The sequence below is a fragment of the Magnolia sinica genome, chromosome 13 (genome assembly GCF_029962835.1).
Source record: "Magnolia sinica isolate HGM2019 chromosome 13, MsV1, whole genome shotgun sequence".
In the NCBI taxonomy this organism is placed as follows: Eukaryota; Viridiplantae; Streptophyta; class Magnoliopsida; order Magnoliales; family Magnoliaceae; genus Magnolia; species Magnolia sinica.
This window is the reverse complement of record NC_080585.1, coordinates 13966204-14032398: the sequence shown is the minus strand read 5'-3', so window position 1 is coordinate 14032398 and position 66195 is coordinate 13966204. Positions and strand designations below refer to the sequence as shown.

At 39.6% G+C, this 66195-nt stretch overlaps 3 protein-coding genes and 1 non-coding gene across 5 annotated transcripts; 3 read left to right on the top strand and 1 right to left on the bottom strand.

Moving 5' to 3' along the window:
* The first annotated feature begins 6321 nt into the window (after positions 1-6321).
* Positions 6322-18652, top strand: LOC131222908 (mitogen-activated protein kinase kinase 6). Its single transcript, XM_058218150.1, has 8 exons — positions 6322-6527; positions 6718-6802; positions 10094-10228; positions 15718-15942; positions 16065-16244; positions 16392-16615; positions 18057-18102; positions 18198-18652. Exons 1-8 carry the CDS (start codon positions 6454-6456, stop codon positions 18288-18290), a joined length of 1062 nt encoding a protein of 353 aa, XP_058074133.1. The 5' UTR covers positions 6322-6453; the 3' UTR covers positions 18291-18652.
* A 2012-nt stretch (positions 18653-20664) lies between these two features.
* Positions 20665-20810, top strand: LOC131224588 (small nucleolar RNA snoR135). The gene has a single exon (XR_009161061.1). It is a non-coding gene; the product is annotated as a small nucleolar RNA snoR135 (small nucleolar RNA).
* A 7100-nt stretch (positions 20811-27910) lies between these two features.
* LOC131222907 (protein OXIDATIVE STRESS 3-like) lies at positions 27911-28971 on the top strand. 2 transcript variants are annotated; one of them, XM_058218148.1, is made up of 2 exons: positions 27911-28339; positions 28593-28971. In XM_058218148.1, the coding sequence occupies exons 1-2, from the start codon at positions 28074-28076 to the stop codon at positions 28891-28893; spliced, it is 567 nt and encodes a 188-aa protein (XP_058074131.1). In that variant the 5' UTR covers positions 27911-28073; the 3' UTR covers positions 28894-28971. The 2 variants fall into 2 exon arrangements, with proteins under 2 accessions (XP_058074131.1, XP_058074132.1); XM_058218149.1 differs by having other exon boundaries at positions 27915-28339; positions 28608-28971.
* Positions 28972-29783: 812 nt separating this feature from the next.
* LOC131222905 (endoribonuclease YBEY, chloroplastic) lies at positions 29784-58021 on the bottom strand. The gene is made up of 12 exons (XM_058218147.1): positions 57394-58021; positions 56319-56570; positions 56093-56188; positions 43385-43562; positions 43152-43235; positions 42968-43068; positions 42573-42665; positions 32954-33025; positions 31825-31944; positions 31676-31726; positions 30923-31111; positions 29784-30282 (listed from the first exon to the last, which is right to left on the bottom strand). The coding sequence occupies exons 1-12, from the start codon at positions 57835-57837 to the stop codon at positions 30115-30117; spliced, it is 1848 nt and encodes a 615-aa protein (XP_058074130.1). The 5' UTR covers positions 57838-58021; the 3' UTR covers positions 29784-30114.
* Positions 58022-66195: the final 8174 nt, after the last annotated feature.

Sequence of the window (66195 nt, the reverse complement as noted above, 5' to 3'; positions counted from 1 at the left end):
GCATCAAATAAATTTTTTCTACTATAATAGGCTTCATCGACATATTCACTGCATTACTATTGGTATAAATCTTTTACAATGAAATATGTTTATCTTTCATCTTGTCATGAACCAAATGATATTGTACGTTAATATGCTTAATTTAAATATAAAATACCAAATTTTTAGCCAATCACAATACATTTTGCTTGTTTGAACGTCTTTCACACATTTGATTGTCACAATGAATTACTACACCCTTTTGCTTAGATTTTAATTATTCTATTAACCTTTTCAATCAAATACTTTCTTACATGCTTATATCTAATGTGCACTCTGCTTCAATATTAGACAACGCCACCACTGGCGACAATTTCAATGTCTAACTAACTACATTACTAACCAAAAAGAAAACATAACTTGTAATAGATTTTCTTTTATCTCAATATCCAACATAATTTGCATTCATAAATTAAATTAAGTTTTGGACATTACAATAAATAGTTGCTTTGAGAATAGCCTCAAAGTAATGAATCATTCACTTCACCACAAATTCAATGATCTCTCTATTGATTCATCATATATTTCCGGTCTACTCCCACATCTTATTCAATATCTAACTTAGTGTACACCCTGCAAACATAAGGCTTTTTGTTATCAGTAAATATGGCCCTTGAGATGCATATGCCTTATTTGTTTATCTGCTATCATTAATTTGAACACATCTTATAACCAACAAAGAATATAGTATTGTTGGTGTTTGTTTTTCCATTTACACCCGTAAAATGATGGTAAAGTAGCAATTATTACTTACCAAGTGAATTCACCCTAGGATATTAAAGGGAAAATAAAATTCTATGTGGCCCACCATGATGTATGTGTCTGATCCATGCCGTCCATCCGTTTTATTAGCTCATTTTAAAAAATGAGCCAAAAAATAAGAAGGATCCAAAGCACAAGTGGACCACACCACTTGAAAACAGGGGAGTTGAGCACCTACTATTGAAAACATTTTTAGGGACCCGGAAATTTTGGATGAAGTTGATATTTTTGCTTTGCCTTTATCCATGTCTGTTTGACCTTATCAACAGGCTGGATGACCTATACATGCCATTGTTGGCCCATGAACGTTCCAAAGGACAATAGTGGACGTCATTATCCATACTATTTTTTTATGGTCTAGTCCGCTTTGGGTTTATAATATTTCTCATTTTTTAACTCATACATTAAAAATAACTAGTAAAATGGATGAATGGCATGGATTAGACACATATTGCTGCAGTGGCACCCACACGTAGTTCCCTCATGCAATCCGGTTCCATTTCAAAAAGGCAATTTAGAGTAAATACACTTCTCTTCCAAACGGCAGTAAATAATTAACATTCTTTATTTGCCACTATTTATAATGGTAAATGAAAAAACAAACACTCCCTAAATGGCAGCCACAAAATAATGAAGCTAGCTTCACCGATATCACAAAAATTAAGAGATAAAAATCTTCAAATTCCAACATTGATTAACAAAGATGCTCCACATGAAATATAGATATTGATAGGCGGCGTGGATTTATCATGGATATTACGATGGGCTCCACAATTTAAAGGCTAGAGGGCTCCTTAGAATTAAGGTCCCATGAAATTCATGATACCTTGATGTAGATATGCGGATTGCTGCAACTGAGGGTTGTGAATTCGGAAACCTTGCGCATTTGGTGCATGGTATTAGATGGGATTAGGTGGGATGAAATTTCATTGGTCCCGTGCCAATTCTACTCAATGGTTGGAGAGAATAGAAAAGCTTGGAATTAGGTTAGATGCAATTGCATTGGGTCAATGCCAGTTCCACTCAATGTTAGCAAGTTGTGTAGGTCCCACCATGATGTGTGGGTTATATCCACACCATCCACCCATTTTTTGAGATTATTTTAGAGCATCGCCAAAAAATTAGGTAGATCTAAAGCTCAAGTAGACCCCAACAAGGAAAGCAGCGGGATTGAATATCTACTGTTAAAAACTTCTTTTGGGCTACTTAAGTTTTGGACTTGCATCATTTTTAGGCCCATGCCATAAAATGAGGTTACAAAACAGATGAACAGTTTGGATATAACACATGTATTATTCTCAATAGTTTTAAATGATAGTGGGTATATCCATTCAATGTACTACCGTATTACAAACATAGGGGAATTAAGCTTATCCCATGGTAAGAGCGGACATTCCTCGCCGAATGTAATAATTATGTATTTTTTAATTCCATCCCACCTAATCCTTTCCAATACTACACGCCTAACACCCACGAGGTGGTTGAATGAAAAAGAATTATATGCTGGTTTGAGAAGACCTTAGCAATGTTTAAAGACTCCCCTTGCAATTTTGTCTTTTTTCAGTGCAGTCATGGCATTTGACAAGTGCACAATGTTTTTTTATTGGGTCACATCAGGAGCAACTTTACAATATCCAATTGAAAAAAATAGACGTGACTCTCGTATTAAAGAAGTAAAAGATTTTTACGCATGAAATTATAGTTTTCCCTTTTAAGTACATGTGATTATATTCGTGGATATAATGCTTTTTCAATGAAGAACCTTATGAGCTGCAGGTAAGAGTGTAACTCATGCAGGTTGGTAAGTTGAGGGCCAACCTGAGCACAATCCTATCTTAAGAGAACCCAAACTTGCAACTCGACTGACACGAATTTCAAATAAGGTGGCCAGCATGAAGTCTTTTATACTCAATCCAATGTAATATAACCTAACCCAAATACATGTGATTATTTTCAACCTGAATTTGTTTAACCTGAAACCAACCCGGATTCAAACTAGGTTGGCAATTTTTAAATGGACCTTGACAGCCCGATTCGAAATTAGTTGGGTAAGTAAGGTTCCGGTTCCAATTTTCATCCCTAGATTTGGGAATCCCTGAACCGTGGTTGAAAATCCGCATTGGGTGCTGTTTGGGTGGATCCTAAGATAGTGGATCGCTCGTCGTGGGGTCCACTTTAATGTATGTACCCTACATCCGCATCAACCATCCACTTTGAAAGGTTATTATAGGACATCCCAAAAATGAAGCAGACTCAAATCTTAGGTGAACTATAACACAGGGAACAAGTGTGGTTTAATCCCCACTGTTAAAAAATTGCATGAGGCCATTGGAATGTTTTCTTTTTCTATCCAACCTGTTGATAACGTTAAATAAACCTAGATGAAGGGACCACATTGATTCAAAACTTTCGTGGCTGAGAAGTTTTTAATGGTTGATTACCACTGTTTTCCGTATCATGGTCCATCTGAGATTTGGATCTGCTTTATCTTTGAGATCATGCCTTAAAATGAGTTTTCAAAAAATATAAGGCACGTACGTTACGGTGGCCTCAGCGTCCATCCACGTCCTCCTTGAAGGGAAGTTGGACGTGCGCACGTCAAGCACGCTACTATGCACAGGGCGATCCTCAAACTCGATGAGTGCAGGGGTGGGCATGGAACCAAACAATAAAAATAGTGGTATATTGGCTTTTTTATGACAGTGTCTACGTGACACTTTGGCATTGGTGTGGTGCACGTGGATTGTTTGCTATCCATCCCAAAAACATTGGGATGCTGATGGCTTGTGAAAGCCCATCACAGTCGGATCATCTTAAGACCTGGGCTAAAATATAAGGTATATTTAAAACTTAAGTGGGCACACTGTTGTTTCCTATTCAAATTGGAAAAACACTTATGTGATTGATGGTTTAGATTGGGTTTTCGAATGTGGGTAAAATCCATACGCATGTTAGAGTCTATTTGACTCAAAATTTGACTGGACCACCAGTGTCTCTCCATTTGTTGAGTTGCATGGATAGGAGATTAAGATCAAAGATATTGGATCCTCTCGGTCACTAATATTTACGCTTTCGTTGTGGCAATTTGTGAAAAGAGAATGGCTTAATCCTTTCAAATGCGTTCTTTTTGCCTTCTGATAATAAATGTGAGTTTATAGATTTAAGGACATGTTGTTTCATTAACACTTTAAATTTAATATACTTATCAAAAGAAAGGATACACATATAAATTAAGAAAGATAAAATGTTACCGATTTCATTAATATTTAAAAATGATGTTCGTTACAATTGGCATGCTATAAGACAGCTAAATGAATAAATAAATGAGAAAAAGATAAATACATAATACGCCTATTCGAGTAGACGATTTGGGTGAGTATAATCAACTAAATCGAAACTTAGATGATCACAAACCTACAATTTAAAATTGCATAAATTTACTTCTACTTTTAAGGTTATGTAGCGGAAATCATTTGGCAATAGCTACGTAAGACTAAACTAAACTAGACTACGCTATAAAAGATAAATGAAATATAATTTAAAAGATAAATTGATATATTTGGCATAGGGTCTTTAGTTTTTTTTCAATTTCTCATTTTATAGATTATCTAGGCAATGAAATTGTTGTTGGGGTTTACTTGTTGATTATGAATCTTTCACTCTTAAATCTTAGTTTCAGGATATTGGAATCCCTTTTATTGCTTTAGAATTGATGACTTGGATTGGAAAACCGGACTCTAGTCGGATTTGAATTTCCTAGCTTCTCGAATATTCTTCTCATAGTTGATCTGTCATAGATATTTTCATTGTCCACTAAAGATCAGGCCTAAATATACCAAGACAACCATGTCAATGACTAAACTTGAATCAATCTTGGCCACTCAATGTGTAACATCTTAGTTTTCGAAACTCAAGTATGATGCTCGTTTATAAATAACTTGAGCGTTAGTCTTTAAAATTTAAAGTCTAATTTAAACAGTCTTATCATCAATCAGATTTACCATCAATTATTAGTGGAATAAATCATACATTAAGTAAAAAAATTCCATTTATAATCAAATCCAAATGCAGCGCCATACAAGACTTATATAACTCAAACACTAAAAGTAGATTAATAAAAAATAGAAATCTATCAATTAGTGATGAAGCTCAATATGGCCATATGAACCTCGTCTAACTTCTCAATTACCTAATCTTCTCCAGCAACCAGGTAAATAGCATCAGCTTGCCCTATGCCCACATTAATTGATATATTTTGATAGCGTCAATGCTATCACAGTGAGTAATACTCTCTAAGATTACATACTCATCATTCATGATTCAGTATAATTTGCAAGACATAAAAGGATATTAAACAATGCAACTCAAAATTATAATTATGTACTCAAAAGTATAGCTAGTTAATTAATATAGTTTCACAAATAGAAATTTATAGCAGCAATCATAATACAGGTGAATGTGTCTATATAGTCAAATATTCAACATATGACCTTCTGTACATGAACTCCGCAATATGATTAGAAAATCAATAAGTGAACTTCTGCTGCACCCGAAAATCATATAGAACTTCGCATGGTGACTAAAAAAAATTAAAAAATGAACTTCAAATTTACCCATAAATCACATAAACTCTAAATGATAACTAAAAAATCAACACGTGGACTTGGACAACTTTACCTATAAATCACAATACAAGCGAACTTTGTGAGATGAATAGAAAATCAAGATTCAAAACTCTACTTCACCCGAAAATTATATCGTATGTGAATTACGTAAGGTGACTAAAGAATTAATAAATAAAATTAAACTTCACTCGAAAATTACAATACAACCGAAATCCGCAAGATGAAGAGAGAATCAACACATGAATTACAATGTCATTCTCAAGTTATAAGAACTCCGCAAGGTCACTAGAAAATAAATGAATGAATTTCAGCTTCACCTTTAAACCAAATAGTGGAACTAAGAAAGTTTTAATAATTGACGTTCACTGACAATTGTTCCGTGGCATGGTCCACCTAAAATTTGTATCTTCTTCATTTTTGGGCAGAGCAAAAAATAAGCTGAAAAATCAAATAGAAAGTATGGAAATACAATGCATAAATCTAGGTGGGCCCTACAGTCATGGTTGGACATGGATTGCATCCTACCTTGCCCTCTCTAGCCACGAACGAGCAGTTAAGTGGACGGGCCCACCTGTTTATCCACGCTTCCATCCTTTCGTAGTATTATTTTAAGCTTGAATTGCATTAAATGCAGGAGTCATATGCGGTGTAGTCAACTTGGGCGTTAGATCTTTCTCATTTTTATGGTTATTTCTTAAAATTATTGGAGAGAAGGGATGGACGGCATGGATAATCAGATACGTCATGGTGGGCCCGCCTACAGAACTGCCCGTTTGTGGCTAGCGACTGGCCGCGTCCGTAGACAAGTCTCCTTCGCCATTTCACGCAAGCAACGAGGGTAATTCAGGACATTCGCATGTTATTTTGGCGGACTCCCTCGTTTGATTTTACCTTTCCGACGAGTCGTCTCCTCCGCGACAAAAATCAAAATCCTTTTCTTCTTTATTTATTTTTTCTCCATCTCTCTCTCTCTCTCTCTCTCTCTAAACCCTAGAAACCAGAAAAAACCCTTGATCTCACCACCATCATGAAGAGCAAGAAGCCATTAAAGCAGCTGAAGCTCTCCGTTCCCGCTCAAGAAACCCCCATCACCAATTTCCTGTATTCAACCCTCACATTTTCTTCTCCAAATCTCTTTATAGATCTCTCTCTATCTCTCTCTTGCCATTTCATAATTGCAGCCTTTTCGATTGAATCGATCATTTTATTTTCTTTGTTTGAGTAAATTCTCGCGTCTTTTTCTTGATTTTTAGTAATTAGCTCTCTCTCTCTCTCTCTCTTGAATTTTCAGGACTGCAAGCGGTACATTCCAGGACGGCGATCTGCTCCTAAATCAGAAAGGTTTGCGCCTGATCTCTGAAGAAAAGGAAGCTCGTGTAAGTTCATTTCATTTCCCCTTTTTCCCTTTTCTTTTCTTCTCTTCTTGTGTCGGAAGTCGCTGATCTTATTAGTTTCTCCTTTTCCTTCTGCAAAGATTGTTTTCAATTATTGCAAGAGTAGTTCTATTGAACTTAAACAAAAACGTCCGCAAAGAAAAAAAAATCATAATAGGGAAATTGAGGGAGTAAAGACGGGAACAAAAAATGAATCTTGCTATTAAACATATATTTCAGTATTTGTAATCTTGAGGGTTGACAATCCCAATCTCTGTATAATGAACCTCGGCGACATGCCACCACATGGGCCAACCTGGCACGCATGTACTAGGTCCAAGCCGTTCATCAGATGGGTTACCCCATGCAGATGGCCCACGTGAAAATTTCTGTATGGTTCACTTATGAGGTGGGCAAAGAATGTCGGGTCGTTTGGATGCAAGGTAAGTTGTACTTATGGAAAGTGTTTCCACAAGCATTATTTTTCACTGTGTTTGGATGTGGGTAAAGTGGTGGAAAAAGCTTTCCTCCAAAATTTGCCTTAAACTCTTCCATTCACAAAAAGGAGGTTTTCATTTTACACCACAACGTTTTGTCCTATGAGGGGTCATTTGGCACCTTGGATTGGATTTTAACTTTAGAATCCAAATCCAAGATTTTCAACACCTGAGAATTTCATTCCATCAGTTGTGTTTGGCAGCTTGGATTTTCAATCATGTGGAATTCAAAACCTGTATATATATATATATATATATATATATATATATATATATATATATATATATATATATATATATATATATATATATATATAAGCCCACTTAATAGAGGAGGAGAGAGCAGTTATGACACTTAGAAAGGATTGAAAGTCCTTGGATTTTGCAAACCACATACCTTTTAGATAAGAATAAAAAATGGCCCCTAGGGGGAATTTACAGTCCAAAATCCGGGGTGGCAAACAGACTTTGGATTCAAGATCCAGGTTTGAAAATCCTAAATACCCAAAATCCATGCTGCCAAATTGTCACATTTTGAAATATTATAAACCCTCATCCAGTTGCAGGTAAGCACACGTGGTACATGTCACGCGCATGTGCCATGTTGAATGCCTTGCACACATGGGTTAAGGCAGGATCACGATGGACCCTCATTATGAATGTCTCAAATCTCGTACATGTAGCACAGGTGCTGCCATTCACATCTTCAATCTCTCCTTGTATGAATACCTATTTCTATGGTCCTTACTTTTTTTTTATTTATTTATATTTTGGGTTAGCTTGTTAGTACACACCCCACTGTCAGTGCACACTCCACTGTTAGCCACCCCACTAGAGAATCGATACCAAGACCTCAGTGTTGAAACGAGGGTATCTTCACTCAGTCAACCACTTGAGCCATGGATCAGGGTGTTCTATGGTCCTTACTTTCCTCATCAATCCAGACATAAAATCATAATTCCATTGATTCTCCTTTCTATCGCCCAAACATGACAAAGAGAAGCTCTCTAGAGATTCTCTTCCTTGGAAAGGCTTTTGTACTATCACTTATGATTCCCTGCATCCAAACGTCTTAGAAACAAATTGATTACTTAATGGGGATCTGGCCAAGTTTCTTCAGCATCCATTTGTTTCATAAACTGTCGACAAGCATTTTTTTGTTTTTTGTTTTCCAAGGGTAAGTCTGACCTGATGGACAGTTTGGATGTGACCCCCATTTGTCACATTTGCACATGTGGCAACATGTAGAAGGGCTACCTTATATATGCACATTGGATTATTAAACATCTATTTGCTAACTCATAAAGCCATTTATGCCATTATATATAATCCAACAGTTTGTAAATGCTTGCTTCTGATTTTTTATCTATCTTTTTTTTTTTTTTGAGGGTCAACAAAAAATTTTATTAGAAAGAAAAAAATGGCAGAAAAGAAATACTTACACTGGCATTTGAAAGAAGCAGTGCATTCTTAACTAAATCAGCTAGTTTTACTACTTCACGAGAGATTCATGGCATATTCTATTGGGCCAAGTTAAGATAGATGGGACAAAGCTACATTAGAGGGAAAAAAAAGAGCAATTTTTGGAAAATGGACTACCAAAGATTCCAACAAGAGAAGAAGACATGGCAAGTTCAAGTTGCCATGACTGAATGGATTTTAAGTTATGATAGAGAGAGCTAGGCTGGATCACATAACAACTTTAAATGGTACAATTACAAACCTATCCTGATGTTGAACTTGAAATACATGGGTAACCGCACGTAGTGTGTTGAACAAAGATAGGAATGGTAGTTTGCTTCTTTGATTCAATTTTATGATTATGCTTTAAATTGAAATAGTTAACTGGCACATGTGAACTGAACAATGCTGATCAACAAAACTGAACCGTAAGGGGGACAATGTAGAGTCTTAAAAATGTGAGCATCTTCAAGCTAAAGGATTAAGGTGAAAAAGGGCCATCAATTAGAGGATCTACTAGAAGGTTATTGATGCAGGAGATTCAACCTGCATAACAAAATAATAGGTCATGACATTTACTAGACTTATGATCGGTCCTCACTCTTGGGCCGGCGCCACTCTTTTCTCGTCTCACATGTTTATAAGGTGGTTCCTAACTTGTTCATCATTTAGGAGTAACATGTCAGCAAATACTTGCATCAGTTGTAGCATGATGTGCGGCACACATCCATAGCTAATGTTAAATCTGATAAGCTTGCAAGGGTTGAGATGCAAGCTCTTATAATTTGGGACAACATGCCCACTGTATTATTATCTATCATCTTTCCTACTTTGTCATTATTTTAATAAATGCCTTTGGGAAGTTGATAAAGTAGAAAAGAAGATAATAGTTTAATTCTATACCTTCAACAAAAGGGCTGCTTCTATGCTGTTTCCTGACAGAAGTAGTCATGTTTCTTCAATGTCACTGACGATCTTCCTTGTTCAATATCATCTGATGAGTAGGATTTCTGTGTACCGAAGTACGGGTTTAGTGTTTAAATGTTTTCCATCAAATAAATAATTGTTTCCCATCTGATGAGTAGGATTTCTGTGTACCGAATTATAGGTTTAGTGTTTAATTGTTTCCCATCAAGTAAATGGCCAGATGATCACTGTAATAGTACTTCTTCTGGAAGTACCTATGATTATCATGCTAATAAGATTATAAGAAAGGTGCTGTGGAACTTCTAGCTATACTATGGAGATTATTTTTGTCGCTCTTGCTTCATTTTGAAATTAATTTACATTTTTCTGATTTTTCTCAACTGATTTTCTTTATTGACTCAATGTACAGCCATCAGATGCTAAAGAGGTCGATCTTCAATTCTCATTGGAAGACCTTGAGACCATCAAAGTCATTGGGAAGGGAAGTGGTGGTGTTGTTCAACTTGTTCGCCATAAATGGGTAGGCAAGTTGTTTGCATTGAAGGTAATTTGCTGGAGACACCCATTTGGAAATGAGTACACAATGAAATTTAACAAATGGTTCCCCAATGTGAATACATTCGTTCTGCAGAAATTTTGTCTTTGATTCTTAGTTTGGTATTCTTCTTAGTTGATTGGGAAGTCATGTAGCATGAGTGAAACATTCATAAGAATGTAGGGCACATTTGGACTCAGCCTCCAAAGGGCTGTTTGAGGCCTAAATGCCTTTTAGATCCAAATGGCAGTTGATGTTGTGCGTTTGGATGCACTTTGCAAACCCCCATCTCATCTCTTGCTGGACAAAGGAGGTGATAAAATGCCGACTCAGCAAAAACCAATCTGATTGGTTTTTGTCGAGTTGACCAGACAAGCAGGCTTTTTTTGGAAACTCTGTTTTGAGGAAGTGTCTCCAATGGGCCCTTAGTTAGTGAAAGGAATCAAGTTTGTGTTTTAAAAGGTGAAGGCATCCAATTCTTTTGAAATGTGAGGTGTAAAGCCTCAAGATGTGAGGCCTAAGCCTCTTGGAACATCTACTAAAGAAAAATAGTGTAACTACGTTTGCGTGTACGCCTTAGTGGTATGTTTGGCTGCTGCCCTCTGTGATCCTCCGTTGCTTGCTTGCCCTTTGGGGGGACTGACCACTAGCCTTTATTGTGGCTAGTTTGGTCCCATTTTTGGCCCTATTGGTCACCTTCATGTTGACTCCTTTTGGCTCGGGAACCTCCTTAATATAATATGTTTAAAATATAAAGATGAATGAACAATTTACTCCTAACATAGAGGTTTAGGCATTTGCTTTGTGGGTAGAGGTCAGGGTTTGAACCTTCTTGACCCACCAAGTTAACCGAGGTTTCTAGCGATCAAGTAAATTTGGCAAACGGTTCTAGTCCAAACTGGTTTGGTTGCCCAGTCCATCCGGGTTTTAAATCTGTGGTGTTAGATGGGTTGGGGGTTAGTAGTGGGTAGAATTCACCTTCAACAACATGCATAATCGGTCCACTGGTAAGTTCCCATTTGAGATTGTGTATGGTTGAGTTCCCAAGCATATGCTCGACCTGGTCTCATTGCCTAAGTTATCGGGATGAGTGTTGTTGCGGAAAATATGGTAGGCTGCTGCGCGACTATGCATGCCGATGTTCAGAAAAGACTATAGGAGTAACACCAAGTATAAGGAAGAGGTTGATAAACATCGGTGCCAGAATGTGTTTGAAGTGGGTGATCAAGTGTTGGTTCACCTGCGCAAGGAGTGATTTACGATTAGGACATATAATAAGGAAAGAAATAAGAAGATAGGCCCAGTCCCGATACTCAGAAAAATTAATGATAACACTTATGTCATTGATCTTCCTGATGACGCGAAGATCTCCCAGACATTCAACGTTACAGATTTGTACGAATATCATGAGCCCGATGGATAACTCGGTGACGAGTTTTTTTTTTTTGTTCAAGTGAAGGGGACTGATGGCCGCAGACCTATTCCTGGCACAATTAGACGGGAAGAAGCCTGAACGGAAGCGAACGTAGTCCATTAGATCCGGGCCCAGTCCTATGTAGGGCATGCCATAACTGGGCCGCAAACGTGTCCGGATCAAAGAAATTCATTATGGATAGGGAGAAATTGTCATTCGAAGTGCGAACCATAAATCGACTATAACTTTTGATTCGAGTATTTACACGACGCACAACATATGAATTCCTACTGTAATAGGCCATCCGGGGTGAACTCGACTAGCACAGCGGGTTGTGTTAGTCCGTTTCACAAGAAAACTCCTTCCGATTCAAAATTGCGGTTTTAGGAAAAGCTTTCTATTTTTAATAAGTTCTGATTTAGACTATCTTCTTCGTTTTAGAGTTTTAGTATATGGTTTCTTATTAAGAATTGCTTCTAATCATGTCGGGAATAATCCTGCATGATTAGATTAGAACTTTCTATTTTTAGTATATTTTACTATTTTGGGTAATTTCCAGTTTAGTCGAATTAGGACTCTTAATTAGGGTTTGCATTTTACTATTTAAGCATTTTAATTTCATTTTAGATACATACATCAATAAAATATCTCGAATTTTCCTTTATTTCTTGTGGATTCAAGAGCCATTATACCTTGTGAATTCAAGGTTCATATCACGTAGAGGAGACGGTGTTCTTGTTGTATCCATTCTACAGCCTTTCTTTCATCAGAATGGCTCTGCCTCAAGGCAAGCCTCCCATGCCTTTTAAAACATTGATAGGGGTTACCATAGAATAGAACACCTGTAAGGATAAACTCTATTAGTTAGGTCATGCTACTACCATTTGACAGCCTCATTTAGACTGTAATTTTTCCTATTGTTTAAGGAATAATAACATGAAAATTATGGATTATGTCACTGGCAGCCAAAGCCCTTCGGGAAGGGCTACACTGTTTCAGCCGCAACATCCCCATATGTTGATGTTGGAGGGGGTCATGAAGAATATTTCTCATTAGGCCAGGAGCGAGGGCACAAACCCATCTAAACTTGTATTTAATTTCAAGAGTTTATTGTCCTTGCTTCAAGGCTAATTTTTTTAAAATCAACCACAAATAAAGCCAATGTTGCGGCAGACTCCTTTGTCATGGATGAGAGTCCAATATTCTTGTGGGGAGTTTGTTCCCTTGTTGTGATCTCTCTTTTGTTTAATAAAAATGCTCTCATTCATCAAAAGTACATCTTCCCAAAGGTCAGTGCTGCACTGCTGGCAATGTCCAACTTCATATGGTCACAAAATTTTGGTTTGTCTCAATAAAGAAAAGCATTATTCTTCTAACCCTCATCTTCATAACTCCATAATTTTATTCCTATTTCGGAAATCATCCAAGGGTAAATTGAGTGACAAACTTTAAAATGGTTGAGATGTAAATATCGACCGTGTTTCTTGGCATCTATATAATTAGCTATGGACTTACCCTTTTGTTTCTTTTAAAGTTATTATTATTATTATTAACAGAAACTTACCTAACAAACCCTTTTGACATCCATGACAAAGATTTATAACCGAAAGAGGGATGAGTGCAAGGTTCAAAATATAGTATTGTGACACTTGAAAAACAATCATATGGGCATATGCCGACACATATTGGCCGACATGATGTATCAGCTGATATATTGAACCATGATAATGACAAGGTGTTATTTGTCATTGTCTTTGGCCGAGAAATCAAATATATGATTCTATGTGTTAATGGATGTGGAGATGTGGGCTGTACCATTGTTCCATCCGCATAGGCTTTGTTTTAGTTATTTCTTCGTGTTATTAGTTGTTTATTTTGGTCGGGGAAGTGTAGGGTATTTTGCTTTTGTTATTAAGGGTATTTTTGTCTATTGACTTTTCATTGTTAATGTAAAGGGGACAGTGTGGGCATTCAACCCTGACTGACCTTTCCTCTCTTCTCCCAACTTTCTTCTCTCTTTTTAACTCTTCTTTCTTTAATTTATAATTCTACATGGTATCAGAACATCCTTGTTTTTGATTTAATTTATAACTCTATAATTCTTTTTCCTTCTTTTATTTTTGGTCTCTCCTTGCTTTTTATATTATAAGTTTGTCCCAGGTAGACAGAATAAAGCATCCTACTACACGTATAAGTTTAGCCTAGGGAGATAGAATAAATCATTCTATTACGCATGGTGTTTCCCTACAAACATAAGGTAGCATACAGCTCTTCTTAAATATACTTACAATATGAAACTGGAAAGTAGCTTATCTTCAGAAAAATTATCTGCAGTATGGCGTTCTTAATATTTCTTTCAATCGAAGAGAAAATTAAAACAAAAATGAAATTCTTGATCCCTTTAGTCTCAAGGACTTGCATTTAGAGGACTTAAATGACCCATAATTTTTTGGTAAGTTATGAAACATTATTGGAAAAGGAAGTAAATACAGAAGAGAATTTGAGGAAGGGAATAGAATTTCCAATATGACATTTGACATGACAGGAACCTGTTTAACAAGGCCCTTTGTTCCAAATCAGCTGCTCTAGAAGCAATGGATAATGAAATGTTCAACCTTGAAGTAATATCCTAATCTGGCCTAATTTTTAAGCCAACCTCCACGGTAAATTCCTGCTTTTCCAACTGTCTGTTTAAAATACTTTTGGAGGTCCCTTCCACCAAAAGTGTGCCTTCAAGACAAGGAGATTCCAAGTCCTTTGCTGAGAGCCATCATGCACATGTGGTCAACTTCCTCTGTGGGGCTGAGGATGCATATTTTATGTTTCCATTTGAGTCCCCGAGTACTCTTGTACCGGATGGTTCCACACTAGACAAGGACAAGGATACACTATCAACATTTAACTTCCGGACTCCACCAGGGGCTTGTTTGGGGTGCTATTTTGGATTCTTCGAAAGCATTGGAAAGGAAATAGTGTTTCCCTGGAATCCTGATTTCCAGTAAACCAGTGGAAAGGAAACAGTTTTGCCCCGTTTGTTCTTCAACAAGATTTCTGTAGAAAATTCAGGTCCTGTTTCTGAATTCATTGGTTGGGAATGCAAAATTTTCCTGCATGTACTAGATTAGTACATGGGGTACATGTTGAACAGTTGAAGATGGACAGTGACACATGTGGTAGATGTGGGTGCTTGAAGCTAGATGGTGGTACACATGTCTCACTTGAAGCTAGATGATGCCACGTGTGTACATTGGCAGTTCGGCTCATGGGCATGTGGCATATTGCGACATGTAGTACATGTGAAGCAATCAAAGATGGACGATGGCACATGTGGCACATGTGAAGCAATTGAAGATGGATGATGGCACATATGTTGCATTGACACATGAAGATGGACGGTGGCACATGTGGAGTGCAAGTGAAGATGGGTGGTGGCTCATATGACACATTGGCAGATGTGGCACTTGTTGTGAGAAACCCATTTTCCTTGCATTGGGAAAATGCCTCAGGGGGGAGAGGGGAAATAATTTGTTGATTTTCCTACGAAATCAGAAAGTTGTAAACAATGTTTCCTGCAAAAAAAAGATTCACAAACAGCAGAGATGTTTCCTTTCCTTTCTACGAATCCAAACTGGTTGCCTAAAATCGGCAGAATCATACAATTGACTTTGGAGTTACAGAGAACAATAAATAAATTGAGATATGCAGAGAGGATATAAGACACTAGTTAACAGTTTTGATGCACACCCAGATCCATAGCTCAACTGGCAGACTGAGTGGAGATACCTCGTTTCAACACTTGAGGTCTTGGTATCGATCCCTAGTGGGGGTGGATAACATAGAGTGTGTGTACTGACAAGGGTGTGTACTAACAAGCTAACCCAAAAAAAAAAAAAAAAAAATCTATATTTTGATGCATGTGTTCTTATAGCATGCAAATAGACATGCTAATTTAAGTAACATTGACTATGAGTGGGCCATGGACTTGGAGTAGACACTGCTTTAATTGGTGTTTCTGCTCCAAGATTCAGATAGGTTCCTTCAGAAACGCAAAGGAAAAGTAAACAGAATGATATGTATTCTGCAGGTTATCCAGATGAACATTCAGGAGACTATTCGTAAACAGATAGTCCAAGAGCTGAAAATTAATCAGGGATCACAGTGTCCACATGTGGTTGTTTGCTACCACTCTTTCTACCATAACGGTGTTATTTCTCTTGTCCTGGAATACATGGATTGTGGGTCTCTAGCAGATATACTCAAACAAGTGAAAATAATACTCGAGCCCTATCTTGCGGTTGTTTGTAAGCAGGTTAGTTTGTCTCTGTATTCCCTGTTCCAGGTTTTGCTTGTTTGCCAAGGCACTGATTCTTGCTATGGTAAAATTAATCCATTTTGTGTTTTCTGTCTTCCTTATTGTCTTTTGTATACCAGGTTTTGAAGGGTCTGGTATATTTACACCATGAAAGACACGTAATTCACAGGGATATCAAGCCCTCCAATTTGTTGGTAAATCATAAAGGAGAAGTAAAAATAACTGATTTTGGAGTGAGTGCCGTTGCCAGCTCCATGGGTCAGCGGGATACATTTGTTGGGACTTACAACTACATGTCGGTATGTTGAACTATTTTCCTTCAGTTTGCAAATTGATTTGATTGCCCACATCACTCTTGCTGCTGCTATGAACATGTTCTGTCCACAGATGTTTATGTTTTTTTTTTTTTTTGATCCACTAACCATATCAAGTCTTTCCTGTCTCAGCCTGAGCGGATTAGAGGAAACACATATGACTATAGTAGTGATATTTGGAGCTTGGGCATGGTAGTACTTGAGTGTGCTATAGGTCATTTTCCTTATATACCATCCGAACAAGAAGAAGGCTGGCTGAGCTTCTATGAACTTCTAGAGACCATTGTGGAGCAACCACCCCCTTCTGCCCCTCCAGATCAATTCTCACCAGAGTTCTGTTCATTTATTTCTTCATGGTATGTATGCCTTTCTTATACAGCAGCTTCCTAAGAGGTTCTCATCTCTATGTTAACTAATCTTTTCTAAGGCACTGGTGTTTCTGAGTTATTCCTTTTTATCCAGTATGGAATGCTTCTTTTCTTTCCCCAAAGCCATTATTATTTTTCACTTTTAATTACTTGCATTGTTATTATTTGCCATGGAGGAAAGTGCTTCCAGAAAAAAGTTTGCTTCTTGTCTGGCATTATATTTTTCCTTTTCCAGTCCCATGGTTGTATATGTTGTAATCGTTCAATATCTAGGACACCAACATCTCCAGCACAGCTAATCGATGGAAGATCATCTCCTACATTAGCTTTGGAAGATGTGATCTAACCAATTTTTTAGAATCCCAACCAGATCCACCCATTTATGTTGGTGGTTACTTACTATTGCTAATCCAACTGTTCTGACCTGTTCTGATTTGTGAGATCTAATCAAATTACAAATAAAGAGAATAAAGTAAAACATAATTAGCAAACCATTGGCATAAAATGGTTTGGACATCCTGGCCTTATCCCATATATGGGGCTGGCTTTTCAAATCCTGTTTCGCTAATCAATCCTATCTAATGCCCTATTTTCAGTTAATGTTCGAGTCTTTACATCCCTTCCCGCCATCTTGTTTGAAGTCCTTCTAGGTTTCCCCTCATGCTCAATCCAAACCCTTCAATCCCAATCAAAGTTCCCTTTTTGTAAGTCTCTGGTTTTCCCATCACATCCTTGAACCATCTCAATCGGTCCTATGCTGCTTACACGATCATCCCCCAAATCAGGCTAGTCAGCCCACCAGGTGGGCCACACATTTAAAAAATAAAAATAGGAAAATTATAAGGCTTTTGCTATGGGTCCACATCCTACATGCATGTGTGGTCTGCTTTATGAGTCAACTGGCCTGATCTTTTGGCCAGGCAATCAAATAGCGGTGCCCTTCTGATGGACAGCTGGGATGCCACATACATGTGGCTGTGTGCAGAGGTGACAATGGAGTGGTGTGTATATTTTTACAATGTCGCATATGCCAAAATCTGTTTGTCATCTGGATGGCAGTACCACGGCTGGGTTGTTTTGGTGATTGCACATGATATGACGGTATCCACAGAATTTTTATTATAGAAGTGAAACCATTCAAAGAGAATATAGACCAATTTAACCTTAATAATGAAATCACAAAATCACGAACAAATTGCTCTCTAAACCAAGGGAAAATCTTGTTTGAGGTTGCACACCTTAAGCTGTGGACCAAGTCCAAAGTTCTAACCATCCCACCTGATGATTTTGTGTTAATCAAACATGCGTCCTCATTTGCTTGCTTCATCAAATCCCAGTAAATGCTTTTTTATGACAGTATCTGTTCCCATTCACATATATCATTTCAAATGCATTCACAAATCAACTTGTTGTTTCCTATTGGATGCAGTATACAAAAGGACCCTCGAGACAGAATGTCGTCATTGGACCTTCTGGTCTGTCCTACTACCGCTACTGTTGCTATAATTTGCATTAGCATTGTTGTTCCAACACTTCTAGAGGGTGGCTGAACCTGTTTCCTTGCTTGCAGGGTCATCCTTTCATTAAAAAATTTGAGGACAAGGACGTCGACCTCGGAATCCTGATGGACAGCTTAGAACCGTCTGTAGATTCTGCGAGGTAGCAACAGTTTTTCATCGCAATGAAGTAGCTGGTGTGAAAAATTCTATGGCATATCTACAGTGACAGTCTTCTAATTTGGGAAGGGTGGTCATGAAGAGTTTGATTTTGCCCACTCTCTACTATTACATAAATTGTGATGTAGATGCCTTCCGGCTTGCCATCAGCCAAGGTTCCTGAATTTTCAATTCAATCCTCCGATGGAGGCGAGAGAACTTTGAATTTTGCGAATCAGGTATGCTGTCCTAAAAGGTAATGGATCTTGATGTAATCTGGGCACCTGAAACACCAAAAAGAGGATATGCAACTTACATACTTGTAATGAAAATGGTGAGAATTGAATTACATTTGAGTCTGTTTCTTGAATTGGAGTAAGCTTGGAAAGTTTCAGGTAATGCTTCCAAGAGGTGTGGGAAATGGAAATTGAAACCAGGGCATTTGTTGGAAATCAGTACCGAAGGGTGCATTTATAAACGCACCCTAAGGTTAGAGAGAGAGAGAGAGAGAGAGAGAGAGAGAGAGAGAGAATTCCTAAAGGTGATCTAGACCGTTCTCTGGTATGCCCCCAGTGGAGAGGTGACATGACAAAAGGTCCCACTGACAGATGGTTTGGATGGCGGCCTTCTTTCCTATGGTCCATTCACATTGGAACCCAGCTAGATGAACCGTTTTGATTACCATGATGGAAGCACAAGACGGGGGTAGACAACAATAGTGCTGGGGGTTTGTTCCTGGCCTTTCGATCTGTGTCCTGCTATCAGATGGTTGAGAAAAGGGACAGTACGGGTCCACGGAAGAGAAGCCAAAGATTTATGGCCAGGAAGTTCCAATCTGGGTATCTCTTGGGATGGTTCATCCGCTTAAGAGGACCATCAGACCTGATGAAGTGGGTCTTAAACTGTAAGCCTCACTCGTTGATGTCTTGTATTTCGGCCAAGGCTCTCTACGAGTTGGGGTTGAATTGGGTGTACCTGGGCCAACCGTGTTCGGGTCTCATTCTTGAAGATTCCGACTCGGATCTGATCGGGTTTGAATGCCCATCAGGTCTTTAAATGTAGGCCCACCACGATGGATGGATTAGATGTCACACCTGTGCCACTTTGGTAATGGTTGCAAAGGATCTCTTTTGCCGATGGATACCACTCACTGAACATGTGGCAATATGTATGCCGGTTTGGGAAACGGATTGGCTACTCCCCTTGCCACCAGCCAATGGCTGATGGTCGGTGCTCTGTGGGCCCCACCATGATGTCTGTGTTTCATCCATGCCGTCCATCTATTTTTCTAGATAATTTTATGATATTAAACCAAAAATCAGGTATATCCCAATCTCAAGTGGACCACATTACAGGAAACAGTGTTGAATGAGCTTCGACCATTAAAAACTTTTGGGGGCCATAAAAGTTTTGGATCAAGCTGATATTTGTTTTTTCCCTTCATCTAGGTCTGTATGACCTAGTCAACAGATTGGATGTCAAATAAACAGTACACTGGGCCTTAGGATCATTTAAATGGTGGATATCCAATCAATATATTTTTTCCTTTAGTGTGGTCCAGATGAGATTTATATCCCTCTAATTTTTTATATGAAGTCCTAAAATTATCTTTAAAATTGGATGAAACACGTACATCATGGTGGGACCCACAGCACCGACCACCAGCCACGGGGCTGGTGTCAGGGGGAGTAGCCAATCCGTTCCCGCTGGTTTGGATGTCCAAACCATGGGCCCATTGTGGATGTACTGTAGCCTTACAACCAACTGATGGAACGGACCGTCCGATCTTGCTTATCAATATGGAACGTTGAAATTTTTTGTTTTTGATCCGGTCATTTGATGGTCAACAGTTGGAAGGGTCCAGTTTACCTTGGTAGTGTGATTATGGGGAGCCCAGCTGTCAATTTTCCACATGCAAATGTCATCCATGTGATGAGTGGATTGCCCTGGTTAATGGGCTAGGCCATGTTTGGCGTAAGCCCCATCTAATGATCCGACGGGGATCTCGACACGTGTGCTACATTGACACGTGTACTGCGACTCCCCAGTTCAATACGTCGTTGCGCGCATCTCCAGCAAGTCTCGTACTACAAGTAGAGGAAGGGCAATTTCGTAATCTTCCATTTCGGGTATCAGAGGTCGGTAAAACCCTAATCCTCAATCTTTTGTCCTTATATATAGCGACCACTGGCGAAATCCCTAACCCTAAAACGGGATCCATTAATCCTTCTTCATAGATTTATTCTCTACATACCTTTTCTTCTCCGATTTCGCTTTGATCGATTCTCCGTTTTCCTTTGCATGCGTTTTTATTTTAAATATGTTTTCGAAATTCATGCGGTTTGTGTTGTTTATCAAGTGTTTGGTTTGTGTTCGGAACGAAAAGCAGGGTTTGTGTGTATCGGTGTTATGCTTGTGTAAAATGCGTAACGTGCCGAAAGGTATTCCCTGCGATATGGATTTGGTGAAGATGGGCAGTTGGGTTTCACTACACCGTTGATATCCCAACAATCATTTTCCCCACATTTCTTCTTTTTTCTTTTTGTTATTATTTTTGAATTGCTTTGATTGGTTGAATGGAGTTTGTATGAGCCTTTTATTTTTGGTAATCTAAATGCTTCATATGACCATCCCTTCACCACCCACAATGAAAGATCCTCACCCTCCCATCATCGTTGCCCTGAAAATGGACGGCCAGGAATTGGAATCACAGCAAGGATCGATAACCAAAACAGTTGGTTTCTTCGCCGTGACCGTTATATGTTTTAACTGATGGGTTGATCCTATCGGTCTGATTTCTTGGTTTTTGGATGGTACGTTGGGGATGCATGAAGACCAGCAAATTTAGCAACGGTGACGGCTGTCTAATGATTTCTCCCTACTACCCGACTCCTGGATAACTTGCAATGAGAGAGATCTTTGAAATGATTGAATCACTGCCTCTCGTTCAACTGGCAACCCTAAAATTGCATGGTCCCGATTCATCGCCCAAGTGCCTGCTAGGGTTTGCAGGGCGCGGCTTAGGTGGATCCCCGGATACACCGAGGTTGGGTGGATCGTGGGTGGATCCGGAATCGGATTGCGTACTGAGTTACTCAGTACGCTCTTATCGTACTGAGTAAACTTTGTTGGACCCATCGGGAATGCACGTAGTTTATCCACGCCGTCCATCCGTTTTTTCAGATCATTTTAGGGGTTGAGACAAAAATTTAAATATATCAAAAGCTCAACTGGACCATACCACAGGAAACAGTGGAAGTATTGATTTCCACCATTGAAACATTCCTAAGGCCCACAGTGGTGTTTATTTGTCATCAAACCATTTCATAAGATCATACAGACATAGATGAAGGGAAAAAACAAATATAAGCTTGATCTAAAACTTCTGTGGCCCCCAAGAACTTTTCAACAGTAGATGTTCAATTCACACTGTTTTATGTGGTGTGTTCCTCTTGAGTTTTTTATATCATTCATTTTTTGGATGAACCCCTAAAATTATCTATTAAAACGGATGAACGGAACGGATGAAATTCATGAATGACAGTAGGCCCCACAGGGTTTACTCAGTACGCTAGGCGTACTGAGTTACTCAGTACGCAATCCGCTTCCGGTGGATCCCTGACTGTGGGGCACACCGTGATGTCTTTCATCTACGCCATTCATCCATTTGACAGTTCATTTAGGGCACGATCCCAAAAATGAAGCAGACTCACCATTAAAAACTTCTTTATTTGCCATCCAACCTCCTGTTGATAAGGTGACAAAGACCTGGACGAAGCGACCACACAAATATTAGGTTGATGCGAAACTTTGTGGCCCGCCAGAAATTTTGAATGGTCAATAACCACTGCATCTTGTGGTGTGGTCCACCTCAGATTTGGTTTTGCTTCATGCTTGGAATCATGCCCTAAAATGATCTGTAAGAACGGATGGACAGCCTGGATGTAAGGCATATAGATCACGGTGGGCTTAACAGTTTGCATTAGGTTCATTCCATCTATTTGATGGGGAATTATTTTTTACTCTCCCGCACTAAGGCGCTTGATACTCAGGCACTCGGAACTTGTACAAGGTAGTACTCAAATTAAACTGATTGGATTGTGGAATCCACTGTCTATAACTAAGCCTCAAAATGACCCTGGGTTGTTGAAACAGTACCATTGGATATTTTTCATGTTCAACCAATCCAAAAAATCTGTCAATCAAATATTCTGGTGATCAAAATTAAATGCACATAAAAAATGGGAATTAATTTGGACAGTCTAATTTGAATTACCAGGTCTTTTTGCAAGGATGGGGAGGTTGATATAAATGACCCCATAAAAATGCACGTAAGGTATGGTCGTAAATGAAAACATTCATGTTATTGGTGCAACCGTAGAGACTGGGTTTACCAGGAATGGATAGCCTTGCGGCTACCCTTACTCGGTTGCTCACCTTGGTATATGCATTCCATATCTTGCCATCCGTTTTCTTAGATCATTTTAGGGCATGAGCCCAAAATTGAAACAGATCTCAGAACAGACGTACAAAAGTTTTGGATCAAGCAGATTCCCATCATCTGGGTTTATGTGACCTTGTTGTTGGAATAAAAAGGATCAAGCATATATTTATTTATTGTCCCATCGATCAGGTTTACGTGACCTTATCAATAGGTTGGTAGAAAAATAAACATTAGAAATATTACGGTTTCATCATTACTGTTTCCTATAGTATGGTCAAAATGGATGAATAGTGTGGATATAGAATAAATACATTTAAGGTGGACCCCACAATAATGACGATCCCATGCCCAAATGCTACATGGGCTCCTTGTTGCATCCATTTAATCCCCTGCCCAAAAGCTTTAACTATCTTTTAATGTATATTACCCTTAACTCCATCTGTGAATGGTATTTAATTAGAAGGATGTTTTGTTTTTTTTTTTTTGTTTTTTTTTTTTGCATAAGAAAAAGGCCTTTATCATTTACAAATACAAAGAGGAAAGTGTTAAAAAAACCCTAATGTATAATTGCAAGTTTATCTAAGGAAGTCTGTTAGAGTCCTGAGACTGCCCTGTGGATAATTTCTTGAGTTTAAGGATACAACCAAATAAGTTACTTCTTTCTACTTACACTAGTAACTGACTTATTCAAGATCAGTAAGTTCGGTTGAAGATCAATTATAAATATATATATTTTTTTAACTTAAAAATACTTGATCACTTCATATTAATAAGTAGAAATCAAAGTCAGCTACTTAAAAATATAGGAGTCGTTTGGCACTATGGATTTGGGGGATTTCAAATCCCCTAATTGCTTTGCACCATAAATTAACTAGGGTTTTCAAATCCCCTAGAAGAGAGTTTGAAATCCCTAATGAAAGCTTGGATTACATCTAAAATCCTTCCATAAGTTGCGTGTGTAACACGTGTGTTACTGGACTATTAATCTATCGGATACATGGCTTACTAATGATATCCCAAAGCAATTAGATTATCAATTGCTTCACTATAATTACTTTAATATGATGATTAACGCTGTCCAAATATTGTCCATGTAAATCAATGGTTAAAAATTGTCAGTTAGTCACTCAAACATAATCTTGTGCTTGTTGCCCATTCGAGACTGGAATTTCATTATCAGCGGGCTTATTACAACCATTGTGTCAAGCATCACATACATTCACTAATTGGAGATATTAAAGTTAATTTAGTAATTAAATTTAAACCCATGTAAATATAATATGCATAGTTACTTTTGGATTAAAGTTGCTTTCGAATCTAACTTGCCAAACACAACAAGAGGATTTCAAATCCAAGGGGTTTTGAATCCACGGTTTCCAATCTATGTTCCCAAACAGGCCCCAAGTAGCTTAAGTAACTTATGATCCAAACACCCCCTAAATCACTTAAGTGCCACGCACCATCAAAAGTGCTACATTTTGGATTAAAGTGAGAGTTTTGTAACTCGACTGGACCCAAAATTAGAAGTGCCAATGGGTTGGGTGGGGGTGTTTGGACCTAAACCCAACCCATGAATAGTCTTGAGTCCTAATTGGATTCAATAAAAAATAACCTATGAAAGAGCACAAAAGGACTTGAAGATGGAAAATAGCACATATTTAGTGCTGGATGATTATTGAATGTGGTACATATTGCGCATTAGGATGATACACCTTGCCATATATTCATATATGGGCGCCTCTTAAAGATGACAGTGGCAAATATTACACATGGCACATTGACATGTGGGGCACTAGAAGGCAGGGGGGGTCACGTGTCACACATGTAGTGCTTTAAGAGTAATGGTGGCACAGTGACATATGTGAATCGATACCAAGACTTCATTAAAAAAAAAAAGATTATCTTCATTTAATTTACCACTTGCCATGGGATACTTAAGAGATTTGAATATGTAAATCAGTTGAAGATGGATGGTAGTACATGTGGGACACTTTGAAGAGAGATGCTCTGACTCTCCTTTCCCCTTTATTTCTTTAAAATTACATTTCTTAGGCATGAATAAAGAAATGAAAAGGGGGAATTTTACATATATATTTCTTTAAATGGGAGAGAAACGGAATCGGTGAATATGAAAAATTTTGAAAAAAACAAATAATGAAAACTGCGGTAAAATTTGTAGTCCTTGCTTTACCTTTGAATAATCCAAATAAGCTTGGTAGCAAGGATAATACCTTATTAATTGAGACTTGATCATGGGCCCACCTTGATGCATGTGTTCTGTATCCACGTCTGTCCATCAAATTTTAGGGTATGGGCCAAAAAAATAAAGCAAATATAATTATCTGGTGGACCACACCACAGAAAAATTGTTGTGATTGAATGCCCACCATTAAAAACTTCTTAGGGCCCACTGTAATGTTTATTTGTCACCCAATCTGTAGATAAGGTCTTAATCAAGTAAAAATACAGATAGTAGCTTAATATAAAACTTTTATGGCCCCTAAGAAGTTTTTAACGGTAGGAATTCAATCCCTACCGCGAGGTCTACCTGAGATTTGGATCTTCCTCATTTTATTGGACCATGGCCTAGAATTAGCTGGCAAAACAGATGGACGGCATGGATTTATAATACATATATCGAGGTGGGCCCACGGTCAGGGCCTCACCCACCAAGCTGTTACCCCTGCCTCACTTAGAATCCGCCCCCGGGAAGTGGTGACAGATGAATGGCCAGGATTACTTAACTATGGGTCCACGTTTTCAGTAATCGAAAGAACTTTAGCTCAACTGTCAATCTTCCGCTACGTGTATGGATAAGGATGTGGATGGAATGAACGGCGGAAGATTGAATTCCCATCAAACAACGACTAACAGGCACAGCATGGCAGGCTTTCTTATCTATTCCCACCCTTCTCATCCTTGCCCTGAATAGTGGGACCCACTTGGCTACAAGAACATTCAGAGCCGTAATATGTTAGAATCATCCCTCCAAAGTACACATGGCGCAGCAATTGGGACCGTCCATCTTTGGGCCTATCATGGTGGGACCACCGTTCAAAATCACACTCATCAAGAATCCTAACCATCTAGTTTTTGCACCTATCATGGTGAGACCACGCTTCAAAAATTATACCATCGAAGAATCCTAGCCATAGATTTTTTGCACCTGCCTACACTGAAAATCAATCACTAACATTTTTGTTTCTGGCCGATGATTTCTAGCCCTACGATTAGATGTTTCTTAAACAATCCAATCAATGTGGTTTTTAAGCTATTCCCTATCAGCAATAGTTTCCACTAGCTGAACGGTTCCGATCTACTTCATCCTGCCACGTGTACTGTGTAGGGAAATTTGCGGGACCCACTTTAGATGGATGTGACAAAAAATAAAATTACACTCATTGGATGATCCTGATTGATCCTAGTGCGTCCATGGGCGGTTAAAATAAGAAATTGTCAACCGTCCAAATTCAAGATACAAATGTCCATTATCAAAGGTTGGGATTGTCCACTCAAATCTGATTTAGGGTCCATGACCTATCTACAATGAGACCCCAAGGATGGTACGGATTAATTGGAGCCACACAAATGCTACTTTCCATTCTAACCATTTCTACAGCCCATGTGGAATGGGTCATAGCTTACAAAATCATACAAATCATGTGGTCTAACCATCGTAACAGTCCCCGGCTTTTGGATGGTCAACAGAATTATGGACCGTTCGATCAGAAAAGAACTCAACGGATGGTTTCTGTCACTTGATTGGTGCAACTTTTAGACTATGGCCCACCTATCAATTGGATGGACTGAATCAACGGTCATTTTCATTGATTGGTTGGCAGAGATGGTTTATCCTCGGAATTCAGTCAGTTGTGTTGTGCATCGGATCATTCATTCCTCACGTAAATGGCGTGACTTTGGCCATGGAATGTATGGGCATTATTTCGGTTGGCCCACTAAATCTGGTGAGAATGGACGGACGTCTGTGGTTGCTTCCCACATCTTAGACGCATTCTCCTGTGTACACCTGGAAAATCCTACTTGTGGGTCCCACCTGTTAGTAATCTAAACGATAGAAACAAGAAACAAACTCGATTATATGATCTTAACCGTATGAGAAGATCCCCTCAGTTGCAGTCGTCCATTTTGTAGGCCACGTTAGGCTCATCTGACAGGGAAGACATTAATGCGTACTCCATCTCACGAGATGAACGGCTTGGATTCATGAAAGGTGGGTCCCACCGTCGAACACAAAACCTAATATTTATTAGGCGAGTGGGAAAGGGATGGGCAGCGGCTTAGGTGCGGCCTCGGCCTCACCCAAGACGGTGCCGCCCTTACCGTGGGGCCCACCTTGATGTATGTATTCTATATCCACTCCATCCATCCGTTTCGCCATATTATTTTCAGGTGGACCGTACCATAGGAAAGAGTGGTTGTTGACCGTTAAAAACTTCTTGTGGGCCATAAAAGTTTTGGATCAAGCAGGTATTTGTTTTTTTCCTTTTTCCTATTGTATGGTCCACCTGAGACTTGGATCTGCTTTATTTTTGGGCTCATGCCCTAAAATGATCCGACCCAAAGGACGGACGGCGTGGATATAGAATACATACATCAAGATGGCCCCCACGTTGAGGGCTGCACGTTTTGTGTGAGGCCGGGGACGCACCTAATCCGGTCCCGGGCAAAAGGTGGTGAGTAGGATATGGATGTATTCAAAGCTCAGGGCTTATCCTCTCTCACTACTTACCTTTCAGGGGGAGTTATTTGTTACTCTGCCAGAGTACAATGCTTGATACGCAGGTACTTCAAAACTGTACAAGTGTCATACATTAGCTCAAATTAAATCAACTAATCATGGAAGCCACCATCATGAAGTCAGTCCCAAAATTAGTTCATCTGACAATCTTAACCTCTAATTTGTGGACACTTGTTTGTTGAAATATGAGCATAAGTAATTCTTCATTTTTAACCATCCAATACATGTCCAACACTCTGATAGTTCTATAAGCAAATAAGCGAAAATTTCAGTTCATTCTATATCTAAACCAGGACCCATAATTTGGACGGTTAAATTTAAATTACTTGTATGCCGTGATGCCATTTCTAAGAGCTTGTGTATCATCCATCACACTCTAACGGAGCATCAAATCTTTTCTTCTCCTTTATATTGTTGTGTTTGTATTGGCCACAATGCAATCCCATCCACACATCACATTGACAAGTTCACCCTTGGAATTGTAATAAGACCCCATTAGTTATTCTCTCTTGGTTTCAAAACAGGAGCAGCTACTCCATAGCTTCATAGTGCACAGCTTCATTCTCTCCTCCTAAGGTGGACATACACATGGAAGATGGCCCAATCTCAACGACACGACATGAGCCGTCGACAATGCAGCATGGTCATGGGATCATGGACTGCGATGGTGATGATCGTCTGCATGATTTGGTTTCCTTTGACGTTTCCAGTTCTTCAATTGATGCAAGTTCTTCCACTTCATATGAATCGCCGTCATCGCCGCCGCTGTCAACGCTGCCGCCATTACCATCACAACTAACTTCAAATGGACCATTGTATGAATTGTCTGCATTGATGGCCCACCTCCCTATTAAGTGAGTAGATGAAAAGGATGAATTTGATCTTATTATGCTAACTAATTGAATAAATGTGATGATTGTATCGGTGCATGATAATTGTCTTAGATGTATCTATGGCCTTACATGTTCGGGTTGCCATGGCTGCACAGCCATTGACACCCCTAACATCAACCCCATTCCAAATACAGCATTTCAGAAGTTTGAAAATTTATTTTGGATTTTGTTTTTCAACCCAAAATCATAAAAGCTTGCTATATTGATTTGATAGATTGGGGTGTTGCAGGAGAGGGCTTTCCAAACACTTCCAAGGAAAATCACGGTCCTTCAAATCTCTATCCAATGTGAGAAGCATAGAGGATCTTGCTAAGAGAGAGATTCCATCAAGAAGGAAGATGAAGTCATCTAAGAGCAACGGAGGTGGGCTAGATTGCCAGAAGTCATATACACAGAGATGTTGTGTAAGGACGATATCAAAGAAGGCTTCAAGAGGACCGTACTCTTCTTTTTTAGGTAAAAGCAGCAGCTTTGTAAGTGAGAGGACTCTCATTCCTGTAGAAAAGAACTTGTAATTGGTAGCTATAAAGCTTTTGATTGCACTACAGCAGTTTGTTTGAAAAGGGAGAATATATATGAGATTGTGTTCTTTATGAATTTTCTTTGAGTAGATATTGATAGTTTGATTTTGATTGGTTAGTGATCATCACAGCCATTGTGTTGTTACTATAAGTTGGGTCGCGATGCAACAAACACCTTCTGAAATTCTGGTGGATCCATGCCATTCATCAGGTAGGTTATACCCTGCCATGGATAAAAAATAATGTTGGTCTACTTATCAGGCAGTTCAAACTAGTATGAGAAACATTGACTAGTAGAAAAAAGAAGTCTAACAGTCCAAATTCAACACTTGATGACCTTACGAATGGTCCAGACATTTCACACACGCACGTGTTCCACCCCTCACATTAAGTCCCCTCGTTGAATCATGAATCCAAGAGTGCTTAAAGAGTTCTTCAGCACAACAACATTTTTATGGAGTTTGATTGAATCGACAAAAGATACACCACTTCGATTCAAGGATACTTCATCAGCCCAAGGAGCCATGCAGAGGTACATTACCATCCTGGATCCTATTTCATCCACACGCACACAAAATCCACACAGTCCATCAGGTGGGCTCTGACAGGGATTTCGCACAACCTCAAAAGCAAGTCTGTCCAGTTATGGGCCACGTGTGTTGGATGCTGACCGTTGGAAAAAATGGTTACAAGAAACAACAGTACTTTCTTTTATTTTTATTTTTTCTTAATCTTTTGGCAAGCCATCCTAACATCTAAGTGCAGTCCATGCCTAAAGAAACGATCACCTTTCTAGTAAGGATTCAGATGTTCCTGTTACGAAACTACAGCACAAAACTCATTTGAAAACATCTTATTAGAGCATATATGAGTGGCATTGCAAATAGCATCCCCCAAAACAATATCCATCTTCCTTTTCTATTTTATAGTAAAATAAAAAGTGATAACATATAACCCCCTTCATTGAGGAAAACAAGATCAAGAGACCAAACGACATAAATGCGGCAGCATCCCAGAAGTCACAGCTTTAAAAAAAATTGCCTGGGGCTCCCAAGGTTATGATGCATTTCTTCTCTTTCCCATTTGATAAAACATTTCCAGTAAAATGGGAATGTGAAATAAAAATATAAAGATGGGTTTAACTTGGATCCCATGATAAATAACACCAATGAGTAAAACATTCTGGGACAGCAGCATTTCTAGGCCAATCCGATCTCAGAATGCATATCGGTATATAGCATCAGCGACCCCATCTTCGTCATTGCTGGCACCGATCACATCAGCTACGGCCTTCGCCTTCTCCGAGCCATTCCTAAGCACCACACCCAATGAAGCCAGCTGCAGCATCTCCACGTCATTTTCTCCGTCGCCTACAGCCATGATCTATACGGGAATTAGGGAATTGTCTGTCGTCTCTAGAAACGTAGACTTGCATATAGCATGTTTCTTTAAAACTAGTCATTTCTGAAAGCCATGGGTTTGAGGTCCAGCAATTCGGTGTCAGCACAGAATGTGCTAGCATGGCCCAATGCCTGGAAGCCTCATAGTTTGTGTCCTTTTAAAGATCAACGAGAAATATGAGACGTTGGCCTTATTCCACACTCTAAACTGATCATATTGCCAAAACTAACCTTTCACCAATATTTACTGACAGCTAACAAATATGACTGATGCTAGAAATTTGATCACTGCTATCTTACCAGATGGTGAAATTTAAGGGCCCATCTGGAAATACCACAAAGTGAGGAGTGGTTCCATGGCCTGAGTAGAACCCATCAGCTTTGCGCTTGAGGCAGCTAGAAAGTGGAAATTGCACAAGGATTCTGTTTTCCACTTACAATTTTCAAACCAAATCTCAATTAGGATAAGACTGGTATTCCCAGTTGAGATTTTGGTGTAGCATATCCCATCCACCTGTTAAAGTATAATTCTCAAACAAACCCTTAAACACCGGGTCATTTTAGCAAGATGTGTAAAATTAAAAGACATAACAAGACAACAATACGTGGGTTATCATCCATACCTCTTTTGCAGTGGTACCAAGATGATCCAGCAGCATCTGCACCCCATTACCTTTTGAAGTTCCAGTGGGGATTATTTCAAGCATATCTGGCTGTGACTGGACAATGCCTGCTCGTCCTTTTGTTGCTTCTGACCAATAAGGACGCAAAGTAGTGGATACCCCCTCAATTGTGTCCATGAAAACCAGTTTCTGCAACACCAAAAGAATGTGTATTATCAAGAGGACCTGAATTTGCATGTCTGATAACAGTAACCAAATGTCGCTACCGGCATTGCATCAAATGATCATGTCCAATATTCTTTGCTTCTCAACAAAGCTGACCTGAAAAGATGACGCAACCTGAAGTAACATGTGTGTGTGTTTTTGTTTTTTCAAACGGTCAGTGACATGGTTGGCATATATGCTTATTGAAGGCATCCTATGTTTGATCACATGTGCCTCATCTGGGGTTAAGGTGCTAAATTTTCACAGAATAACTGGTGTGGCAATTTTAGGCAGTGTCTGTTACAGAATAACTGGTGTTTGCTACTTACAGATACCCTCCCTACCTCCTCCCCTCCCCTCCCCTCCCCTCCTCCATCCCTCCCTCTCTCTCCTTGTTTCCTTTTGTTGTAGGTTTTCTTGTTTCATAGAACACTCACATAGTTGTACTAATACAAAATTCATATCATGCTTCTATAGACTAGGAAAATGCAATGTATGCTTGTGTCGGAGGTTTGATTAACTATATTGGACCTAATTTAAAAAGCTCACCTGTATTTCAGCATCTGCTAAAAGGTGTTCGACTGAAGGCATGACCTCTGCCTGTAAAGGAATGTTTAATTTCAGGCAAATGTTAAGTATTGACCGTCCTGCTGATTAACTGTTTACTGAGACAAAAACACATTAAATTTTAACAGTACCTTCGGCTCATGATACACAGTATGAAGCGAGTCAACCACAGGGTCATCAAATAATGTCAAACATCTGTCTTGGCTAAATGCAACAACAGGAACCTTGTGTTCCCAAGAATAGAGAAATGCCTGCAAGTAAGGATATAATAGTCACTCAACGAGTAGAAATAGTATTGCAGACAGGTTAAAATTTGCAAAGCCATACCAAGAATATGATTAGGTATCCTCCACGATTCATAATCACGGAATTCTAGTCTATATCATAGTGACAAATCTCGTTCTTGGCCTGGGAATTTCTCGAGAGTAGGGAGATTTTCAGATTTTTAATGTTTTCTCATTTTCTGTAAAATCTCCCTGAAAAAAAAATATTATTATAAATTAATAAATAGTTTTAAAATTTTAAATATATAGGTTTAAAATTAATTATTTTAACTTTTATATATTTTGGCATAAAAATTGAGATAACTTTGCAATAAATAGTGAAAATTAAAAACTTCCGGTGTCTTGAAAAATCTAGCAATATCATTGCGATAATATTGTTTAATCATTTTTCTGCAAAACAATGTCATGGTATTTTAAAAATCTTGGCAGTCACAATGGCCTACATTAGTTAACCAAATAAAAGAATAACTACACCAAAATGTTTAGTTTGGGATACCCTTATAATGTTGAAAATCTATGCAGAATGATAACAACCCTGAATATTTTTTTTTTCCTTTTTTTCTTCTGTCTGTATAATTTGACAAATCCTCTGATGATTTTTATTTTTTTTTCTTTTTGAGCAGGCAACAAAAAACTATTAAAACGTCATAGACAAAAAAAGGGGACAGAAGTATAAATACAGATTCCTCTGATGAAAAATGATTACAAGGCAGAATCTTCAGCCATTGGCAATTCTCGTCAAATTAACAACTTTTTAATGGGCAACTGAAATTTTTATTAAAGAAAAGAAAGTCAGCTTTAGATTTTCTCAGTGAGTTTTCTGAAAAGAATCCAGTGTCTTCGGAAATAACAGGGCCTATGGGAAACAATGAAGTGTCTAGGAAAATATTTCTATAGAAATTCATGATAAGAAGAAACTTGTTACAAAAACTTGACAATCATTACCACCATTGTACCTAGAGAAAATGCATTTTACCTCTCTGCAAATATTTGGGTCCAAATTTCTTCTAGAAATCTCACGTCCTTGTCTCCCATAGACAAGCAATCCCTGAAATTCAAGTAAACATTAGAAAATAAGAGACTGCATGCTGTGAAGAAAATCACAGAAGAGAAAATGAGATCAGCAGCATCAGCCCATTAATACCCTAGAAGAACGACATAATCGAGCAGTTCAAGATGCAAAACATGTGCATGGAATCAAAACGGGCATTAAAGACAAAATCCGTTGGTTTATGAGCTGATGAGGCATGGTCTACTACATTAGAAATTACTATATTTGATAGGTCACTAATCCTTCATAGAAACTTGCATTTGCATGTGTATTCAATGTCCTGTAGAAGGTGCTATAAGCTGCAGACTACAAAGCATACTCATAACGCGTGTTTGTCAAACAAAAATCAATCTACATTTGTGTGATTGAATGAAACTGTATCGTCCATAGGGTCAAGATTTCCATAACTGCTATTGGCAAGGAAATATATGCTACCTGAGGTAGGCATCTTTGATATCCCAAACCATTCACACATAACTAAGAGCAAATGTTCTTTGAAGGTTTGGGGAAAGAAGTAGTGGTAGCTTCTTCTTCTTTTTTAAGCTTTTGAGTCAATATTTCTCCTTACAAAAAGCAAAAGATCTGCTGTCAGAAATCAGATGCATTTTTTTTCTAGGAATGAATTTGAATAGACGAAAACTCATTAGTCTGGTGCAGAGACCCATGGGTTTGTGCTTGAACCCGAGACCTCAATGTTTGATACACACTGCCTACCATTGATCTATGGACCATGCCCTATACTTGTGTCAACTTTACCTACTTATTTGTGCTATTGTGCTCTCCGCATCACAAGTATGGGCGGGGAAAATGTTCCTGAGCCTATCAACATTGAGTATGTGAAGATTATCCATGGGTAGCCTCTGCCCAAGGTCCTAAGGTTTGGCTAGAGAGTGCTCACACTAGGGGCAACTGGCCTTTGGGTATCCTTAATTAGAATCTGAACAACCCACTGAGCCACCTAAACCTCATCTTCTCCCCTTGCACCTATCAATTTTGAAGCCTAAAAGCATATTTCCTCGGAAACCCATATTGTATTCCAAACCTGTCAAGTTTTGGGAATCAGGGGGGGGGGGGGGGGCGCTTCAAGAAAAGAAGAGGAGAGAGAGAAAAAGATGACTGAGAAAAACCCTGGAAGGAATCTTATTGAGAAGGTGATACATATTGCTCAAAACCCCTCCAGGCAGTCTCAAGCTCAAGAATTTTGAGCCTTCATACCATTCCTTCCAATCCCTTGTCCTAAGGCCCCATTTCTTCCCAAAAAGAAGCCTCTCAGATGTTGAATTGTGGTCAGGAATCCCTAATAAAGAGCGCTTGAAGGTTAGGCTAGAGGAACAAGGTAAAAAGGGTCTCCCCTCTTACGCTAGGATGACTTATGGCTATGAGGGAATCGGGCACCTACAGGTAGGTCTATTGTTCGAGAAAAACAAAAAATAATGATAGAATGTGCCCAAAGCAAAATGGGCAGGGTGAAAGCCTAAAAGGAGCACGTTGAGCAAAAGCACAAGATGCATGATGGACCTGGTGAAAACCAACATGGAGGCTAGGGATAAAAACAACATATTTACCGAGGGACCAGCAAGAATAAATACCCAAGGATGTGATGAAAACCCAAAAAAGGCAACACAGGCAAAAATATGGGAAAGCCAAGCATGGTGAAAACCTGAAAGTGCACCATGAGTAAGAATGGGAAGAAGAACATTTAGAGCAATCAAAGGGGGAGAAGCAAGAAGAGGAGAAATAGAAAGAGCGGAGGTAGCAAGCCTTTCTTTGAGCCAGGGGCAATTTGAAAGGAGAAGTGAGAAGAGGAGAGAGAGAAAAAGTGGAGGTTGCGAGCCTTTCTTCCAGGCGGGTTTCAGCTAGAGCCAATTTGAAGTGTTTTGAGTTTTCAGGACAATGCAGCGACATATCCCCGCATGAGGACGACGGAAATTTGAAGGAAGTGGCAAGGGATATCCCCGAACTTTGCTACCCAAGGGACAAGATCTCGAGATTGCCATTCTATGGTCAATCTGCGTCCTATTCACAATGCACGAGGCTTAAATGCTGCTATAGTTCAACTCAAGTTCTTGAAGAAGCGCTTGAGGGCTCACGTACTATAGCCATTTCATAAACAAGATGTTTTGAGCAATTTCAAACAATAATAAATTGTAAAAAGAGTTGTCATTAAGTCAATGCTGCCTTTACATGTCTTTAGTATCCTCTTATGTGCTGCTTTTCAAAGATATAAAACAAAAATAAAAGAATAGAAAAACTTTTAATCTTGATGCACATATCTCCGCTCCTATTATCAAATATTTTGTAGAAAGCTCACTTGCGGGACGCCCCCACCTTGCGCACCCCCATCTTTGCTTTGGCAAGCTGCGAACATGCTTCCTCTTGTTCCAAGCTAAGCATCTTCATTAAATCCTCATTCTCCCTTGCTTGGTTGGGATGCCACTACCTGATTAAGTGGGCCATCATGATCGTACATCTAGGCCCAATTACCATCCATTCATTTCATCCATTGTCCACCCATTCTCATCATCCACCATCCATCCATTCAACTATAATTACCATCCATTCGTCATCATCCATCCATCCATTCGCCATTCGTCTTTCATCATCATCCGTTCATCTTACACCTTTCACCCACTTAATAATCTTCCTTTTTTTTTTGAAAGCCACCCATTTTAATCATCATCCATTGTCCATTCCTCATCATCATCCATTCATCCAACTGCACCTATCCATTTATCCATTGTCATCACACATCTGTCCATTCATCGTCACCATTTACCTGTTGATTCATTGTCACCGTCCAACCATCCACTCATCATCCCCATCCACCCATCCATTCATCATCACAATACATTCGTTCCTTCATCATCACTATCCGTTCATCTACTCATCATGGATTCATCCATCCACCCATCGCCACCATTGTTCACATCAAACCTTTTGGTTTATATTCGGTTTCATCGCCACCCTTTTCATCATTTATCAATTGATCCATTGGCATCATGAACACCTTAACAATAAATCATGTCAATCATCATTTGTTTCATGCATTTCTTTTACACCCATCCATCACCATCATCATTGCATCAACTCATAAAGGATTACAAGTGCACTCATCATCCGAGACACTGAGAAGTAGTCCATACTCCCAGATGGGCGGTTGTGCAACATCAAACAAAGACTTGGGACTTTTATTTTCTGAGTTTTAAGGCGAAGCAGTTCGATCGGACTGAGCTTGATGTAACATTCCGATCAAGCCATAGTGGTCCTTCAATATGTTCACTCTAAGTAAATGAGCTCGAACAAAAGGTGACTAGGTTAAATAGCCAATCTGTTCCCTAGTGATCAACATGCTCTAGTACAGTACAAATTTGAAGTCCAAGGGAAAACATCTTCGATGTACTATTCTATCAATTCAATTCCCTAGCGGACGTCATACGCTCGGGCTACCTTGCATCGGTAGGTCCTTGTAAGATTCACAAGACACAGGGCAACCATCACTCTATCCACATTGGCACAAAGAACACCAGTTATTTCAAGGATCTCAAATTCAACCATTAAAGTAGAATAAGAAGACCCCCAAGACAAACATTTTGGGTGTGGGGTGTCTATAGCTTTGCTATTTAGTTGCACACAACCTCTATCAACGAGGGGCAACTATGGACACCCACTCAACAGACTGCATAGCCTAATCAACCCATTCATCATGGAGGGAAATTCTTGCATTGTATCAAGATGAAAGTTCTGCAAAATTCTCACAACTATGGAAGCCCAAAACCCATGCCCAAGCTCAAACCTAAGCCCAAATCCATGCTCAAGCCCAAACCTAAGCACGAATGTGACCCAAAACCCTCTCAAACTCAAACGAAAAGACCCGAAAAGATTCAAGAGGTGTTGGACCCTGCCTAACATAGGTATGGGGTCCACACCCTTGTGTGATTTTCTTGGATGAGGAAAAACTTTTTCCGCTTTTCAGGTTTATCCAAACTTCAGTGATTATCCACTTTCAGGCACCAATTTCTTGGTCTTTGGTGCCCAAACCCTGTGATCTATATATCCATTTTGTAGCCCATTAAATTATGTTTCCAATGAGATTGATTTCAGCTCAATCTATGTAGCCACAGGATTATGATCAAAATACTGGACAGTGTGAGATGGGTTGACAGTCACATAGCCGAATTTTGACCCAACTCGTGGACCCCAGATCTCCTTGGCCCTTAGAAAATTTTCCCTCAAACTAGAATCATTAATTAGCCCATCAAGTTCCCTATCCAACAAGCTATAGATCACCCAAATCCAACATCCAAGCACCAAGTTGCTACCAAAAAACCGAGAAGTGTGCTTGCTGGACTGTGTACAGAAACAATATTTGAAATTACCATCTTGTCCTTGCAAAGAATCCAAAATCCAGTTTCCATTTTCCTTCGACCCTTTGACACATTTTATCAAAATACCCCTAGGAGCCTTAGACCCCTACCTATCATCTTTTTACCAAACTACTCCCTAACTACCAGATTTAGTGAAATCCAAAACCACCCTTCCTTCAAGACACAAGATTCTCCCAAGTGTTTTAATATCCACCACTCATTTCCCACACTTTAAATGCTTCCTAGAACCTTCCCTATATCTTAACGACCCCTAGAATTCTCTCAATTCACTCCCAAGCTACCCAATTAACATCCAGAATCAAGCCACTTGCCAACCATCCCAAATCTTCCTGCCTATAGAAAACCCCCAAACATTCCTCAAATTACAACCTTGCAACCCCCTTTGTCTATAAATAGAGGCCGCTTGCTACAAGAGAGGGGCCTTGCCTCTAGAAAACTCTCTAGTCCTAAAGCCATTCTAGGAATTCCTACTCTTCCCTCTAGCCATACTAAGGCCCCGTTTGTTAAATCTGAAGTCTAAAGCCTGAATCTGAAATCTGAAGCCTAAATCTGAAATCTGAAGTCAAAAAACTTGTTTGGTAATTATGGCTGAAGTCTGAAAATTAAGTACTGAATTTGAAACAATCTGTTTGTTAACAAACATCTGAAATATGTTAATTTGACACATTTGCCCCTATCTCCTGTTTGGAAATGTTTTAAATTATAAAGAAATTATTTTTTATTAAATGAAAATAAATTATTCTATTTAATTCAAATAAACTATAAAGTACTTAATAGAAAATTTAAATATCATTATTTATAAAAACAGATAAAAAATTAATGATTTGCATGTATAAGTGTGGCGGCAATTTCTTCTCGCATATTGGACATAATAGCTTGTTCAAAGTTTCCAAATACTCCTTCTACTTCAGGCATATCATTCTCTGATTCAATATTCATCTCCGAAAGAACATTTTCATCATTGTATTGTTGGAAGAGTGGATCGGAGATGGATTCTTTTCTAATGTAATTGTGTAGTGTCATGCATGCAATAACTATGTCTCTTTTCTATATACTTCATTTTTTGGCCTAATGTCCTAAAATGAGTTCACAAAACGGATGGACGGGGTAGATTTCTCACAAAAGTCAAGGAGGGCCCCATATAGGTTTCCAGCGCAGGAACTTCCTGCGAAAGGCTTTCCCATGCGTCCATGGGCTGGTGTACACACGGAAAACGGATTGGCTACTCCCACTGCCACCAACCATGGCTGATGGTCGGTGCTTTGTGGGCCCCACCATGATGTATGTGTTTCATCCATGCTGTTCATATATTTTTCCAGATCATTTAATAATATGAGACCAAAAATGAGGTATATCCCAATCTCAAGCGGACCACATTACAGGAAACAATGTTGAATGAGCTTTGTCCATTGAAAACCTTTTGGGGGCCATAAAAGTTTTGGATCAAGCTGATTTTTGTTTTTTCACTTCATCTGGGCATGTATGACCTAATCAACATATTGGATGTCAAATAAACAGTACAGTGGGCCCTAGGAGGATTTTAATGGTGGATATCCAATCACTATTGTTTTCCTGTGGTGTGGTCCACCTGAGATTTATATCCCTCTTATTTTTGGAATAGAGACCTAAAATGATATGTAAAAATGGATGAACGGAATGGATGAAACACATACATCATCGGGGCCATAGAGCACCAACCACCACCCACCGGGCTGGTGGCAAGGGAGTAGCCAATCCGTTTCCCTATCAAACACCAGCTATATAGCCGGTGTAGATATGTGTCGTGCGAAGACGAGCGCCGACGCTCCGAGTTGTACGAACGGTTCAAAGGAGATCAAAGTTACATGGGCCCTACAATAATGTATTTATTATATCCACATCGTTCATCAAATTTTCTAGATCATTTTAGAGAATTATCCAAAAAATGAATCATATCCAAAACTCAAATGGACAACACCAAAAATAGCAGCGAGATAATGATTTTCACCGTTAAAAAATTCGCAGGGCCCACTATAACATTTATTTTCCATCTAATCTATTCATAAGGTCAAAAATATCTGGACGAAGAGGAAAAACAAATTTCATATTGATCCGAAACTTTTGTGACCCCAAAAGGGTTTCAATGGTAGACGTTCAATCCCCCACTGCTTTTTGCAGTGTGGTCCAGTTTATCTTTAGATTTGTCTTATTTTTCGGCTCAAGCCTTCCGACTAGCTCGCAAAATGGATGGACGGTTTGGATATAACAAATACGTCATGATGGGACCCACAGAATTTACTGACGTCAATACACCAGCCAATCCGCTTCCCAATCCTGTCCCAACCCATCTGCTTCGAACGAACGCAGTATTAGATACTGACAGGTTGAGTAGCGAGACTCGCTACTGAAGTGATGTCACCAAGTTATGTGGACCCCACTATAATTTATTTGTTGTATCCACAACGTCCATTCATTTGGAGATATTATTTTAAGGCATGACTCAGAGAACGAGGCAGATCCAAAGCTTTAGTGGACCCCACCAAAGAAAACAGCGGGAAGATTGACGCCCACAGTTGAAACCTTCTTAAGGCCCACCATGATATTTTTTCGAAATCCAACCTGTTCAAAAGTTAAAAAAGACATTAAAGAACGCAAAACACAAATATCAGCTTGATTGAAAACTTTTGTGGCCTTAGAAGTTTTTAACGGTGGTGTCCCTCTCCCCACTGTTTTCTGTGGTGGGGTCCACTGGAGCTTTGGATGTGACTCATTCTTTGGATCTTACCCTTAAATGATCTCTCCAGTTGGATGGACAGCGTGGATACAAAATATACATCATGGTGGGGCCCACAGAACTTGGTGACGTCACATCAGTAGCAGTCTCACTACTCTAACTTGTTAGTAGCCAATTCGCGTCCACTTCGAACGCGGATTGCGTCCTACCCCCGCCCGAACGGATTACCGTCTGGGCAGGGCTCTGTGGGGCCCACTGTGATGTAAGTGTTTTATCTAAGCCGTTCATCGGTTTTCTCATATTATTTTAATATATGATCATAAAGACGAAGTAGGTCCACAGCTCCAGTGAACCACACCAAAGGATGTTGCAGTGATAATGAAATCCATCGTTGAAACCTTTCTAAGGACCACTGTGATGTTTTTTTACCATCCAACCTATTCATTAGGTCATGTAGACGTGGATGAAGTGAAAACACAAATATCAGCTTGATCCGAAACTTCTCCCAGCTCCCAAGAAGTTTTTAATGGTGGACGTTCAATCCCCACCTTGTGGTCCAATTAATCCTTGGACCTGCCTCTTTTTTGGCTCACACCTTAAATGATTTGAAAAAGTTGATGGACGGTGTGGATCAAATACATAAATCATGGTGGGGCATAAAGAAGTTTTACATGTTAAAAGTTGGTTTTGTATTGTGCAAACAATTTAAAGAGAAAAAAATTTCCGTATTAAAAGGGGTAATTTTGGAAGCAAATTTTTTTTTAATAGAAAAACTTATGGAGCGCATTCCGTGTTCACCATTAAGCCAGACTCCAATCGCGGAAAGAATTCAGTGAAAAACCACTTAGCGCTTTCCTTCTTCCACGTTAACAACGGATTAACAAACACCACTAAACGCAAAACATTTTCCCAATTCCATGTTGAGTGCAAAAATTCAACGTTAACAAACAGGCCCTAAGCCAAAATTCTGAAAGAGAGAAGATACTATAGAGAGAGCAAGGGAGGATGGATTGGGGCTTAAGAGCTTGGGAAGCTTATCTCTCTAGGGGCTAAGGAGTGCAGCTCCACTCTTAGGAGCAGCAAGCAATGGCTTTGGTAACCTCTTGAGGAGAAGAATTCCCTTTTTCTTTTACTTCTCTCAATTCCCTTTGAAGATCAAACTACAGGACAGGACCCTCCACAAATCAAGTCCCTCCCAGCGAGAAGTTGCTACCCAAACTCAAGTTCGATCCAAGCCTAGTTCAAGTCAGTGAACACCTTGAGAGAAGACACCAGAGGATCAGACCCCACCTCTCTAGCTTCTCTAATCCTAATACAAACTCTTTTTTCCTTTCTTTTGATACTTTTTGGGACCCAGTCAACTATTTTTTTGAAATTCCAATTGTCAGAATCTTGTTCTCTTTGGATAAAGACTGCTATGTTGTGGATAGAGTAGGGTGCCTCACCCCTTCCTACTCTTCAACCTTGGTACTTACCCAGGATTTTGATAAAAAGACCTTTGTGGAGTCTATTTCTTGGAAATCAGAATGTTTCTTATCATTCAATTTCCCGGTAACAAACAAGGATTCTAGCCGTACTTGAATTATACAAAGAAAAGGCTAGTGGTGACTCGAAATTGACCATGTAGGCTCTACCACACCCGGTAGGCCTTTATCGCTACATCGACACTTTCCAAAATAGAAAAAATAAAAATAAAAAACCTACTAATGGCACAAGCCAGTCATTTTGGCAAGCATGATATCAGTCCTGAAATGCAAAAGAATGGAAAATGCTGAAGAAAGAAAATCAGAAAATTATCAGTGTAGCATCATAATCCACCAGCTCTAGGAAAATATAAAACAGAGGAAAACTTTGAAGGCTTGGAAAGGCTTTCAAATATTATCCAAATCATAAACCATCATTCAACTGACAAGCTTTCCAATGAGTTTTATATCAGAACTTTATTAGGAATTTTATGTGTCTTTGGGCCTGTTTGGATAGAGAGAATCCAAAATGTGGCCATGGCTCCTATGGAATCCTTAGGAAATGGAAAACTGCAGATCCCAGCCATGGTTTCATTGTTTGGTTTGGAGTGCAGATTTCCATGGAAAGATTAAAGGGTTTACGGTCAAACAGCGAGAGAGGTCTCTCATAACCTTGGAAATTTACGTTTAACATGCTTCTTAAAGAAATCAATATCCATTTTTTTAGCAAAACCTTGGAAATGGAAACTGATATCCATACCTACTTTTTCTTTTTCACAAACAGGGGAAAAGTAGATATCCATGGGAATTTATTTCTTTTCCAAGGTTTTCATCGCTCAAGGGAAAAAGAGTACCCCAAACGAAAATGTGCACAAAGATGTCAAATTTTCAAGTGACAATGGCAGCATCCCACAATTATAATCCAAAAATGATCTGATAAATAAGACGAACAAAATAATGGAGCAAAAGTCAAGCCAATAAACCTGTAAGAAGACCCCTGGTGAAAATTCAGAAACAACTCCGTCTTTGCCAGCCAAATCAACCATCTTCAGAGCACTTATAACCGCAGGGCGAGCCTGTTTAGAAAAGTCAAATATGTTAGTGTGATAAACACTGTGATACTTCTATAAAAGCAACATTAGACAGCTTTAACAGAAACTATAATGACAAAATGATGCAAGGGCATATATTGCTTCAGTATTGATGCAAAAGAAGAAATGACTTTCCAAGGAACCTCACAACCAATCCAACAAGTAGAATAATAAAGGACATAGGATAATGACCGGGTGGTAACACGTCATCTAAGTAACTTCTAAAATTAACTTCCCCAGAATAAGAAGATCATAAAGTTGAAGGATAAAGGGTTAGTTTATCTTGCCTTTCCAGTAGCAATCACCACTTTTACTCCCTTTGATATAGCCTCTTTCAGAGCTTCTGCATTTCTAGAAGAAACTTGACTTTTGCTGTTCAGCAGGGTACCTAACATTGCATAAAAAGTAGTTATTAGCAACCCAAAAGATTCAAGAGCAGTTTAATCATTTTCAAGAAAAATCAAAGCTCACCATCCATATCCAAGAAGATGTAACTGAATTTTGGTTTATAAAACCGCAGGCTGCCTTCTTTCTTTCTATCATTTAAACTTTCACCTGTAAAAGTCTCAAACTGACAACTTTTTTTTTGTAATATCTTACACCTCGAAAGTGATTTCAGAACATATGCATCCAAGAAAAGGACCATGTGGATTGTGCAGATAAAGGAGGTTGCAACTGTCAGAATAAGTATCCAGTGAATTTACCATCTAAAAGTCCTGTTTGAGGGCTTCCATCAGTTACAGCATCATATGCACTCTGAATTAGACCCTTCCCTTTCCAGCCAAGACTCTTCAAAACAAGTTCCTCCTCCTTTTCCATCTCTTCTTCAGCCTCATCACTAATCTCATGATCGAAGCCCAAAATATGCAGTAACCCATGAACCTGCAGAAAGACAGATTTATTTTGGCTACCGATTTGAGCATGGATGAAAAAGGCATTTGTGAATGCATTGTGTTTGGGCCAATCTACGGACATGTGTGATGCAGGACATGTGATCTAACCACTTGAATGCAGAAGATTATTAACGGATTAATCAAAGTCAAATATAATAATATGCCATTCTACCATGATTAAAAGAGTACCAAATAGATAATAAAATTCAGATTTACGTTAAATCACAATCCCACATAAGCATGAAAATCAAAGGCCCAATGAGAGATTGGAACTCTCATATTAGCATAGGTATGATTCTAATTCAATGGGCCATACCTAATTCAATGGGCAGATTTGCGCAATTCTAGGATTAGGGTTTCAAGGGGTTTTGAGAATTTTGGGGGAGATGGGAGAGTCAAGGTTTGGGAATTAAGGATTTTAGGGTTTCGTAAAGAATTAGGGGATTAGGGTTTCGTAGGGAATTGGGGATTATGGTTTATAAGATAGGATGATAGATTAAAGAAGGGGAAGAAAATGGAAGGAATGGACCAACCATACAGTCGTACGACCCTACCCCTGGTTGTGATGGGTTGGGTTTGGTAGAGTGATGGCTAGGAAAAGATGGATTTAGGTAACAGGTTTAGGTTTATACGGAAAAGGGTAAAAGGGTTTAGGGTTTATAGAAGAAAAGTGGTAGAGAAGAAAGATTTGAGAAGAGATGAGAATAAAAAAATAACTTTTAGAAGAGAATAAGATAGAGATGAAAGGATAACTAGGCTTCACACCTTCGGATTCACACAAAATAATCTCTTTTCACCAGAGAATCTCAAATCACATGAGAGAGCTTTTTCAAGCAAAAGAGTTGTTTTTCATTCCATCATTATGAGCTAGGGACCTAATCGTTTCAAAATTTTGTATGGTCTAGCACTGTGGGCTTGTAATTTTCTAAAGGTCCCATGTAAAAACCGTTCAGGCCTTATCTTTATCATCACTTTATCACCTATCTGATATTATTTAAACCTACAGTGACAGTCAACAAGTTTCTTATATTTTAATTACTTGCGTTAATCTATTTTCTAATCTCCGTATGCAAGTTATGAATGTGGCGTGCAAATGCATCTGTAGACTCTTAAGGCCTATGGGAGACAGACATGGGAATAAGGTCTATGGGTTTTCTAGGGTTATAACCAAACACAACTTCCAAGGGACTCATACCTATTGACTAAACTGTTATAAGCAAACTCGGCTACAGGTAAGACTGCGTCCCAAATCCTGGTATGGTCACCCACAAGACACCATAACAGGTTCCCTAAAACTCCTATTAACCACTTCTGTCTGACTGTCAGTCTAAGGATGGTATGCCGATGAAAATTGTAATCTCGTGCCAAAGTGTCTTCCATTAACTCATAAACCTAACATCCCGATCAAACACAATGGTTTTCAGCAAACCATGTAAACAAACCACCTCCGCCAAAAAAAGCTTTGAAATGTTGGAGGCATCAGACGTCTTTGAGCATGCCAGGAAATGGGCCATTTTAGAAAAAAAAAAGAAGGGTCCACTACCACGAAAATGGAATCGTGCTTCTTGATTGTCTTGGGAAGCCCAAACACGAAGTCCATACTAAGGTCTTGCCACGGAGCGTGTGGTATTGACGAATGTGTGCATAAACCTGTGTTCTACTTTTTCTACTTTGCCAACCGACAAGTCCAACATTGCCCTATAATTTTGGCTACAACTCGCTTAAGACTTGGCATATAGAACATATCCTCTACAAGGGCAATAGTCTTGTCACAACCAAAATGACTGGCTACTCCACCAGCATGAAGCTCCCAAATAAGGAAGTCCCATGGGGATGTGAGAGGAATACAGAGTTTGTCCCCTTTGAATAGAAAGCTATCAATTAGGACAAACCCATTATCATTCCTCTGACCATCTAAAAGTGACACATATAATTTACCAAAGTTTGGGCACGTGGGATTTTCGTCCTTCAAACTCTCGAATCTAGTGACTCCAATGCTCATAGATTAAAGTAACGTCACTCTACAGTTAAGGGCATCAGCAGGTTTGTTCTCGAACCCGGCCTTGTGTTTCATAACAAACGAGTACTCTTGAAGAAACTCAACCCACTTGGCATGCCTTGGGTTTAATTTCTTTTGAGAGTTAAGATAACATTAAGGCCTCGTAATCTGAAAATAATACGAACTCTTACGATGGTAAATAATGTCGCCAATGACATAAGGATTGAACTACCACATAGAATTCATTGTCATAAGTAGAGTACCGTAGCTTCGTTTCATTCAACTTCTCACTAAAGAAAGCAATAGGGTATCCCTCCTGACTAAGTATGATGGGGACATCATGCACACACGCGCACACACGCCGCCCCCTATGCACGTACGCTAGAAGATGGAGGGCCCCACCGTCGATCTGAATCGATAACGACGTCCAGGGAGGGCCTCCTAGTTAGAAGACCAAGTTTGATTCAAAAAAGTGGGCCCGATAGTTAAGAAAAGTCCATCATGAGATCTCATGATCGTGGCCCACTAGTCGGATTGATTTCATATTTTAGGTTTTGCTTATTGTTATTATTTAGAACATCATGAACGCTTTAGATTTCTTTGTTTGGTTTTTATTTTAGTTTACTTTATCGCCAAGTAATAGGTTGCGCACATGGCGCGAGTTTTGGGGTATAGGGTTTTCTTATACATAGGCACCCCTTATAGCTCTTTTGATTCATTAAAGATTAATAAAAATTCTGCGTTTTCCTACTCTCTGAGTTGTGAAGCCTAATTGGGTGCGAAGCCCTCCCTTCATCAAAGGATTAACTACCGTGGTGCAAAACCACATCTATCCCGATTCGCCCCCATCCATCGCCATCTCTATTACCCATCTTCTACCATCCCTTCTTCTCATCTCACCCCATCATCTACACTTCGAATCAATCATCTATTGTAGCAATTCTCCTCCCCACAGCAGAATTTTAGAATCTGGCCCTATAGGAGGGCTGAAACTTCGGCGGAGCACCACGCACAAACCATACATCGGATCAAGCTGAGATTTGGGAGGGTTTTGGAGTGCATCCCTAGCCAACCAAGGCCAAGGTAGTCTTTTTTCTGAATAGTGGGCCCCACACACATGCGGCCGAAATCACACGCATGTGCGTCTGGGCCATTGTTGTTGTCCACATGTGTGGTACTTCTCTGGTTCGTCTCTCTCCTCTCTTTCACTCCGCTTTCACCCAAAATCCTTAAATCTAACCCTAAATTACTCAAATCTCCAATTTTATGCCCCTTTTCTTACCCTAGGGTTCCTTGATTTGAAATTGGTGAATCCTTTAGATTAGGGACTGATTATTATGCATGTGTGGATGATTATTTCTTAACTTTGAGTATCGTTTGGTTCATAATTTTTATTAATCCAGCCCTATCATGTGTAGGCCTGGACCCGCATAGATTCCCCTTAACTGAATGTTTGGACTTTCATGTGGGATATGGAATTTGTGTAATTGTTTCTAAACTAACGTGATCTTAAGCCTGAAATCTCACATATCATATTTAATTTTCATGTCTTGTATCAAATTTGGTATCAGAGCCAGGTTCTTGTAAGGGAATTCATTACATGTTTAGGGTTTGGTTGTTTATGTCCATCACGCATCAATTCTCATCATATATGATTGTTTAGAGGTCCATAAACCCTGACATAAGCTGCTAAAATTTTCTGTTATCCCCTTATTTGAATTATTTTAGAAATTAACTTAGCTTTTTATTTCTAGGTTTAGAAACTTTCCTTTCCTGTAATTAGAAACTATTTTTTTAGAAACTTTCTTAATCTGTTTTTAGAAACTAAATTCCTTTCATTTTTCTTTTTTAGAAACTAGTTCACTTTCCTTTTTCTTTTTTAGAAACTAGCTTACTTTCTATTTTTAGAAACTTTCCTTTTTTTCATTTTTAGAAACTAGGTTGCTTTTTTAGAAACTTTCCTAATTTGTTTTCAGAAACTTTCCTTTTTCGTTTTTAGAAACTTGGTTGTTTCTTTAAAAAAAAAAAAAAAATTCTTATATTTTGACAACTATATTGCTGAATTTTGGTTTGCACCCTACACTAAATATGGAACAACTGGTAAAGTCACTAAATAAGTTGTCCCAGCAGATCGAGTCTTGGGGTAAGCGCTTAGAACAAAGCATAAATCAACGCCTTGACCAAACAGAGGCCTCCCTCAAGACAAACCCCATCATTAGGGAAGATGGTCAATCTCAGGCAGGTGGCCAGGAGGATAGACCAATGAATGAAATTGGCCAAGTTATCAGTTATGGGCGTGCACCCGTGCACCCACCCCATGAGGGACATCAAGACCACTATTTTAAGGAGTACAACATGTGGTCTTGTGGCTGGAGAGAGTGCACCAATGGCTAGTGTAGAGTTACCCACTGAGGCCATTATGGTAGTGGATGAGTTTCGTGATGTCTTTCCTAATGATCTACCGGATGAGTCTCCCCCTAGGAGGGATATGGAGCACACCAGAACATGGGACACCGTAATACCTACGGCCAATTTTACGTTTAATAGTTCTTTCGATAGGTCCACAGGTCTCAGTCCTTATGAAGTCGTTGCTGATTATAAACCTGAGAGACTTATTGATCTTCTCCCCATGTCACTGTCTCATAGGCTGTCAGAGCCTGCAAAGTCTTTTGCGCATCACATTCATTCATGGCATCAAGAAATCAGACAGAAGATCACTACTAGTAATGAACATTTCAAATTTTCTGCAAACTAACATGAACGTTTCAAAGAATTCAATATTAGGGACTGTGATAGTCCGCATCTAGCCCAAGCGGTACCCTCCAGGGGCCGTTCGCAAGTTATACACGCATAGCGCTAGACCCTTGAAAATTATAAAACGAAACGGTCTCAATGCATATGAGGTAAATCTTCCACCTTCTATGGGAATTAGTTCTACATTCAACGTGGAGGATCTAGTTACTTTTTAGGGGACCACTGATACTTTGTCCGGCCCTTCGCCTACCCGTCCTCATTCCCCATATTTATCCCTTGAACCATGGCCCCTCCCAACCCATTTTTCCAGCCTCTACCTCTCATACCTATCCGTCCCGACCCATCTTCCCAGCTACTACGTCCCATACCTACCTCTCCCAACCCATTTTTCCAACCTCTACCTCCCATAACTACCCGTTCTGACCCATTTTCCCAACCTCTACCTACCATACCTATCCGTTCCGACCCATCTTTCCAGCTACTACGTCCCATACCTACCTCTCCCGACCCATTTTTCCAACTTTTACCTCCCATACGTACCTGTCCCGACCCATTTTCCCAACCCTACCTCCCATACCTACCTGTCTGAACCCATCTTCCCAGCTATTACGTCCCATACCTACCCTTCCTGACCCATTTTCTCAGCCTCTACCTCACATACCTATCATTCCCACGCCTAGAGAGGAAATAGAGGATATTCTGGACTATCAGATAATATCTAGGTCGGACAGCGAGTTTCAGAAGTACCTGGTTAAATGGAAGTCACGCCCAGCTTCAGACAATACGTGGCTCACTGAGGAGGAGCTTCAGAGACTTAATCCTGACATCCTGGAGCGGTTCAGGAGTTTTATTTTGCCAGTGATGAAATCTTCGCAGCCGGGGAGAATTGATGGGGACATCACGCGCACGCATGCTGCCCCCTACGCACGTACGCCAGAAGGAGGGCCCCACCATCGATCTGAAGCGATGACGACGTCCAGGGAGGGCCTCCTAGTTAGAAGACCAAGTTTGATTCAAAAGAGTGGGCCCGATAATTAAGAAAAGTCCATCATGAGATCTCATGATCATGGCCCACTAGTCGGATTGATTTCATATTTTAGGTTTTGCTTATTGTTATTATTTAGAACATCATGAACGTTTTAGATTTCTTTGTTTGGTTTTTATTTTAGTTTACTTCATCGCCAAGTAATAGATTGCGCACATGACGCAAGTTTTGGAGTATAGGGTTTTCCTATAAATAGGCACCCCTTGTAGCTCTTTTGATTTATTGAAGATTAATAAAAATTCTGCGTTTTACTACTCTCTGAGTTATGAAGCCTAATTGGGTGCGAAGCCCTCCCTTCATCAAAGGGTTAACTACCATGGTGCGAAGCCACATCTATCCCGATTCGCCCACATCCATCGCCATCTCTACTACCCATCTTCTATCATCCCTTTTTCTCATCTCACCCCATCATCTACACTTCGAATCAATCATCCATTGTAGCAATTCTCCTCCCCACAGCAGAATTTCAGAATCTGGCCCTACAGGAGGGCTGAAACTTCGGCGGAGCACCACGCACAAACCGTACATCGGATCAAGCTGAGATTTGGGGGTTTTGGAGTGCATCCCTGGCCGACCAGGGCCAAGGTGACCTTTTTTCTGAATAGTGGGCCCCACACACGTGCGGCCGAGATCACATGCATGTGCGTCTGGGCCATTATTGTTGTCCACGCTTGTGGTACTTCTCTGGTTCATCTCTCTCCTCTCTTTCACTCTGCTTTCACCCAAAATCCCTAAACCTAACCCTAAATTACTCAAATCTCCAATTTTATGCCTCTTTTCTTACCTTAGGGTTCCTTGATTTGAAATTGGTGAATCCCTCAGATTAGGGACTGATTACTATGCATGTGTGGATGATTATTTCTTATCTTTGAGTATCGTTTGGTTCATAATTTTTATTGATCCAGCCCTATCATGTATAGGCCTGGACCCGCATAGATTCCCCTTAATTGAATATTTGGACTTTCATGTGGGATATGAAATTTATGTAATTGTTTCTGAACTAACGTGATCTTAAGCCTGAAATCTCGCATATTATATTTAATTTTCATGTCCTGCATCAAAGTACTCCACCTATACCTACCCCAGAGGTGTCATAAGAAACTTCGAAGACTTTAGAAAAGTCAAGAAGGCGCATGACAAGAGCCTCTATCATCTTGCCCTCGATCTCCTTAAACGCTTTAGACGCGGGGTTAGTTCATTTGAACTCCCATTACTTTATGCAATCTGTGATGGGGGCCATAATGGAAGTAAAGCCTCTGATGAACTGCCTATAGGGCTGTACACGAGCCAAGCTAGCTCGAAAAGCTCGCTCGGCTTGGCTCTATTTAGCTCGACTTGACTCGACTCGAACAATGAATCAAGGCGAGCCAAGTTTTATATGACCCAGCTCGTTTTGAAAACAAGCCAAGTTCAAACATAGTGGGGTTTGACTCGACTTGACTCGAACTCGACTTCGCTCGAAGCTCGAGCTCGAGCTCGGCTCGAATATATTATTATTATTATTATTATTATTATTATATATTAATGTATATTATATTATATTTAAAAATTAAAACATAAACCCTAGCATACCCGTCCGTCTCTCTTATACCATTTCCTTTCCTTACCTAACCCGCCACGCTCGAGCTCCTCTCTCTCTCTCTCTCTCTCGGTCACTCGCCTGAGCTTGACTCAACATCTACCCGGCTTGTCTCAGCCATACGGCCTACACTCACTTGAGCTCTCCTCTCTCTCTCTCTCTCTCTCTCTCTCTCTCTCTCCCTCTCAGTATTAACAACAAAGTACCATCTATGGTTTTATCTAATATTATATGTGCATGTGTGTGTATTATTAATTAAATATTTGATTTTGGGGTTGGGTCAGTTGGGTCAGGTTGCTGGGTCAAGTCAAGTGCGGGTTGCGGGTTGGGTCAGATTGGGAGCAAGCTCAACTCGACTCGAGGTAAGCTTGCCTCGACTCGATCCATTAGCTCGCCTCAAGCTCGACTCGAAAGTTTTGGCAAACAAGCCAAGCTTCAATAGTAAGCTCGAAGCCGAGCTCGAGCTTGAACTCAAGAAGAGCACGGACAAGCCAAGCCAAGCTTGGCCCACCTCGACTCGACTCGGCTCGATGCACAGCCCTAACTGCCTATAGAAGGTAGCTAAGCCGTGAAAACTACATACCTCATGAATGTTCCGCGGTTCAGGCCAACTCACAATGGCCTTGATTTTCTTGGGATCTACAGACATTCCTTCTGATGAAACTATGAAACCTCAGAAGACAAATCTATCTGACATGAACGAATACTTCTTGAGGTTTGCAGATATCTTCTCTTCCTTAAGGATCCCGCAAACTTGCCTAAGATGGTAAAGGTGTAGTTCTCTAGAGATACAATATATGAAAATATCGTCAAAGTACACCACCAAAAACTTCCCTAAAATGGGCCTCAACACCTAGGTCATCACATGCATGAACGTACACGGAGCATTAGTTAAACCAAAAGGCATGACCAACCACTGGTAGAGCCCATTCATCGTTTTAAACGCCGTTTTGCATTCATCCCCTGGGTGAATACGTATCTGGTGATACCCACTTTTAAGGTCTATCTTTGAGAAAATCATGGCACCTGCCATCATGTCTAACATATCATCAAGTCGTAGTACGAGAAATTGATACTTAATCATGATTTATTAATAGCCCGACTGTCCACACGCATGCGTCAAGTGCCATCTTTCTTAGGCGTGAGAAGTACTAACACGGCACAAGGACTCAAACTCTCCTGAATGAAACCCTTCATAAGGAGCTCATCTACCTGCTTCTTCAACTCCGCATACTCCACAGGGTTCATTCGATAATGAGAAGGGTTTGGTAGAGTCGACCCAGGGACAAGATCAATGGCACGTTGAATGTCCCTCATGGGTGGAAGCTCATCCGGTAAATCCTCAGGAAAAACATCACTAAACTCCAGTACCGGACTCACCTCGGGTGACAACTCTACACTAACCTCAGGTGTAGCCTCTCTAGTCACGAGGGCATATACCACCAAATCCGCCTTAGTCTCCTGCTCAAACTCTTTGGCGTTTAATATGTTGAGAGACTTGGGTTGTGATTTCCTCACATCCTTCTGTCCACCATTTTTAACGTTCTCTTTCTTAAATTCTGGGGTGGTCTTAGGCAGAAGAGGATTTAACTTTATATTCTTGTCCTTATGCATGAAAGAACAAACATTCGAGCGACCGAATATTGTTACATCATGATCAAAGAGCCAAGGCCTACCCAAGATGATATGGCCTACATCCATATGCAAAACATCACACCATAGCGAGTCTTTATAAGATGCAAATTGGATAGAAACAAGACACCGATGTGAGATTGGCATAGAGGACGCATCAACCCATGAAAGTCTGTAAGGTTGAGGGTGAGGAGTGAGCTTCAGGCTTAAACGAGAGAGAGTGCTACTAGATACCACATTTGTACAACTGCCACTATCGATGATCACTTTGTAGTTTTTTCACCACACTCGGCCTAAGTATAGAAAATGGTACTTTGGCACCAATCATCAATCCCCTAAGCCTGAGCTAAGGCGCATCTGACAACTGCAGGTGGTATGGCCTCCTCTTCTTCTTCATCACCAGCACCAATTATAGGGTGATATTCTTCTTCTTCACAGTCACCCTGGTCATCTTCATCTTCCTCATGCTCTCCAATCACAAGGGCATCAGTTCACTCTTTTGTGGGACACTCATAAGCGAAATAGTCATATCCTTGGCAACTATAGCATCGCCTGGGTTCGCCTCCTTACGAATTGGATTTGGCAACTCCTTTACCCTTAAAGTCATTTTGGTTACTTTGAGTGCTAGCAAAGGGTTTGGGTTGACTCCCAAAGTTAGACACAACTCCCTAGGGAGTAGTCTTAACATTGGACTCAAGTGAGTCAAATTGTCTCCCAAATTGGGTTTTAAGTACTACTCAAGTTCTTACACTAATTGACATGCATGCTCAAGGGTGCCAACATTGTGAGAGAGCAACTCGTGTTGAATATCAGATCGGAAGCCCATCCTAAAATGAGAAAGAGTCGCTAGTGGGTCCTCCTCGACGTTACATCGCATAATGTATTCTTCAAAATTGATGATGTATTCCGTCACGGGCATTGTTCCCTAGCAAAGGGATTGCCATCGATCCATTAATTTCTAGCAATATGAGAGGAATATATTTTTCCTTAAGCGCTTCCTTCATCTCGACTCAATTTACAATCGGGTCTTGTCCAGACCTTTCTAACTTGCGCTCAAGATTGGTCCAAAACAATTTAGCCTGGCCCACCAACTTCATCGTGGCGAACCTTACACAACGGCGATCAGATATCTCATACCACTCAAAGTAGTGGTCCATGTCCACAAGCCAGTCGAGGAAACCCTTTGGGTCCAGACAACTATCAAAGCTAGGAGCCTTAACCTTGACACTTTTCAAGATGCGCTCATATGGATCGTAATGATTGTGATACTCTCCAAGGGGTGGCTGGATATGCACCCCATTATGGCCAACGCCTTAGTCACAACCTCTTCCACATCCTCCAACATGACCTCCCACACAAGCTTCCTTTACACCTCCCACTTGAGATCGGCCATCTTCCCCATTGTTGGGGTTGCCTGAAGGGAAGTCTCCAACTAAGCTATACGATTGTTGGTCGCTATAAGTTGGTTGTTTGTGGTTCTGCTTTGAGCCTCAAGGGCCTCCAATCGTCTATTTATGGCATTAAGAGTTTCAAGAATTTGATATTGGCTCATGGTAGTAGGGTGAAGGCCAAAACCTTGCCCAAAACATGTCGCCATAAACAAGGGACAAACTAAGGGCCTAATGCTTAAGACTCTAAGTACTATGTTATGACAAAGGAAAAATGACTAACCTAGACGCTGCAAAAGGTAAACCTAGACTCTATATGGAATGAATGCGCTAACAAGACTCTAGATGTGATGAATGTGCTGACCCTATGTATACCTATGCTAAAATCCTTGCTCTGATACCAAAATTTGATGTAAGACATGTGATCTAACCACTTGGATGCAGGAGATTATTAACGGATTAATCAAAGGAAGTCAAATATAATAACTTGCCATTCTACCATGATTAAAAGAGTATCATAGATAATAAAATTCAGATTTACGTTAAATCATAATCCCAGACAAGTATAAACCATATAAGCATGAAAATCTAAGGCCCAATGAGAGATTGGAACTCTCATGTTAGCATAGGTATGGTTCTAATTCAATGGCAGATTTGTGCAATTCTAGGGTTAGGGTTTCAAGGGGTTTTGGGAATTTTAAGGAAAATGGGAGAGCTAAGGTTTGGGAATTAAGGATTTTAGAGTTTCATAAGGAATTGGAGGATTACGGTTTCATATGGAATTGCGGATTAGGGTTTTAGGCTAGGGTTTATAAGATAGGACGATGGATTGAAGAAGGGGAAAAAACAGACGAAAGGGACTAATCGTACAGTCATACGGCCCTATCCGTATACGTGGTGCTAGTTGTGATCAGTTGGGTTTGGTGGAGTGATGGCTAGGAAAAGATAGATTTAGGTCACGGGTTTAGGTTTAGAAGAAAAAGGGTAAAGGGATTTAGGGTTTATATAAGAAAAGTGGTAGAGAAGAAGGATTTGAGAAGAGATGAGAATAAAAGGATAGAAATGTAGGGATAACTAAGCATCACACCTTTGGATTCAAACCAAATAGTCTCTTTTCATAAGAGAATCTCAAATCACATGAGAAAAAGAGCTTTTTCAAGTAAAATAGTTGTTTTTCATTCCATCATTATGGGCTAGGGCTGGCCGGGCCCCCCCCCCCCCCCCCCCCATAGTCTCAACACACGTGTTTTTACAAAAATACCCCTCGCTTAAAAAAATACATCACGTCCCAAGAAGCAATAAACTGAAAATAACGCATCCTAAACTATAAATAACCATAAAAAACAAAAAACAAAATCAGCTAATCTAAATGCTAATGACTAAAGTGATCAAGGATCACAATGATCCAACCGCCCGATCGTGGAATCCACATGATCCAACGGTCCGATCGTCATGTCCTAGTGATCCAACAGTTAAAACTACTCAAAGAAGCAGCCCATGTGCATCTTCCTAATGTAAGATGCATGATCATGCATGTGGGGTCTTCAAGTCCTCAATGCGGCCCATCTAGGCCCATATACAAGTTATCGAGCCAAAGTGAAGGCTGGGCCGATCTCCTCCTCTTGTATACTCTAAATGGTCGAATGTCCTCATCAACGTGCCTTTTGAATCTCATTGCGCATGCATATGTGCATACATGCATGCGGTTGGCTACATCTGTTTTCAGGTTTGGACTATTTATTGGTTCGTTACACATGGTCACTTCATTCCTACATTTGTTGAAGCACCTCTCTATAGTTCTACATCATCATTTTCCTTTGACCCTATTTTAACATCCACATGTATCAATGAATTCGAATTTCCAAACAAATCACTGGGGAACTGCAGAATTTCTCAACCTGAATGGAAGCAAAATCATTATGAATTTTGACCCATAAAAACGTGGACAACCCTATGGAAACTCAATAGGCATGGAAGAAAGAGGCATCCCAACAGTACAAAAAGAGGGCTGCAAAATAAGCTAATATAGCAGACTACAAGTTGAATAAATATGAAAAATGCTGCAAATAATAGTTATTAAGACAGCACGTGATAACCATGTAAAACAGACTGCTGACCCGACCATGAGGATGCGTATCTCATCGAGAAGAGTATGCCCTCTCTCCTTTGCTTGTCTTGCAGCAGTCTCAACAGAAATTACAATGTCGCCTAACATAAGCTGCAAAAGTATTCCAAAAAAAAAAAAAGAGCATATCAAAACAACTAAAAAAGGAGGAAAAAGAAAAAGAAAAGCACAATAAACAAAAAATGAGCCTAAGAAAAACCTTATAACAAAATCGATATCTTACAATGGGAAGCTGAAGTTCAGGAACATGCTGTGACATGGAGAGAACATCCGTAGCATGGTCTTCATCTCTCCAATCTTTATTGAGCTTCCGAATAAAATCATCATTACAAAGCAGTACAGATAGCTCGACCTTTTCAAATTTACCAACATCATCTATGGAAGTATCTCTTGTTTTGTACTCTGAATCTTTCAGACCATCGAATGCGATCTTCATGGCCATGGGAACATTTAATCGAAGTATTTCTGCAATGTTCTGCACCCGTATGCAGAATGGAAATGTCCATCACAACAAGCTATATATGATATATATTTTTTTTAAAAAAATCATATCAACGAAAAAAAAATTACATTGATTGGAAAAAAATAAAATCACAGAATGAAATCCACTGGAATGAGAACCAAGACAATATCACAATATTCTTGAAGTTCCATGCTCAATGTACACAGCTGCGCAGGAATTATATGATCCTCGACTGAGCACATCAATAGTGTTCTCAGGCCTTATGTTTGTACAAGTGGGCTCGTAGCCCATTGATCCAGACCGTTGAACAAATGGACCCCACTGTGGATGGACCAAAACCAAAATAAATAAGTAGCTCCCAGATTGGAGGATTTAGCCATCTAATCTGTGACCATTTCTGCAGTGAATGTGGACTACTCCAAGAGTAGAAGAGGATCCTAGTCATCCAATCCGTGACCATTTCTCCACTGAATGAGAACGGTGTCTGTATACCATTCTCAATCATCTATTCCCAGACAGCTTAGGTTGTCCTATCAGGGAATTTTTTGGGGCATTGTCCATCTGTGGTGGGGCAATGAGAGCAACAATCTGGATCACTGAATAGTGGACCCCACTTGTAGAAACTTAGCACTCTGGGATACTATCCACACCGTCTGACCAAAGATCAAGCAATTCCACCAAAAATTATATGTTCCAGGAAAGTATAAAGGCGGAATTTTACTACAGCCCCTCCTTAAGATGCTCTAAATATCCAAAGTAGAAAAAAGGAGTGTAAATATCAATTCCACAAAAAAACCTTAGAACTACAAAAGATTAAGAAAAAACACAAAAATACCAGAACTTCGGGATCGTCGGGCATTTCTTCTTCAATGCAGATGCTGACATTGAGCTCTAACTGCTTCTCCTTGGACGACTGCTTCTTCGCTGCCGCTCTCCTCCGCGTCAACTTCCGGAACCCTCTCTGGGACCCGAAAATTCCCGCGAGCGCCCTGGGATGGTTCGGATTTCGGGAGGACACGTGGAAGCTACGGTGGGAGATGGATGAACATGGAGAGAAGGACGGAAAAGGGCAGAAGGAGCGTGAATGGACGGCTGTGATTGGAGGAGATTTGGATGCGAGAGGGAGAGCGCGGGCGAGCATTCGAGACATGGGTTTGGGTACAAGGAGGCGAGACGGCGGCGAGAAATTGGCGGGAGATTGAGAGTGATGCAAGAAATTGGCGGGAAATTGGGAGGTGGGCGAGAGGTTGCGATGGATGGAAGAACGGAAGCGATGCATTCAAACCCAGTTTTATGTCTTTTTATTTCGAGTTCTGCTCTCTCCCTCGCTCCCCCCCTCTCTCTCCGAGGATTGAAAGCGACGATGGACGGACGGAAACATCGCTGAGGGTTTGGTTTGGGTTTTACGCATGCACGCAGGAGGAGGGTAGTTTAGTCATTTGCAAATGGAGGAAATTGATCCGAGGCCGGTTCGTTCCTCTACAAGTCACTGTAGAATAAAGCTTATTTACAGGGGTAGCCGTGGGTCCCACCAGGGTATGTGTGGCATCTAACCTGTTCAGAAGGGTCGGCCCCACCTGGACCTTCCAATAAAAAAAATCAGGTCGATCTAACCATGGACCACCATGTGAATTTGAAGTTCACGACGTCTTTGGATGGTTGTGGCGTGCCCGCCTAATTATAATAAAGGCTCTTTTTATGGGATCACGACATCATGTGAGGATTAAAAAAAAATATACGGGCTGGATGGAACATGAACAAATTTGTGGGACCTACAATATAAAGCAATGCAAAACCATTCTTAAACCTCCAAATTCACGTGTCCGGGCATGTGATGGTTGGATCGGCTTACTTTTAGGCCGTCCAACTTTTATGGTGTGGTGACCGTGACTACTAGGTTGGATGCAAACGCAGGTGGTCCCACCGCAGCACGTGTAGAATGACTTATTCTCAAGGGTGGCTTCCCACTCTGGATTTGAGGGGATTTCAAATCTCTTCGTTGTTTGGCACCATAATGTGGGCCGGTGTTTCAAAACCGCTCGGATAGGGTTTCAAATCTACGGTAAAAGTTTGGATTACATCTAAAATCATTTCCCTGAGTGCATGACATGTATGTCATTATACTATTAATTTACTGGACATAGGACCCACTAATGATATCCCAAAATAATTAAATTATCAATTATATCACTATAATTGCTTTAATACGATGATCAGCGTCATCCAAATATTGTTTATGTAAATCAAGGGTTAAAAATCGTTTGTTAGTTACTCGGACATGATTCGGTGCTGGTGGCCCATTAAAGATTTGAAATTTCATCATTTTCAAGCAATGTATATATTTTAGCAGGCTTATTACAATCATTGTGTCAAACATTACATACTTTCACTAATTAGATATATTAAAATTGATTTAGTAACTAAATTCAAACTCCTATAAATATAGCTACTTTTATATTAAAATCAATTCTAAATGTGGGGTGCCAAAAACAATGAGAAAATTTTACATACATGGGGTTTCAAATACAAGGGGTTACAAATCCACAAAGGGCTCTAAAGGCATCGACAAGTATCTCGTTGTGGTGCAGCCCTTGCAAAGGTGCCCACCTTGATGTATATATCTATATCCATGCCGTATAGCAATTTTTTCCAATCATTTTAGGACATGAATTAAAAAATAAAAAGATCTAATACTCAAATGGACTAGAAAAAAAAAGAGGGAAGAGTGGCGATTGACCACCAAAGTTTCAAATTAAAATGATATTTGTTTTATCCTTTCATGTAGTTTTAAATCCTAGATCTTGAATATTTATTTTTTCTAATTTTTAAAAATCATAATTTCAAAATTCTCAATTTTCATAAATCCTAATTTTTTTAATATAAGATTTTCTCTTTCCTAATTCTAATAATAAAACCTACAGTTATGTCTATTGAACGTGAAATGTGACTATATTAATTTGGAAATTTTATACTTATATCGAACCTAATTTTAATTGATTTATATAATTTACTGATATGCAGGCATGTGATTTAAGTTAAATCGAATTTTATTTCTTATTATTTACTCTTAATTACTTAGCAGATTAATATATTTTGTTAATTGAATTACTTTATGGACTCTTTCATGCTCTCTATGTTGCATGCTAGTATTAAATCACGCGTCATGCATCAAATTTACTATATGAATAGGTTAAATGTAAAAATAAAAATTAAAAAATATATATATCCATTATAGAAAGCTTAGGTGGGTCCTAGGAAGTCCTTAACAATATAAGGATCAATCACCACCGTCTCCTGTGGTATGGTCCGCCTGAAAAGTGGAAATGCCTCATTCAAAGGCTCTATAAAGGAGGACTCCTCAAATCAAGCACAAGATCCATCTTGGCCTGATTATTAGGTTGAACATTTGGGTATAATAGGTAAAAAATTTCTATAACAATTAGGCAAATCATGAGTCAAAGTTTTGTAACAGTTAAGCTTGTTTTTAGCTTTCCTTCCTAGAATAGATTCTTTATACTTGTATATATTTCCATTCAAATAATTATAAAGTGTGAAAAATATTCTTCCATTATAGTAATAAGAAATTCAGTGTCAATATTTTCAAACTTCATCATGGTATCAGAGAGAGCCTTCCTCCCACGAGAAATCGATCCTAAACATTGAAATATACCCATACCCTGATCACAATTCTACCATCTCCAATAAAGATCCCTCTTATTGCTCTCAATATCAGAAGAACTCTATGAACCATTGAACCAAACATCTCATTCCAAATACCATTGAACCAAGTTGTGTGGGCCAAGCACTCTGTGAAACACACAGGAGAACAGTAATGTCAGAAGAACTCACTGCGCTCATGCACCATGATACATGGGAATTGGTTCCCCTACCAAATAACCGTAAACCAATGGGTTGCAAATGATTCTTCCATGTAAAACGCAAAGCTAATGGGTCGGTTGATCGCTTTAAAGCAAGACTTGTCGCTAAAGGTTATAATCAACGTCCTGGGTTGGACTACATGGAAACCTTTAGCCCCGCTGTGAAGCCCGCTACTATTCGCATTGTTTTGATTGTTGTTGTGATGTAAGGATGGCCTTTGAGACAACTTGATGTCAACAATGCATTTCTGCATGGAGAGTTGCTTGAAACTGTATATATGGTCCAACCCCCAGGATTCAAAGATGCCTCGAAACCTAACCATGTTTGTAGGTTAAATAAGGTCATCTATGGCCTCAAACAGGCTCCTCGATTCTAGTACTCGGCACTAAAATTGGCAATCATGAATCTTGCTTGTCAAAATTCGAAGGCGAACTCCTCTTTGTTCATATATCATCACAATTCTGTTTTGTGCTATTTATTGGTATATGTGGATGATCTAGTTATCACTGGTAGTGACATGCAATTTGTGTCTCATATCATTAACTAACTTAGAGTTCGATTCTCTTTAAAGAATATGGGCCAGCTTCATTTTTTCCCGGGGATGAAAGTCATTTCTACTATATCAGGTCTCTTCCTCTCACAACACAAATATATTCGGAACCTCCTATCTAAAATCAACATAACAAGTGCTAAAGAAGTTTCTACTTCGTTGTCCACAAGCACAGCTCTAAAGTTGGTTGATGGTACAACATCTTTTGATAGTACCGAGTTTTGAAGTGTCATTAGAGGTTCTTCAATATTTGTCTCTCACCCGTTCGGACATTTGTTTCTTAGTAAATAAACTCTTACAGTTTATGAACAAACCCACAGTAACTCATTAGGCAGCTGCAAAGAGACTCTTCTGCTACTTGAAGCAAACAATCTTTCATTTCATCCACATAAAAAAAAATTCCGGTTTTGCTCTCACAACATACTTCGATGCTGATTGGGCGGCCAATTTTAATGATCGTACATCCACCTCCGCGTACATATGCTTTCTTGGATCAAACCCCGTATCTTGAAGTTCAGAAAAAACAATATAGTTGTAGCAAGATCGTCGACCAAGGCTGAATATAAATCCCTTGCAAATACAACTTTAGAAACTGTGGCTGCTATCACTATTCATAGAACTCGAGTTACCAATGAAAGCTTCACCGAAACTGTTATGTGATAATTTGGATGCAACTCATCTCAATTTTAATCCATTGCAGCATTCTGGGATGAAACATATTCAAATTGATCTACATTTTGCTCGTGATATGGTTCAACGTGACAATCTCAATGTTCATCACATCAACACTCAAGATCAGCTCATGGATTTGTCACGACACCGCACAGATTATCTCAAAAACAAGATTGGCTTAGCCGATGGCAGCTCCATCTTGTGGGGGCGTATAAAAGAGAACTCCTCAAATCAAGCACAAGATCCATCTTAGCCTGATTATTACGATGAACATTTGGGTGTAACAGCTAAAAATTTAATGTAACAGATAGGTAAATTATGAGTCGAAGTTTATAACAATTAGGCTTATTTTTAGCTTTCCTTTTTAAAATAGATTTTATATACTTGTATATATTTTCATTTAAACAATTGTAAAGTGTGAAAAATATTCTTCCACGATGGCAATAAGAATTCCAGTGTCAATATTTTCAAACTTCACAAGGCTCATGCCATGTAATGATCCGGCGGAATGTACGGACACAGTGGATGTGGAATATATACAGCAAGGTGTGTCGAGGCCGCACCCGTCTTAGGTGAGGCCGGGGCAGCACCTAATCCACTCCCTTCTTGTTGGTGGAGACGCCATCCGTGGACCATTCAGTTGTTTGATTAGTCTACACTGCTATGAAGTGCGGCCAATCGGCTGATCCGGGCCATCCGGCAAGTGACAACAAATAAAGATGACCCGGGATCGGTGTCTGGGATCTTCCAATATAGGAGATTTTGGTGCATAGTCCATTCAGATGGTATGGCCCGACGGGCCAATGGACGCGGATTAGGTAGTGTTGGCAACACCACCCCTAACGGTGGTGCGTCGACGTGTTGGGTGCTATCGGCTACGTGCCTTATATCCAAACCGTCCATCCATTGATGGTATGGCTGACCACACTGCAGGAAACAGCTGGATAATGACACCCACCATAGAAACCTTTTTAGGGCCCACTGTAGTGTTTACGTGTCATCTAAACTGTTGATAAGATCACTCGGTCCTAGATGAAGGGAAAACGAGAAATTTGCGACTGTACGACCCATTTATGGCCCATTTAGGAGACTAAGCCCACCTCATTTTCCTATGCGAGAATACGCCCTAGCTGTACGGAAGGCTTGCCAAAGGTCGAAAATGCCCCTGCTTGTTCCTTCAAGCGGATAGGTGGTGCTCGAAGACGAGCGCTGACACACCTCGAACTCCGAGTTGTACGAACGGTTCAAAAGATATCAAAGTTACATGGGCCCCACAGTTACGTATTTATTATATCCACAACGTTCATCCATATTTTGAGATCATTTCGGAGCATTATCCAAGCAAAAAAAATCATATCCAAAGAGCAACTGGACCACACCACAAAGAGCAGCAGAAAATTGATTTTCACCGTGGAAACTTTTGTAGGGCCCACCATAACATTTATTTTCCATCCAATACATTCAGAATGTCACAAAGACCTGGATGAAAAGGAAAAACAAATTTTGTAATGATCCAAAACTTCTGGGACCCCTAAAAGGGTTTCAATGGTAGACGTTCAATCTTCCACTGCCTTTTACAGTGTGGTCCACTTGATAGCTAAATCTATCTTATTTTTCTTTCCAAGCGTTAGTACGAGTTCGCCAAATAGATGGACCGTTTGGATATAACACATACCTCGTAAAATGACCCACAAAGGCGGTGGGGATTACAACAGGGAAAAAAAAGAGCTGGTATATATGGCTACGGATTATACCCGTACCGCAGCCAATGCTTTTTCAATATGCCCTCTACTATACATCGAAGGTCTTTTGATATCAATATGTCCTCTACTATACATCGAAGGTCTTTTGATATGTACTTCGATATATTGAATGTCTTTCGATTAATCGAAAAAGGTCCAAAACTGTCCAACAACTTTGCATAAAAAAATCTGCAATTTTCGATTAATCGAAGTGTATTCGATATGTATCGAAGATATAGCTACATAACTGTAGTCCGTAAAAGTCTAAGCAAATTTTTTTATTTTTTATTTTTTATTTTTTATTTTTTACATGGAGAACTTTATTCTACCTACAATTTTCTCTAATACATATTTATATAAATATGTATATATAGGCATATAAAAAAAATTTCTCTCTTTTTTTCATTTATTTCTCTATTCATTTAACAAGAATATCTTCTAAACCAAAATTAGTTACTTGATGTATCCTATATGATTTTGGGGTATGAGAAGATACTTTAGCCAACTAACCTAGTTATTTTCCAAGATTCCATCAGGTCGATGGTCGAAAGTCCATTTCATTCACTTTGCGGTCAATTTCAATCAGTTCGTGGTCATTTTCATGCATTTCACCGTCAATTCCCTCAACTTCATGGACAATTCCATGCATTTCACGGTCATCCCAAACTATTTCGTGTTGATTCACGGTCATTTCAAGGCATTTCACGGTCAATTCCCTTCACTACACGATCATTTGCATGCATTTCACGGTTAATTCGCATCAATTCATGATCATTCCCATGCACTTCACGGTCATCCCAAACTATTCCGTGTTGATTCACGGTCGTTTCGAGGCATTTCGCGGTCAATTCCCTTCACTTCACGGTCAGTTGCATGCATGGGAATGATCATGGTTTGAAGCGATTTGACCGCGAAATGCATGTAAACGACCGTGAAGTGAAGGGAATTGACCACGAAATGCCTCGAAACGACCGTGAATCAACACGGAATTGTTTGGGATGACCGCGAAATGCATGGGAATGATCATGGTTTGAAGCGATTTGACCGCGAAATGAATGCAAATGACTGTGGAGTGAAGGGAATTGACCGCGAAATGCCTCAAAACGACCGTGAATTAACACGGAATTGTTTGGGACGACCATGAAATGCATGGGAATGATCATGGTTTGAAGCGAATTGACCGCGAAATGCATGTAATTGACCGTGAAGGGAAGGGAATTGACCGCGAAATGCCTCGAAACGACCGTGAATCAACACGGAATTGTTTGGGATGACCGTGAAATGCATGAGAATGATCATGGTTTGAAGCGAATTAACCACGAAATGCATGCAATTGACCGTGAAGTGAAGGGAATTGACCGCGAAATGCCTCAAAACGACCGTGAATCAACATGAAATTGTTTGGAATGACCGTGAAATGCATGAGAATGATCATGGTTTGAAGCGAATTGACCTCGAAATGCATGCAAATGACCGTGAAGTGAAGGGAATTGACTGCGAAATGCCTCGAAACGACCGTGAATCAACACGAAATTGTTTGGGATGATCGCGAAATGCATGGGAATGATCATGGTTTGAAGCGATTTGACCGCGAAATGCATGCAAATGACCGTGAAGTGAAGGGAATTGACCGTGAAATGCCTCGAAACGACCGTGAATCAACACGGAATTGTTTGGGATGACCGCGAAATGCATGGGAATGATCATGGTTTGAAGCGATTTGACCACGAAATGCATGCAAATGACCGTGAAGTGAAGGGAATTGACCGCGAAATGCCTCGAAACGACCGTGAATCAACACGGAATTGTTTGGGATGACCGTGAAATGCATGGGAATGATCATGGTTTGAAGCGATTTGACCGCGAAATGCATGCAAATGACCGTGAAGTGAAGGGAATTGACCGCGAAATGCCTCTAAATGAACACAACTTGGATAACATGGAGTGTGTACCGACATGGGTGTGTACTAACAAGCTAACCTAAAAAAGAAAAACAAAAAAATATATATAAAAAATAATAATAAAAACACATTAGAAAAAAAATGGAAAAATTACACTTCGATATATCAAATAGAACACGATATATCGAAACTCTTCGATATAATCGAAACATAATCGGTTAATGGTAGAGTAAGTTGTCGATTATATCGAAATCTAGTCGATATAATAGTAGTAAGTCATCCTTACAACCGACCGATATATCGACTATTATTCGATTAATTGAAAATAGTCACACACTGTTCAGCGACAAAATACTTTTTAAATTGTATTATCGATATAATCGAGTAGATGTCGATATATCGAGGTATCGATATATCGACTAGATTTCGATATATCGGAAATTATCAGAAAATGTCCAGCGTCGAACTGCTTTTTTAGTGCAATTATCGATTATATCTCCGATATTTCGATATATCGAAGTAAGTATATATCGAGTAAATATCGATATATCGAAAATGTACCTCAATGGTCCAGCAACCAGAATCTTATTGACTGGGGAAGGGTTTCAAGTGGAGGAGGTGGGCCACCATTCGCTGATCGAGAAGCTCGATTTAAATGAAGAAGGGGGAGGAGATGGTGATGGAATCGAGGGTATGTTGTTATATGGGTCAATTAAGAATGATTGTCCATCATCATCTGGTAAAGAATCTCTATTGATCGAAGTGCTCAAAGAAGAATATGATAATGGACTGGAGGATGTGATATTGCATCGGTCAATAGAGAAATCATCAGGTGAAGGATTTGAAGTGGAAGTGGACCACCATCCACCGATCGAAAGGATTAATTTGCATGA

Coding starts and splice junctions, on each gene's coding strand:
- LOC131222908 (XM_058218150.1), top strand. CDS start 6,454: ATGAAGAGCAAGAAGCCATTAAAGCAGCTGAAGCTCTCCGTTCCCGCT. Junction 10,229..15,717: donor GCAAGTTGTTTGCATTGAAG/GTAATTTGCTGG, acceptor TGTATTCTGCAG/GTTATCCAGATGAACATTCA. Junction 15,943..16,064: donor TTGCGGTTGTTTGTAAGCAG/GTTAGTTTGTCT, acceptor TTTGTATACCAG/GTTTTGAAGGGTCTGGTATA.
- LOC131222907 (XM_058218148.1), top strand. CDS start 28,074: ATGGAAGATGGCCCAATCTCAACGACACGACATGAGCCGTCGACAATG. Junction 28,340..28,592: donor ATGGCCCACCTCCCTATTAA/GTGAGTAGATGA, acceptor TTGATTTGATAG/ATTGGGGTGTTGCAGGAGAG.
- LOC131222905 (XM_058218147.1), bottom strand. CDS start 57,837: ATGCATCGCTTCCGTTCTTCCATCCATCGCAACCTCTCGCCCACCTCC. Junction 33,026..42,572: donor CACCAGGGGTCTTCTTACAG/GTTTATTGGCTT, acceptor CTTGAATTTCAG/GGATTGCTTGTCTATGGGAG. Junction 30,283..30,922: donor TTGGTACCACTGCAAAAGAG/GTATGGATGATA, acceptor ATTCCCGTATAG/ATCATGGCTGTAGGCGACGG.